We start from the raw sequence: 70,617 nt of genomic DNA, 5'->3' as shown, positions 1-70,617 counted from the left end.
CAGGACTTCCTTGGTGATCCAGTGGTTAAAATTCTGTGCTTCTACTGCTGGGGGAGGGGGTAGTGGAGAGGGCATGGGTTAGATCCCTGGTCTGGGAACTAAGATCCCACGTGCTATTATGCATGGTAGAAAGGAAAAATTATTTCTCTTCTTTCCTTTTATTTGAATATTCCCATCTGTACTGGTTTCCTATTGCCACATAAGAAATTATCCCAAAATTTGATGGTTTAAAATATTAAGCATTTATTATCTCAGAGTTTCTATGCGTGAGAATTCAAGGGAGGCTTAGCTGGGTGATTCTGGCCCAGGGATCTGTGAGGCTATTGTCAGGATGTTGGGCAGGTAGTCTAAAGTCTTGATGGAGCCAGAAGAGCCACTTCCAAAATAGCCAGACCCCTTCCACGAGGTTGATACGAAGCCTCCCGCATGGATCTCTCATGAGACTCCTCACAACACAGCAGCTTGCTTCTCCCACCAAAGAGCAAGTCAAAAAGCATACCGTCTTTTATGACTTTACCTAAGAAGTCACATAGATGGGTAAAGTTATAAAGGGCTTCTCTGGTGGCTGTGACAGTAGCAATCTGCCTGCAATGCAGGAGACGCAGGTTCCATCCCTGGGTGGGGAAGATACCCTCGAGAAAGGAATGGCTACCCACTGTAGTATTCTTGCCTGGAGAATTCCATGGAAAGAAGGGACTGGTGGGCTACAGTCCATGGGGTCACAAAGAGTCAGTCATGACTGAGCGATTTTCAGTCACTGCAAACTTCCACTTCCACTTAAGTTTGCCTTCTCTCTTCCATTCAGAAGGGAATGTGGAATTCCATCATTTCCACAAAATCCTGTTGATGACACAAACCAGCCCTAACAACACGGGAAAGGATTGCACAAGACAGGAGATGGTTCCCTACGGGGGGAGCATCTTTAAGGCTGGTTACCACACCATCCTTTCTTAAACTCAGTTTCCACATCATAGGGTCCCACGTCTGAACTGTGTTAAGACAAAAGGAGATCAGAACATTTAAGACACTGGGAGCTCTGGCTGCAGTCTAAGGGCCACAGGAACACAGATCCAAACAATCCTCTGCCTTGGTAAGACACAGGGACCGACTTGGAGGAAGGAATTCTCTGACTCTGGCTTCGGCTCCCGTTGCCGCTGGTATCAGGCCATCGGGGAACTGAGGCTTCGCCATCAAGGAGGACAAGGTCAAAACATTCTTACCAGCTGGGGAAGTGGGAGGTAGACAGCGCTAAAACCACTATATTGGACTTTCAAAGAATGTTATTTCCAGCATTTCACAACAGACAGTGAACAAAACAGAAGGAAGAGCCTGTCCTCCTAAGACTGTGCTGGTGCTTCCAACCCAAGCTTACCTTTCCCCTACAGGCTTCTTTTGTGCTTGTTATTTTTACTGCACAATTAACTTTTCAATATACATGATCTGATTGTCTTTGATGAGTAATTCAATACTTTATTCTATGCTACGAGAACAATTACCAAATCTCCCCCCAGTATGTTGTAAATTCTTCAAGTCAGGGAAATTAAGCTTATTATTCAGCCTGCCATCAGTGTCAACAGATTATTCTCCAGGACAATGTCCCCCTCAACACACTCACATATACACGTGATCAAACACGTGCGCGCAACAGGAGCAGAGCTCTGCAAACAGCAAGGCTTATTCATCCCTTTTTACAAAACAGTACCTAGACTTAGCCAGGATCATATTGACATAGTCATTCTCTTCTTAAAAGCACAGACATGTAAAAAGCATATTTCAGGAAGATGCCAAACAGCACCTAAATAGTCCTCAAACTCATCCAATTAAAAAGGCTCACAAACACTCCAGCAGGAAGAAAGACTTCCTTCCGGCCCATCAACAAGTCGCCCACCAGTTGAAGCCAATGCAGAACCATCACTGCCCTCCTCCTTTTTGTCCTTTCCTCTATAAAAGCAAGCCCCGCTCCTCTGTTCCCTGGACTTGCCTATAGTGTGTCAGAATTTTGTTGTTGTTGCTGTTTAGTCACTAAGTCATGTTCGACCCTTTGCAACCCCACGGACTACAGTCCACCAGGCTTCTCTGTCCGTGGAATTTCCCAGGCAAGGTTGCCACTTCCTTCTCCAGGGGATCATCCCAACTCAGGGATTGAACTCACATCTCCTGCACCGCAGACAGATTCTTTAATGCTGAGCCACTGGGGAAGCGCTTGCCATAGTCTGCTTGTCTCAAATTGCAAGTCTTTACTATTCCTGAATAAACTCATTTTGCTGGTGAAAAAAAAAAAAAAAAGACACAAACATCCATTGTCACATAGTCCTGGAGACTTGCCTACACTCCCAGAAACGTACTTTCACAGTCTGGCATATACATATTTTTTCATTCACTTAACATTTTTGAGCACCGTGTATCAGGCTCTTTATTAGATGTATGAAATTCAAAGATGGAATGACACAAACAGATAACCCCAATTCAATAAACTAACTGCTCTACCAGGAGTACATATTTATATAAAATGAGATGGGGATAGAGATTAAATTTTCCTGAAGGTCAGGTAACACTTTACAGAAGAGTAAAGAAAAGAAGCTTAGTATTGCCTGGGACTGGGGCCTATGTGTAAGAAGCTGACATTGTTTTCGTTGCAAGAATCCTAGCCAAGAAACCACCTTAAAGGAGTTTTTCTTTCAGTCTGAGGCCCCGGGCCCAAGACAGAAAATTAAATAGTATTCTCGACGAGGGGACATAGACCAAGGCAGAAACCCCTTTCACGCAGGGTCTGTTAAAAGCCAGAGGCAGAGCAATAGAAACGGAGGAGGAATTCCTACAAAGGAAGCCCAAAATGGGTTAATGGATGCACTTCGACCCCCGCAGAGACCCCATAGGAATCTCTGTCTCCCCTAGAAATGTCTTCTTTCTGGAAAAGATGGGCTTTGCCCTGGATCTCAAAGAGGCAAGGAATGGGCATAAGGAAGTGGGGAGAGATGTGGAAAATTTTTCCCTAATGAATGAGGGAGCGAAGAAAGGACAGCAAGGAAGAGGAACTAAGAAAAGTTCAGTCTGAAAGGAGCAAGTGCCTCTTGTCACTGAGGGAGTGCAATCAGAAATGTTGAGCTAGGGGCTGACTGAAGCTGCTGGCAGGGGAGAAGGGGTAACTGGTGGCCGAGAGGCATAGCAGGAACACACTGGGATGGGCTAGAAAGAGCCGTGGTGAGTTGTGCAGGAAATGGGAGTGCAGATAGGAAGGACTTAATCAGGGCTGTGATTGTTCAGAAGAAAGGGAAAAGGCAGATCTGGACGCTCCTGGAACCTGAGGAGAGTAGGTGGAAGCAATGCTTCAGTTGCCAGGATAAATGGTTAAGTGTGCTTTCCACAGGGTCAGAGCAGGCTTTGATCTTTGGAGGAAGAAAAATTTCTTTTCATTTTGCTGGAACCAAGTGTGTGGGTGAGGGATAGATAGGGACGGGAGGGGGCATATGTCTTCATGGTTTCCTGGGCTTGGAATGAGACAGACCTTGGCTCAACCAGCCCAGCTACTTACTAGCTGTGTGTGCTTAGCTAAGTTAACCAACTTCTTTAAGCCTCATGTGCAGAAGGGATATAGAAATACCTTCCCCGTGCGGCTCTTCCAGAAAGCACCTGGCATGGGGCCTGGTACATAGGCAAATTCAATAACAGTTAACTATTTTCATAATTACAATTAGTCTGATTACTAGAAGCACATTGTTCAAATGAGGATATGAAACATTCAGATCACAATTAAGACACTGTGTTCAAATCTACTTCCCCACCTTCTATGAATGACACACAGAAACTCTAGCCTCTCCAGGGAAGGGTGACTCACAGAACCTGGGACTTAGGAAACATGAAGAGAAATTAGGAAATCCTGCAACTGTTTAAAATTAATTAATTAATTAATTAAAATAAAGAAATCCTGCAACTATTCAACCCAGCTGAGGGCCATGAGGATGGTTATGTAAAGAGGCAGTCACCTTCTGTTTAACTTTAGAATACAATACTGTTTTGTTAAAGATTCCGGAGCCAGAGGGCTAGGCTTCAAATCCCCTGCCATCAGTTATCTGTTGGTCAAGTTCCTGAACCTCTCCAGAGCTTTAGTGTTCTCATCTGTAAAACAGAGTTAATTAGATTACCTACCTCATAAGATTATTGTGGCAATTATATCAGTTAATACATGTAAAGCACTTAGGATAATACCTGACACATAGTAAATGGTCAATTTGTTAATCCTTTTAAGTTGTTGTCTTTGTTGTTGTGGTGGTTGTTATATAATTACTACCCCGGGTAAGATTTCAGGGCACCAGATGGCGGCAACACGGTTGTATGTTTTTAATAATTCCAGCAGCGGAAAAATGAGAAGAGTCCCCTGTACAACAGTGATTCTCCCTTACTGGACAAGTTCTAAAAGTCAGTGATAATGACTTGTCAGAGTCAGTGTAGAGAATATTCCTCCCTTAAGGATGATGTAGATTTACCATCTCTTAAACCCCTGGGCATCCACTGCGACGAAAGTTATGACAGGACCAGGCTCTTGGGCAGCAGGGTCGGATAGCAGGTGGTGCAATAACTCCCACCGACCGCCAGGGAGCAGCAGAGCTCGACCCGGGGTTGCTTCATCCACAGAAAACAGTTCTGAATTCCTTCTAGGTTTTCCTTCTTAGCTGTTTCTGCGGCCCACCAATCTCCGTGCGCACCGCTGCAGTAATCCCGCCCATTACTGACAATCCAACCAATCAACGAGTGTCCTGCTTGGGGCCAGAGAGCTCCTCGCGGTCCCTCAGAGCCAGGAGTTCGGCATTCTAGCCCCGCCCCCTAGGCGGCTTGGCCAATCCCCCGCGGCGGTGTCGGACGTCGCCCAGGATCTGTCCCAGAGACCACGTGGTCCCAGGAGGTGCCACTGCCTGGTAGGTGGAGGGTTACCCGGCCTGAAGGCGGGTGGGCCGAGCGGGACCGACCGGCCTCACCCCCGGTGACTCGCTGTCCTGCGCCCTCTTTCAGCCATGGGCGTGCCGCCGCCCAACTTCTCGTGGGTGCTGCCCAGCCGGCTGGCGGGGCTGGCGCTGCCCCGGCTCCCCGCCCACTACCAGTTCCTGCTGGATCAAGGTGTACGGCATCTGGTGTCACTGACGGAGCGCGGGCCCCCGCACAGCGACAGCTGCCCCGGCCTCACCCTGCACCGACTGCGCATCCCAGACTTCTGCCCGCCGGGCCCGGAGCAAATCGACCGCTTTGTGAAGATTGTCCAGGAGGCCAACGCCAGGGGAGAGGTCAGCGGGCGGAGTCAGCGCGGGGAGGGAGGGACTTTGGGGGGAGTCAGCGGGGACACTCGGAGTTGCGGACGTCAAGGCCAGGATTAATTTAACTGGGTTCCAGGAGAAAGAAAGGAAAATGGTGAGGCCAGAAGACCGTTGTAACTATTACACCAGTGCAGAAAGCCGAAGCGGTAAGAGGGAGGAGTAAAAAGAGGGCCCAGCGGGAGAACTGGGTTTGAGGAGAGGCAACAAAGAACCAGCTAACGTGAGTTGAGGAGGAGAAAGGGTGGACAGACTTTCTCTGGAAAGAAAGGAAGAGATGGGGGTTGAAGTCAAGGGCTATTGAGCAGACTCCAGAGCAAGGTTCTGTCCAAATGTAATGGAGCCTCTTTTAAAAAGGTGAACAAGCAGCAGGAGAAATTCGTCTTGATAGTATAATTTAACCCAGTAAGTCCAAAATAGTCTTTCAACATATAAGCAATATAAAATAAATTCTTAACCAGATATTTTCACTCTTCAATGCCCTACATCTTTAAAACTTGGTTGTATTTCACAAATGAGGGGCGGGAGAGTGTTGGGAGGGTGTCGAGCTCCACCCCACCCAGCTCCCCCTTCTCAGGCGGTGGCAGTGCACTGTGCCCTGGGCTTTGGCCGCACTGGCACCATGCTGGCCTGTTACCTGGTGAAGGAGCGGGGCCTGGCTGCCGGAGACGCCATCGCTGAGATCCGGCGCCTTCGACCCGGCTCCATCGAGACCTATGAGCAAGAGAAGGCGGTCTTCCAGTTCTACCAGCGAACGAAATAAGGGGCCTCCATACCCTTCTGCCAGGCCCCCGCGGCCCTGATCTGTGCGTTAGCTGGGGCCAGAGACGCGGAAGTGGACTGAGTGCCAAGCTCTCCAGTACCCAGCTGGCCCAAGAGACTGAAGGAGCCCTTCCCTGCAGGCAGGTCCTGGTAGGAGGAGTGGCTGGAGCTGCACTGATGTGGGGGTCCCTCTGCTGCTGCCTTGAATAAATAACTTAAAGAACAGCTCGCATTGCATAGCACTTTACAGAGTGCTCCCACGCATCAACTTTTTTGAGCTTCTCAGTAGCCCTGTAATAAACAAAAAGCTCCCCGGTAGCTCAGCTGGTAAAGAATCTGCCTGCAATGTGGGAGACCTGGGTTCAATACCTGGTTTGGGAAGATCCTCTCCGGAGGGCGTGGCAACCTACTCCTGTACTCTTGCCTGGAGAATCGCCATGGACAGAAGAGCCTGGGGGGCTACCGTCCATGGGGTCGCGAAGAGTCAGACACAACTGAGTGAGTAAGCACAGCACAAAGGAAAAGCAGAACCCATCCCTGTTCTTCGGATGAGGTGGCCAAGGCTCAGAAAGCTCCAAGGTCACACTTGGAAAGTAGAAGTGTGGGCCAGGACTATAGCAGGCATTTTCAGCCTTTTAAAGATGCTGAAACTTATGTATCTGCCCTCTGAAAATATTTGATGTGTCTTCTGGGGAACTGGTCGGTGAAAAGGAAACCAATCCCTGGCAACCCAGGGTCTCTGATGCTGGCAGGCCAGGAGGGTACCTGTGGACATAGCCCTTCAGTCCTGCCCACATGCCCCATGTGTGTCACCCCTTTAGCCCTCTTCAGACAGAGAAGGCATGGATGCTGTGTTCACAGAGAATCACCATCTCTGTCTCCCTGGGTCTGGGCGCCTCTCCCCAGCCTTAGGCTGCTCGGCTCACCTGTGACCTCCAGCCCATTATGCTGCCCCACAGCTGAGGCTGAGGAGTGCCAGAGCCCAGCCTCTCTGGGCAGAGGATATTAGATGATTAAATGAAGACATTCAGGGCTATGAACCTTGGCCATGTTTCTGAGATGTTACCTTCACTTCCCCCGTTGAATCCCACCCTGCCAGCACCACCACCACCGCACCTGCAGCTTCAAGAGACAGGGTGAGTGGGATAAACTAGGCAGGTGAACACTTTTGCTTTAACTCTGGCCTGAGTTCCCTGTCTTCTCTTCTGGGATGTGCAGACCAGGCTAACCAGGCTAGATCAGGGATTCATCATGAAATGTGTACTCCATGCCTGTGGACCAGGCTTTGTTAGAAGCTGGGAACACGTAATTCACAACCTCCTGGAGGAGGTGGGTTCAACAGTGTCCAACCACAGAGAATAGGTATTATGACAGACACACATTCCATCCAGTGGGACATAGAAGAGGAGAGGGTTCCTGCATAGAGCCCATTCTTCGTAGCCTAGCCACCACTAGCCCCAGGCCACCCATTCCTCACTGCATCTTCCTTCCACTGCTACCCACTCAACTCTGCCCTCCTCCAACTCTTAGACAAAAGGAATATTCGCCAGTTCAGTTCAGTCGCTCAGTCACATCTAACTCTTTGCGACCCCATGGACTGAAGCACACCAGGCCTCCCTGTCCATCACCAACTCCCGGAGCTTACTCAGATTCATGTCCATAGAGCTGGTGATCCCATCCAAGCATCTCATCCTCTATCATCCCCTTCTCCTGCCTTCAATCTTTCCCAGCATCAGGGTCTTTTCTAATGAGTCAGTTCTTTGCATCGAGTGGCCAAAATATTGGAGTTTCAACTTCAGCATCAGTCCTTCCAATGAATATTCAGGACTGATTTCCTTTAGGATTGACTGGTTTGATCTCTTCGCTGTCCAAGGGACTCTCAAGAGTCTTCTCCAACCCACAGTTCAAAAGCATCAATCCAACTCTTAGACAAAAGGAATATTTGCCAGAGTCTTGCCAATCTCACTCCTACGTGAGAGAAAAGCTGTAAAGTGCCCTAGCCATCCCCCCCTCCCTGCTTTTTCCTCTGTGCGTCAAATCTAGGTAATCAGTTTCTTCATTCTGTTCCCTTGGCCCCCACCCAGCTTACTCAGGTGAGGGCATCTCTCAAAGAGAAGAACGCACAATTCCAAGCATTTGGGCCAAAACAGAGGAGTGAGAAATGGATGACAAGAAACACTGAAGCCCTTACCCTCCTCCCATCAAAGTCTCCTCTTCCCTGCCCTCCCCCAACAGCACGGCCCGTCCTATTTCCTGATGCAAACCAGGGCCTCTTCCAAAGGGGTGTATTGAGTGTGTGTGTGCATGAAGGCGGTGGGGAAGGAATGGTGTGAACAGCCCACTTCCTGGACCTGTTCCCTCCGACTACCAGGATTGGAGGAAAGCAGGGAGGCTTGAAGCTGCACTCCGGAGTTCCAGCCTATGGAGGTCACACAACCACTGTTGATTCTTTCTGCCCCTCCGTTCCTATCTGACCCCATCCTCCCAGATCCTCTGCACTGCAAGAAAAGAATCTGCCCTTCCCTTCCTCCCAAGCCTCCTTCAAAGGAGAGAAAATTTTTCTAACCCCATTAAAGCCCTGTGTGCAGCCTCCATCCCCATAATTTAAGCGGGTCTCCTCTGCCTCAAGAGTTCCACAGGGAAATAAACATATAATTATGTGCTTAAGGAAATCAGTTTTTAAATAAGTAAGGGTTGACTTGAGATGAAAAACTCTGCCCTTCTCCTTCTGTCTACCTTGGGAGGTGAGCCTGAGTCTCCCTTTGGGCTCATTCCCACCCCCCAGTTTTTTGCCTTCCCACCACCCCCTCTTATGTGTATGGCCACCAATGAGGGACCGCAGGCTAGCCATGACCCTTCCCCATCCTCCCCCACAGTGTGATAACAGGTGAGAGGAACAAGCCACCTCCTTCGATAGAATCTCCGTGTCGATCAGAGCAGGCTTGCTCAACTCCAGCACTGCTGACACCTGGGGCTGGGTAGCTCTTTGCTGTGCTCTGTGAGAAAATTAGCAAGACCCCTGACATTTACCCTGGCTTCCCTGGTGGCTCAGACGGTAAAGCATCTGCCTGCAATATGGGAGACCCAGGTTCGATCCCTGGGTCGGGAAGGTCCTCTGGAGATGGAAATGGCAACCCACTCCAGTACCCTTGCCTGGAAGATCCCGTGGACGGAGGAGCCTCGTATGCTACAGTCCATGGGGTCGCAAAGAGTTGGACACGACTGAGCGACTTCACTTTCCTTTCCTGACATTTACCTATTAGATGCCGGAAGCATCCACACCCACCTCCGCTCCACAAAAAATGTGACAACAGAAAGTGTCTTCAGACATTATCAGTTGCTCCCTGGGAGGACAGAGTTGGCTCAGTCGAGAGTCACTGCATCAGACCGACGAGCAGCAGGCGCAGGCTTTCACTTCCCACGGGAGCAGAGATGGGGACATGCATGGGGGTTTCTCCTGTAGATTCACACAGCTTGAGAGGGGAGAGAGGGCCAATCAGACACCACTACACACCATTACTTTTTCAAGCAATGTTTGGCACCCGGCCCCAGTCCCTCCCGTCTTCCCAGGCTAGGAAGACATCTTCCCACCCCAAGAGGGTGATAGACACTATTAACTTTCTACACTCAGGAGGGCTCTATTCTCAATGAGTTGCTGGTGGGCGTCGCTTTAATGTCGGCTTCCACCCTCATGTTTTTAAAGTTCCACTCGTATTTATTCTCTGGCAGATGATCTGAGTTCCCTGCTGAATGGAGGCTTTTCTGTGTGGAAAACTTGCCCCCATATCACTTGGGTTCCTCTTCGCCTCTTGGGTTCCTCTCCCAGGAAATTGTTCTGATGCAGAAGCAGCTGGAGCCAGGACAGGAGGAGCCCTTCTCTGAGCCCTTTGCTCCCCAGCCTGGTTCTCCCACCTCTCCTTCACCTGAGCACACCTGGACTGGGCTCTGCTTGCCCTCTGGGCTGCGACTTCCATGACCTCCCACTGCAGAGACGGGCTTACGTCCTGTGTACTCACTGCAGCTCCCCTCGCTTCCCTCGGAGCTGTGCTTCGTCATCACCCTTACAGCCATTCGCAACATCCCGTAGGACAGCTAAGAAATCTGGTCCTCACGTGCACCCTCTCCACCTGCCCCTCATGATCCCCTAGATCAGGTTTTCCCAGGGGAGGGATTTGATCCAAAACATAAGCCGTTTCCCAGAATGAACTGCCAGTCTTCACATCAAACCTGCTGTCTGTATCTTGCCATTCTTTCTAAAAAAAGAAACTAGTCTGGTCTCACAGGATCGCTTTGTCACAAAACAGCATCAGTCACCACTAATGCATTTCATGCTTGGCTGTGACTGTGCTTGCTTACATCATCATTTATGAAGCACCTACAATATAGCAGGCATTTTACATTCCGCTGTTACTAGTTTATCCTTATAGTCCCTCTGCCAGCCAGGTATTTTCCCCTTTGAACAGATGTAGGAACTGAGATGCAGAGACCACTAACTTGCCCAACATGTCGTACTTGCATTAAAGAAGCTTTGCACACTTGTAGAAAAGGAGCTGGGATCAAACCCAAGTGGTAACTCCAGACTCACGCTCCTTCCACCAGACAGGACACCTGCCGAGACCTCCCTCTGGCCCCAGTCACACAGAGGTCTATCTCCATCAGAACTTGACCTTGGGGGCCATCTTAGCACAGCCTCTTCATCCTCTTTGGAAGCCAAAGAACAACCTTGTATCTGACACTGAAGCCTGAGTTACAGACTGCTGTTTAAAAAGCAGCCAAAGCATCAAAGGCCAAAATAGTAAAGCTGACTCCTTAGAGCACTGCTGTTGCAGCCACTGTTGTCTAACTCAGAGCATGGGGATGTCCTCACCCGGCATGACAGTCTTGAGGCATATGTGACTGGCATCGAGCCCTCAAAAATGTCTTCTTATGTCTGAAGATTTATTAAAAACCTTAACATCCTTTCTGCTTGTGTTATTTGAGCCCTTGATGCATTCCAGGAGCTGTGAAAATTGCTTTATAGGCTTTATCTCATCCAGTCTTCAACCCTATGAACAAGGTTTTCTTATAATGACCAATGCAGAGATGAGTAAACTGAGGCCCAGGAGTTTAAGTAACACACCCAAAGTCACTTAGCCAGAACAAGGTTCAAACTTGGGTTCGTCTAATATAAACTGCCTTCCCTTTCAGGAACAGAAAGAAGAGACTTTGCTGTGATTACGAATTACATAACAGCATCCTGTGTTCCCCAGAACCAAGGCACTGGGCTCACGGGGCCGTCAGTGGGGCTCTGAGATCACATGGCCCCCCCCAACCCATTGCTGCCCCAGGCCTTGACAGCATGATTCTGACTTGGGAGTGTTGGGCTGCCAGCACAGTCATCACCTCTAACAGGCTTCTGCCTCAAGCCTCCAGCACCATCAAAAATATAGTCCCTCGTTGATTTAGAAATGCGTTACATAAGCACTTCATCCATTACTTTAACATTTTTCTCTGGCTATTATGGATTCCAGGCATACGGCAGCCTGCTTGTCCAAGCAAGCAGAAATTTAAGAAACACTTTGGTGCACGTCCACGCCTGAAGTTGATGACTTACTTGCAGCCTTGATAACTGAGTCCTTTGTGCCAACAAATTGCTTAAATCGCTTCAACCCTTCCCTCACTCTATTTTTTCCCTTTACTTATTCTGTCACCGTGGATATGTGATCATGAAACAGATTGGTGATGTCACCTCTTGAGTTTTCATTATGTGGGATTCAGTACAGAAAACAGTTCTGGGATTCCGCCCCCCAAGCTTTTATAATAAACACACCACTGTTTGTTCTTTACCAATATATATTGAGCAGCGACTCTGCTTCAAACCCAAGGTCGGCCATATGAGAAATAGTGGGTGCAGCCATCCGGACAGGCGACACTGCTTGTCTCCAATAGGTTTTATGTGCCCTTGGGGCCCCCGACCCCACCCCAAGCAAATCCACTGACTGACATGTTTTCTGTAGGAACATTTGGTGATATCTAGGGCTGGATGCAACCTAGGGCCACAGAACAGAAATAAAGTAACCACACTGGAATCAATCCCACTGGCAGAACCGTGTCATTCTTGACCTAGAAGGCTGAAAAATCCAGTCCCTTTCTCCATCTCCTGCCTCCCCTCTATCATTCCCCTCCCCCATAGCCCTTGTTCTCCTGTTCTACCTGTATTTGGGGAAGGGGGGCGGTTCCTGAGATCACTCTCAGGCTTCCTTGGTGTGAAGAACCCACGTGCCAGTGCAGGAGACATAAGAGACTCCGGTTTGGTCCCTGGGTGGGGAAGATCCCCTGGAGGAGGGCATGGTAACCCACTCCACTCTTCTTGCCTGGAGAATCCCATCAACAGAGCAGCCTGGTGGGCTACAGTCCATGGGGTCACAAAGAGTCAGACACGCCTGGAGCAACTTAGCGCACATGCAAGGGCTCTCTGTTTGATGATTTGCTAGAGGGACTCACAGAAAAGCTGTCACCCTCTCTGCTGTGGTTTACTGCAGTGAAAGGACGCAAATCACGGCCTGCAGAGAATACAGGCGCGTGGGACAGAGTCCAGGAGAAGCCAGGCGGGGGCTCCAGTGATGCCCTCTGGGGGGAGTACTGCGTTCTCCCAGCAGCAATGTGTGACAACACATAAATATTGCCCACCAGGGTGGTTCACCCGGGCCATGGTATCCAGGGTTTTGGTTGGGGGTCATTTGAGTATCATATAGGCAGCATTTGCATAACTGATTTAGCCGCTCAAATTGATATTGAAGGCCCCTAAAGTCCTCAGGGTCTAAAAGTAGGCACTCACCATGTCACTTTGTTAGCATAGACTCTCTGGCCCGGCCCAAGGTCTCAGGTGTACAGAGGTACTCTTTCCAGGCAGGATATTCCAAGAGTTCAGAGGCCACTTTACAGGAGCTGATCCAGAGGCAGTTCTGAAGACTTTCGGAATGTATAGGGCTGGGGCAGCCCACGCCAGCTGAATTCACCTTTCTCTGCGTGTCGCCAGACGCTTTCTGCTCTCTGCACGACGGTCTGGGCACATGCTGTGCCGTTTGCCTGAGATGGTTCGTTCCCCAGCTCTGCCTGGCTCCCAACTTCTACCCCCACTGTGGGCCTCAGTTTAACACCATTTCCTGGGAAATGGCATCCAACCACCCCCACATACACTCACACATATTCCCAGAGCATCTGTTCTCCCTTGTGGCCCTTTGCTCACCTAGAATGATTCACTCAGTTGTTCGACTTCTCTCTTTCCTACAAGAGTCTCAGGACCATGCCCAAAACCCATTCAGCGGGATGCCTGGCACCTGGGTGCTCAGTAAGTATGTGGTGAGTGGTTAATCGACATGCCCCCCCCCCCCGCCTGGGTGTCTGCACACAGATGCAGGAATGGAAAGAATGTAATAAATTTAGGGGAATGTATAATCTACTGGGGGATACATGACGGATACACCCCTAAGTGTGCTTGCAAAGATGATTACCTGTAATTAGAGAAGATGCAATGTATAAACACTTAGTGATTAAAGAGATAAGAGGAACGTGTCTGGTAAAATTCACGAAGCTGAACCTTCAGTGAGATGTGGAGGGTGTGGTCAGATAGCGTAGGGGGATATACAAATGTTGGATGTTATTAAAAATTCAAATTTTATGTATCAGGTAATGAGTCCACACATGGGGGCTTAGAGAAAGAGATGGACAAGATGAATGGGTGACAGAGAAGGAGAGGGACAGGTGTAGGGTTACTTGGCAGAGATGGGGCAAAACCTCCTCCAGTAGCAGCAAACACATGGTTAGACTAAGACAGTAAAAGTGAAAGGGCAACAGAACCTCCCAGCCAAGGGGTAGGATCATACCTGGTCCACAGGGCGAAATCCCCACGGCTTCTGAGCAGAGGACAGGCCACTAGGTTACACAGTGACAGAATGGCCCCACAACTTGGCAGCGGGACAGTTCTCTGTGATTTCACACCACCAGTGACAGACAAGGTCTCATAGCAGCTGATTTTTAACACTTCTCAGAAGAGAAGAGTTAAGTAAGAACCTTTCCCTGCTTGCTGGAAGTTAATGACTTTAATGCTTTGCAAAAGAAAGAAGAAGGGTTGTTAAGTCAGAGTGTTCACCCTCTGGGTTTGCAGGTTATCATTTTTTAGTGATTTCCAAACGGGAAAGGATCTCAAGTGTGTGTCACCCTACATGCTAGATAAGTGGGCCTTTCCGATGGCAGCGGGTACTGGCTCCTGCACACCCACTGCTCTGGCGGATCCACTGGAGTCTCATTTCGCATCTTGAGCTATTGACCCAATTCACAGGCCCACGGGAAAGGTGACCCCTGGGGCTGCATTCAGCCCAGCACCTGGCATTTCTCTCCCTGCTGTCCCAAAGCCAAGGGGTGCCCTCTGAGTTCATCCTTCTGCCTCAGTTGCACCCTGCTCTCCAGCCCTCTCTCCCATTACACCCATCAGCTTAACTTTGAACTTGCCTTCTCTTCTCCCAACAGTGGTCAATTTGTCAAATTCAGAGGAGCCAAACAGACCAGATGGCACGTTCTCCTGTAAGTAAAGGACATGCTATGTGCGAAGGAGTGGCAGTGCCAGGAACACCAAAGACAGCTCCCACCACAGGAACATGCAGGATCCTCAGACGCATGGAAACTGCTACAAACGCCAGACCACCCTGGGTCCCAGGGCTGTCCTGGCTGGCACTCGTCAGCTGGAAACCCGAACAATAGTAAACCTTGGAGACTAACATGCCGAGTTCACCTGAAAATCCAGCCTCTTCACTTTTAGATGTATATTCTAGGCAAAGTCTGCATGTGGGTCACCTAGAACATGTATGAGGCTATTCATTATTCATTCACTCAAAGCAAATTTATCAAGCAACTTCCATGTACCAGGCACACTTGTAAGGGGCTCAAAAGTAAACATGAACAAAACACAAACATCTTCACCCTCCTGAAGTGTGCATGCCGCATTGTTTAAATACGCAAAAGCTGAAAACAATATAAAAAATACATTGCTAGGAGAATAGATAAACACTGAATGAGCTAGATATATCTTAGAAACAATGTGTGCACAGGAAATAAAGCTGCAAGAGTATTAGGTACAGAATACCACTTGTGTATATAAAAAATAAATAATACTATACATTGTTTATGGATACATACATGCTATGCAAATGTATCATTTGGATACTCGCCAAACTCAGGATCTTAACCTCCTCCGGAAGGCTAAGAGGTGAAAGAATAGGAGGAAAATTCCAAGTGTAACTGGAATGTTTTGTGTCTTAAAAAGAAAACATCTGAAGCAAACATAGAGGTTAACATGTTAGCCTTGTATATTCGGATATTAAGCATACAGATGTTTCTTTTAGGAACCTAGGTTCTTGTTTGGTTTTAGTTCAAGACGGTTTCGTACTGCTTTCAAATTTTAGAAAAGATTTGGAAGAGGGGAGGATTGAGACCACATCTCCCAGCGACCCAGGGGCTGGAGCTTGCCCTAAACGCGTCCCTGGGATACCGCCTTCAGCAATGACTGCTGGCCCGGCGGACCACGAACTATTAATAGCAGCGAGAAAAGAGGAGTCCAGCAGCTGTGGCGCGGCCGCCAAGAATTACAGGGAGCTGCACGGCGCCCCCTGGAGGCCTGACCGAGCTCGGCAGCTCGGTAGTGAGAATAAGGAGCTCGGGAAACGTCCCGGCTGCGGCGGGAGTGGAGACTGTTCAACCCCTTTGAAGAGCAATCCGGCACTACCTAGTAAAGTTGCAGAAATTACTCAGAAATTCCGATTTTAAGGTTTTACCTTAGAGAAACTCTCAAGTATGTGTACAAGGAGATGTGTTCAGATGTTCTTTGCAGCCTTGTATATAATGGCCAAAAATTGAAAATGGGACCATAATTGATCATTAGGAGAATAAATCAAGTTAGACATTTGTATCCAATGAAATACTGTGCCTTCGTAGAAATAACAGCCAGAACCACCTGTTTCAGTATAGATCCCTCTCAGAAACCATGCTGAAGAACTGGGTGAGTTGCAGAATCTTCCCACAATAAAACCCTCCCACAATAGCTGCAAACTAAATATTGTTGATGGATACAAAGGCATGTAAGGAAAGTAAAATTTAAAAAAAAAAAAAAAGACGGAGGTAGGGGGGATGATAAACACCAAATTCAGAAGTTACTTCTGGGAATGAAAAGAGACAAGAATTAGGAAGGAGTCCAGGGGCGAGATGTCTTCAGCTAATTCCATACTACTTTATTCCTTTAAGAAAGACAAAAATCTGAAGCAAATAAGACAGCATTTTAAATAGAGCTGGGTGGTGAGTACTCAGATGCTTCTTACCTTATCTATGACACTTTCCTTAATTTTATATCATTACACTCTATGGAGGGGGGAAGAAGAGGTGAGGGCAGGGGCAGAGGCTCGGAGGCAAAAGGAGCAGCAGATGAAGGCTGTGAGGAGGAAAGCTCTGAGGTAGTTCACAGACCTGAAGGATGATCCACAGCAAAGGAAGAGAAGCAGCTGGCTTCACATGAGGCTCGAAAGACGGGGCTCCCCCTTCTGGGCTTTACAGAACAGGGTATGTTTCATTCTGGTGCAATGGAGAGACACTGGAAGTTCTAAGTCAGGGAGCGTTTACAGTGGGTCTGTTTATATTCCGTGTTAAGTCAGGTCTTTCTTCTCTGTGAAAGGCATGGGAGGGCAAGAGCAGAGGCGTGGAAAAGAAATAAACAGGCTTTCCCAGTGATGGAGGCAAAAGATATCAGGAACTCCATTATAGGTAGCAGTAAAGATGGAGAGAATGAGGTGGATTTGAGACATATTTTGGAGAGGAACCTATAGAACTAGATAATAGAATAGCAGTAAGAAATGGCTCTGAAGTTTCTGAGTGGTGATGCTTACTGAGATGAGAAAACATGGGGAAGAGGGTGCGAACAGTGGAAAGATAATTTGTTCCCAGCAAGAAGAGGGACAAAGTATTTTCTTTTAGATATGCAAAGTTTGAAATATTTGTGAACCACCCCAGTGGAGGAGGAGAACCAACAGTTGTATATTCAGGGTCAGAGTCCACCAGAGAGGTCGGGTCAGGTCAGGATATATAAATTTGGGGTTGCCTTACACTATTTAATGCTGTGGGGCCAGGAGAACAGCATAAACAGAGAAGAGATGGGAAGGGAGGGGATCCCAGGACTGAGCTCTGAGGACCCCTGCATTCAATGTCAGGAAGAAAAGGGCCCAGTAAGCAGACTAAGAAGGATTAGCGAGAGAAGTAGGAGACGGTCAGACGAGGGGGAGGTGATGGATGTCGAGAGTGTTTCAGGAGGGAAGCAGCCCGACTGTTGGAAATGCTGCTGAGGAGCCAGGCGATCAGGGGGCAGGTCCTTGAGGCTGGACACAGAGGAGCCATCATGAGTGACAGAAGCGGGTCAGTGGTATGGTGGGGGCTGAAGTCAGATCATCCGAGAGTGAGAACTGGGGAGGGGTTGCAGGAGAGGAGACAGGGAGTGTGGGCGACTCCTCTGAGAAACTTGGCAGTAAAAGGAGGAGAAGCATGAGGGGGAGGCTGAAAGGGCTGAGGAAGGCAGAGGGCAAGGTTCGTTTGGTTTGGGATGGTACTTGTGCACGACCACATGCAGACAACAGGAACCCAGTGGAGAGAGAAACTGGTGCAGCAGGAGACGGATGAGAGTGAAACCCAAGGTGCACGGTGAATGCAGCTGAGCTGAGACCCGAACTCTGGTCTGTCTGACTCAAACCCCGTGCTCGTTCCCAGATACCTCGTTGCCACTTTTTAGTTTTTATTTGCTCACGGGCGTCCAGCTCCAGGGCCCAGTGCACCCAATCCTCTACCACCACCTTCTCTAAATACACACGTCTACCGTCTTCCCATTATTCAGGGAACAGGAGGAGAAAATAAGCAAACTGAAGAAAATGAAATCTAACCTGTTTTATGCATTCTGTAGAAATGCGTGAAATAGATTATGTTTGACAATGGTAAACAAAAAACCTCAAAAAATCCAATTTATTGTTTTAATTGATATGCTTTTCTTCCTTAGTCTCCAGGGAAGAATGTGTCTCCATCCATTTCCAGTTGCTTCTATGAAACCATTCCCTAATTTCTAAGGCTACTTTTGGTGATCATAGGCTTCTAGGCTGCCCTATCTGAAGCACAACTGAAAAAAACATTAACATACTATTTACGGGGGAAAAAATGCAAGGAAGAATGTGATGAGTATGTGTACAGTCAAAAGTAAGGAAACTGAGGCGGGGTGGAGTTGTGATTCAAAGAAACATAGATTAAATGGGAACCCCCCCCTTCAAAGAACTTGATGATCTCTCATTGCCAGAAGGGAAGGAATAGAGGTGCTGAGTTATTTGGATACTAGGTTAACTCAGAGACAACCAAGCACGTTAGGTAGGGAAATCTCAGACTTCCTGGCAGTCTAGTGGTTGAGGAAGTGAGAAAGTGAAAGTCGCTCTGTCATGTCCAACTCTGCAACCCCATGGACTATACAGTCCGTGGAATTCTCCAGGCCAGAATAATGGAGTAGGTAGCCTTCCCCTTCTCCAGGGCATCTTCCCAATCCAGGAACTGAACGGGGGTCTCCTGCATTGCAGGTGGATTCTTCATCAACTGAGCTACCAGGGAATGGTTAAGACTCTGCATTTCCACTGCAGGGGGCAGGTTTGATCCCTGGTTGGGAGAACTAAGATACTACATACCATGCGGTATGGCCAAAACAAACGAAACAAAACCCTCAACAACAGAACCAAAACCAAGCAAATAAACAAAAACCATGCAAGGTAGGAAAATCTTCCCATAAGACCCACTTATTTAAGAGTAAGAGAACCGAGGGGTGGGGTGAGAGGAGAAGGTCAAAATAGGGTGACAATTCAGCAGCCTCCTGCTGGTTGCTACTGGACGTAAGGAGGACCCACAGGAGGGGGGCCTCTGCTGTATCTCAGCCTCCATCCCACACAATTTGTTGAACCAGGCACTGAATGCCCAGCACAGAAGAAGACAAATGTGGCCTGTAGCCTCTGAGGGCTTGTGGTCCTTTGCGGGGAATGCAGAGAAGAGGCGATTACAATGCCAGACAGGTGTGCTAAATGCTGAGACATGTATGTACCCTGAAGCTGAGACACGTACGTGCCCCAAAGCCTGGTCAGGAAAGAGCTTCCATGAAGTGAAGTGCAAGAGTTAGTCACTCAGTCATGTTCAGCTCTTTGCGACCCCATGGACTGTAGCCTGCCAGGCTCCTCTGTCCATGGGATTTCCCAGGCAAGAATACCGGAGTGGGTTGCTATTTCCTTCTCCAGGGGATCATCCCGACCCAGGAATCAAAGATATAAGTGTAGACCTCAATTTCAGGTGGAGAGAGGAGTATACAAGATATTGTGTGAGCAAAAGCATAATCCTCTCCACAATATGAGAAATCAATGCCATTATCACCTTGTTAGAGATTTAAAATCTGAGATTAAGCCACCCCTCCCACCGCCATCTTCCACTTAGTAAGCAGCAGAACCAGAATTAGAATCCAGCTCTCTGACTCCAGAACTTCTAAAAATTACACTTTGCTGTATCTTGAAGATTTTACTATGCTAGGCCTGGAGACACAAAAATAAATTAGACTTGGCTCTTGGCTTTAGGGAGATCAAAAATTGGAATTCAGTTCAGTTCAGTTCAGTCACTCAGTCGTGTCCGACGCTTTGCGACCCCATGAATCGCAGCACGCCAAGCCTCCCTGTCCATCACCAACTCCCGGAGTTCACTCAGACTCACGTCCATCGAGTCAGTGATGCCATCCAGCCATCTCATCCTCTGTCGTCTCCTTCTCTTCCTGCCCCCAAACCCTCCCAGCATCACAGTCTTTTCCAGTGAGTCAACTCTTCTCATGAGGTGGCCAAAGTACTGGAGTTTCAGCTTTAGCATCGTTCCCTCTAAAGTAATCCCAAGGCTGATCTCCTTCAGAATGGACTGGTTGGATCTCCTTGCAGTCCAAGGGACTCTCAAGAGTCTTCTCCAACACCACAGTTCAAAAGCATCAATTCTTCGGCACTCAGCCTCCTTCACAGTCCAACTCTCACATCCATACATGACTACTGGAAAAACCATAGCCTTGACTAGACGGACCTTTGTTGGCAAAGTAATGTCTCTGCTTTTTAATATGCATCTAGGTTGGACATAACTTTTCTTCCAAGGAGTAAGAAGCATCTTTTAATTTCATGGCTGCAATCACCATCTGCAGTGATTTTGGAGCCCCCAAAAATAAAGTCTGACACTGTTTCCACTGTTTCCCCATCTATTTCCCATGAAGTGCTGGGACCAGATGCCATGATCTTCATTTCCTGAATGTTGAGACCTAAGCCAACTTTTCACTCTCCTCTTTCACTTTCATCAAGAGGCTTTTTAGTTCCTCTTCACTTTCTGCCATAGAAAAAGACAATAAAACAAATTGATGAAATAGGATAATGGAGGCATGAAAAAAATGCTTTAAAAAACACAAAGACTATATTGAGTATATGCTTGTCTTTTCCTAAGCTCCTGAAGGCAGGGATGGACAGGGATTGGACAAGACCTAAAAAATAAAAAATAAAGCTTCCTGGATGGGTGGGTAAATAAATGATCTTCGATATTAAATAAAGATGCTCTCCTTAGGGCAGTTGTCTATGTAACCACAAGGGGTCGCTGGCAGGCCTGATACAAAGTTTCCCATTGGCCCGTCCAAGCTCATTCTCCAGGTCTCTAGGAGGAAAGAGAAAGAGGGTGGTGATCAGATGCCTCAGTGTTGCCTGCCCCCTGCAGGCCAGGCCCAGAGTCTCATTCCCAGTCTAGCTCCTTCTGCACTGGACTCCTGGTCTTTACAGCTCCTGCTCTCTTTCTAAACTAACTCTTAAACGTCAGGTCCTTCCTTGGGCCTCCAGTCCCAGCTAGGGATGTGAGTCCAGTCCCAGCAGGCTTCATGGCTGAGTACCTTTGCACAAATTACTTCACCTCACTGGGATTTACCAGTACAAGCTAAGGTTGAGAGGAAGGCTCTGGTGGCTCAAGGCTTTCACTCTTCCTTGCAACAGTAGCTAATCGTCAAGCACTTACCACTTGCCAGGCATTATTCTACGCCTGCAATATTCAACAAGGCAGCCACTATCCACATCTAGCTACTTAATTTTTACTGTAGTACTGGAGAAGACTCTTGAGAGTCCTTGAACAAACAAGGAGAGCAAACCAGTCTATCTTAAAGGAAATTAACCCTGAATAGTCACTGGAAGGACTGATGCTGAAGCTGAAGCTCCAATACTTTGACCACCTAATGCAAAATGCCAGTTCTTTAGAAAAGATCCTGATGCTGAGAAAGATTGAACGCAGGAGGAGAAGGGGCCACAGAGGATAAGGTGGTTGGATGGCATCGGCGACTCAATGAGCATGAGTTCGAGCAAACTCCGGGAATTAGTGAAGGACAGGGAAGCCTGGTGAGCTGCAGTCCAGGAGGTTGCAAAAAGTCGGACAGACTTAGCAACAGAACGACAATAAAACTTTAAAACAATGAAAATTTCAGTTCCTCAGTCTCGCTAGCCAACCACAAGTAGCTACATGTAGCTGGTAACAGCTGACTGAACAGCCCAGAGAACATCACCACCATTGCAGAGAGGGCTGTTAGAAGCATTGTCTAAGCATTTCTCACAGTGTTATCTCATTTACCCTTCCTAACACCCCTATGATGCAGGTGTAATCTTTTATCCCACTTTAGAATTAAGGACTCTGCAGTGCAGAAAGTTAAAAACTTCACCAAGCTCTCAGCAGATTACTATCCAGAGCTAGGATTTAAGCCCAGGTGGGTGGCTCTGGGGCCCACCATGGCATCTACATGCCTAGAGCTGCCCCCTAACCCCAGTTGCCTACCCCACTCTCCTCTTACCTCCTAGGAGTGGGACTGAATCTTCCCATCCCCCAGAAGCCATTGTCCATCACCACTGTTCCCCTGTGAGCTGACCTTGAGGAATGAGGACCCCTGGGCTTCAAGCCCTTGCTGGCTGAGAATCCCCTCTCTGTTATCCTCCCCACCTCCTCTTAGCCCCTCATTTCCCTTAGAGTAATATGGGTTTTGATCCCCACCCCCCAACCCATCCTAATCTTGATTCCGTTCAGTCTGGGGCCTGGAAGAATCCTAACCTGGGAGCAACCCCACTTGCCTCTGGTGATCTTCACCCCCAAGAAGCAGTGTGCAGCCAGTTAAGCTCAGAGAGCCAATGTCACTAACACCTTTGAAGGTGCAACAAAACCTCACTCTGCAAGGGTAGGGTGAGAAATGGGGGAGGCTTCACACGGTCAGGCCGCCTGAACCCAGGGAAAGTAGAAGCAGCCAGGGGCCGAGGCTTCATGGGTTCTGCCTGCAAAGCACCTTCAGTGCTTGCAAGCTAGACCATTTGTGGTTGCCCCGTCTCCTCTCTTAGCTGCAGCCCTGCAGAGGTGTCACATTACCCTCTAGACCTGCAGCTGAACAAAGTTAAAGATGACTCAAGTCGAGAGATCTGCTGGAAAGAGAACAAATAGAGGAAAATGCGTAAATGTTAACATCTTGAGCTGAGCCAACAAGGCATTCAACTCCTACTTTACTTCCTCACTCCTTTTAACTCCCTCCCAATCCACAGAGACTCCAAAGAACTTCCTGGCAGTGCCACATTGGTCGCCCCTTTCTGCTGAATCAGAGAGTCTTGAGGAGAAAACAGAACACCCTTTCCATTCCCGCCTTCTGTAGTGCGCATGTGCTAAGTCGCTGCAGTCCTGTCCAAGTCTTCGTGACCCTGTGGACTGTAGCCCGCCAGGCTCCTCTGTCCATGTGATTCTCCAGGCAAGAATACTGGCATGGCTTGCCATGCCCTCCTGCAGGGAATCTTCCCAATCCAGGAACCAAACCCAAATCTCTTACATCTCTTGCATTGGCAAGCATGTTTTTTACCATTGAGCGCCACCTAGGAAGCTCCTTCAGCAGTCAGCACAGCCAATTCTTTTCAGACCATATGAAAATTCTCAGCTAAAGTCTTCCAGGAAGAACTCACTGTCAGAAAATGCTTCCTGGCATTTAGCCCAGCTCTCCACGCTTCGCCTTAAATTCACGTGTTCAGTTCTCGAAGGACATGGCGGGCAGGGGGATGGCCTCCTTCTGTGCTGAGAGACCAGTGGTTTCCAGTTTTCGTCTGTTACAAATGACGCCACTATGAACATTCCTGCACCTGTCTTGTGATGCCCACATGTGTGCAAATACCTCGGAATGAAAACACTGGGCCCTCGGCATCCGTGCGTCCAGTTGATTAGATCCTGCCGCAGTTTTCCAAAGTGGCTGTACCCATTTATATTCCCTCTGGAGGGGCACATGAGTTCTAGTTGCTCCACACCCTCACCAGCACTTGGTCGTCTATAGTTTTTGCCATTCTTATGGGGGATGCAGTGGAATCTCATTGCAGGTTAGTTTGTACTTGCACAGTGATTTCTGAAGTCAACTTCCTTATCCTATGTTTACTGAATGCTTGGATATCTGTGTTTGTAAAGTAACTATCCAAAATATTGTCCATTTTTCTAGAGGGTTGTCTGTCTTTTTCATATTGAATTGTAGAAATCCTTGCATTCTGGATACCAGTCCTTTGTCAGACATATGTATTTAAAATATCTTGCCACCCTGTGGCTTGCCTGTTCACTCTTTTAATCATGTCTTTTAATGAACAGTTCTTCTCAAAATAATTACCTGACAGTCTTAAAGCCTCAGGTTCAGAACCTCTATCCACATTCTACCCCAGCCACATTGATCCCTGATTCTCTGCTGAGCCGATGGCCCTGTGGAATATCTTCAGGATTCCACTTCTCTACCTTATTGCAGAGGCCAGATACATTTCCTCCTGAAGAAGAGGGCACCTTGGAGAACTAGAGGTCACTCAGAGTCCAGGTGGGGCAGTGTGGAGGATCTTGGTGTTTCCATGGCTGTGCTACCTTCCAGACTAAGGGATGCTGAGGCCAAGCAAATTCTGGCAGTCTCTGGGTCTTTCCTTAGCCATGCCCCACCCTAATTCCTAGCATGAGCCTTTTCAAACCGCCAAGAGAGCGTTCAAAAGTGCTTGCAAGGGAGTGCACTCATCCCTCCTACAAGAGCACCAAAATCACAACTAGCTGCTGAACAACCACGGACAGGGGGATGCTGGAACCCACCAAAAAAAGATAAAGACGAGAAGATAAAGATGTCCAAAGACAAAGAAAAAGCTGCAGCGAGGCAGTAGGAGGGGCACAACCACAGTAAGATCAAATTCCATACCAGCCTGGTGGGCGACCCACAACTGGAGAACGATGATACCAAAGACATTCTCCCGCTGTTGCGAAGGTTCTGAAGCCCACGTCAGGCTTCCCAGCCTGGGGATCTGACAAAGGGACTGGGGATCCCCAGGGAATCTGACCTTGAAGGCCAAAGGCGTTTGATTATAGGACTTCCACGGGACTGGGGGAAACAGAGACTCCAGTCTTGGAGGGCACAGACAAAATCTTGTGTGCACCAAGACCCAGAGGACAGGAGCCGTGACCCCACAGGAGACTGCACCAAAAGTACCTGCTCGTGTTGGAGGGCCTCCTGTGGAGGCGGGGATCAGCAGGGTTTCGCCACAGGGCTGGGACACTGGCGGCAATTTATGTTTTCCAATTTCCCCATTTATTCTTTTTTTTATGTTCTTTCTCAAGCCTTTATCAAATGTAGTAGAAAAGCTTTTATATACATATATGTATATAAGTAATATGTATTATATATATATTAGAAAACATGAATTTTTGCCTAACACACTAATGACGTTTTGATTCCACTTGTTTGACTTAGTATTAATAGAATGCTAGATTTCTAGTTAAAAAATAGATATGCAACAAGTAACAAAGGTTTACGGTAGAGCACAGGGAACTATATGGAAAATAATTTCAAAAACAATATATGTGTATATGTATAACTGAATCACTTTGCTGTACACTTGAAACATCGTAAGTCAATTACACTTCAGTAATATATATATATATTAAGAAAAGAGTCAAGTGCTTGCCAGTGGCTTACCTGACTACCTTATGATTTATGGTCAAGAAAATTCATTTGTGTTACGCTCCTTCTAGCAAAGAAGAAATACCAATTTGAGCTTGTAGTTTCTTCCCCACTTCCTGTATTTAGATTATCAAGCGCTAACACAAAGCACGTCAGAGGGGGTCACCCACCCACCCCTGGGCCTGTGGCCTAGATGCTCTCCCTGCCATCCTCGCCCCTGACTCCAGTCTATCCTGCGTACCCTCTTCCACGCCAGGCCAGGCCCCATGCTGCTCTGGATGGTTGCGCTCCTCTTCGGTAAGTCACCAAGTGCCAGCAGCCTCTCCTGGGCACCAAAGACTGCATCGTTCCTAAGATGCAAACTTCCTTATTTCACCTTTTCTAGTTTGAGTGGGTTTATGGCTAGAGCTTGAGACTAGTGTGTGCACATGGGTATGCTTGAGAGTGATGGGGATGAGAGTGATGGGGATGAGAGTGATGGAGGTGATGGGGATGAGAGTGATGGGGATGAGGCCATTTGGGGAGCCCCAGGCTTTCCTACCCCATTTTCCTGGGTCCTTGGAAAGGCAACCATTTGATGTGTCAAAGCTAATTTAGGGAGCCAAAAAAATCACATGCTGAAGTCCAATGACATTTTTCACCCTGTGAAATCAAGTTAAAATATCCATCAGGTCTATCTTGAAAGGAAAATAAAATCACAGAAGAAAAGGAGGCTGCTGGGGTGCAGAGGAAAGATCAGGGAAGTGGACAAAAGGCAGTTCCACACATTTTGCTCAGCAAGCGGAGCTAAACATGAGGTTTTACAAGGAGGTGTATTCCAAGAAGCCTCAGCCTTTTCTTGGAACCAGTCAACAATGACTGGGCTTCTTCCCTGGTCAAGAGGTTTATGCCCTGAATGTCCAAAGCCCTCTTCAAAATGACCATTGCTATTCTGCCTACTTCCTCTCTCTGTCAGGGGGAGGTTCTGATTTGGGTCTGACTGGCCCATGGGGACCCATGTTATTGTTATTGTTGCTGTTGTAGAGTCGCTATGTCGTGTCCAACTCTTTGCAACCCCATGCACTGTAGCCCACCAGGCTCCTCTGTCCATGGGATTTCCAAGGCAACAGTACTGGGGTGGGTTGCTATTTCCTTCTCCAGGTGATCCTCCTGACCCAGGGATCAAACCGGCATCTCCTGCATCCCTGCACTGGCAGGAAGATTCTTTGCCACTGAGCCACCTGGGAAGTCCACAGGGACCTATATGAAGGTTCAGATCCATTCTCCTGAATCCATAGCTGTCTCCTTGATCCACTGGGGCCGGTCACACATGCCAGGAGGGACTGGTCTCCAGACAGAGGATTGGAGTGGGGACGGCTTACTCGGCTCCCCTAGATTCAGCTCAGTCTCAGCCATTGTCAGATGCTACACTCAAAAGGAAAGAGTCTGGGCACGTAGATCACTTCGCTTCACAGTTTCTGAGTTGACTTGCTTTTTGTTTTAAGCTTGATCCCAGAAGTTTGTTTTCACTGAACCAGAAAAGCAAAATGTGTTAGTCATTCAGTCATGTCTGACTATGCAACCCAGTGGACTGTAGCCCGCTAGGCTCCTCTGTCCATGAAATTCTCCAGGCAAGAATACTGGAGTGGATAACTATTTCCTTCTTCGTGGGATCTTCCTCACCCAGGGATTAAATCCAGAATCTGCATTGCAGGTGGATTCTTTACTGCCTGAGCCACCCAGGAATCCCTGAAAAGCAAATGCATTCCTAAAAACACCCCCTACCTAAGTAGAGTTTGTGGGAATTTAGCCTCTGAGAAGAAAATACTTGTTCCACTCAGGGCTCTTCCTTCCCCAACATCACCATGTTGCCCTGTGTGTTCTATGAATGGTCATTTGGACAAGTGAGAAGGTCAGTGCTCACATTAGGGCAGGGACAGGATGGCCTCGTGCCTGGATACGCTCCAGATGGGAGATTCTTAAGGGCACATCCCTTCCTTGCAAAAGGAATAGCGTCCTTGGACTTGACTAGATAAAAATCTAAGAGCTTCCCGGCGTGTAGCCCAGGATCTGGATGGGGGAAAGCAAAGGAGGAGGAGTGGAAAGTCAGTAACTGGCTGAATAATTGGATGGCATATGGGAAACCCAGGCGGGACTGAGTCACATCTGACGCTCAGGACCCCAGAAAGCCAGCCTGAGGGTCAGACCCCCTGTCTGAAAGTGTCGGAACGAAGTTACCGTTAAGGGTAAAGCTGCTATTTCCTCTCTAGTGCCATTTCCTCTCAGATGTGGCCAGAGAGACAGAGGAGAGGGGAAAAAAAAATTAAATGTACAGTGCATGCATTATCTCATATAACCTTCAGAGTCGTTATAGGGGAGGGATTAATTTTTATCCCTATGAAGCAGGTAGGGAAACTGAGGTTCAAAAATGTTGAGAAACTTGCCTAGAATTACCCTGCTAACAAGCAAAACAGAGATGGGAACCCAATCCATTCTGTCAAACCCTGGGCTTTCTCTGTTCTGTCTCACTACCTCTAGTCTGGATGTAGTTGGATTCTAATCAGGTGAAACTAGAAATTATACTCATTTAAAGCGCCTGGCAGGACGTGGTCACACAGCAAATGGTACCTGTTGTTAGTACCGTCTGTCACAGATACTAGAGGCTAGAAGCCCTGAGGCTGAGCACGCTGGTCATGGCTGTATACTGAAGGTGTATCTGGGCTTCCCTTGTGGCCCAGATGGTAAAGAATCTGTCTGCAACGCAGAAGACCTGAGTTCAATCCCTGGGTCAGGAAGATCCCCTGGAGAAGGAAATGGCAACCCGCTTCAGTATTCTTGCCTGGAGAATTCTATGGACAGAGGAGCCTGGCAAGCCCCAGTCCATGGGATTGCAAAGAGTCGGACACAACTGAGTGATTAACACACACTAAGATGTATTTATTTAAAATTTAGGCATTGAACCTCGACCTTCTTCTGAGCTGTGCATCGGCCAGCTTCAGTCCTCATACTGGAACCCACCCCCATACACACACAGCATCCGTGACACACAGCCCTCCTGGTGCGCGGCTGCCACCCCTTGGCAGAGTAGCATGTTGCAATGTGGTAGAGATTTACTGTGATGTCGCTCCTCGTGTGGAACTGAAACCTGCCTCTCTGATCTAACTAGTTCCACTTCTGCCCTATGAGGGCTTCCCAGGTCGTGCTAGTGGTAAAGACCCTGCCTGCCAATGCGCGAGATGTGAGACGGCCGGGAAGACCCCCATGAAGTAACAAGTCTCTCCTTTCTTTTAAGCTTAGCCCATCAGGTATTCGAAGGCCACTGACTATCCCTACTCTGTCTCATCTCTCTCGGATAAACGTCTCCCAATTCCTCTAGTAGGAAGTGGTTTCTAGGCCCTGTTCGTTGCCCTGGTCTGTTCGGTCCTGCTAAGCTTTGTCAGTGGGTCAGGAGCCGGGCTTTCTCTTCCCTCCCAAAGCGGCCCAGTGAGTGCAGAGCTCGCTGGGGCTGTGACCTCCGCCATCCAGGACTCCACAGCTTTACAGTAGCTCTTGGTTTCACATCACACTGTCGCCTCATCTTCAGCCTGCACCTGACTGAAGCCCTCGGGTTCTCATCATAGGAACTGCTGTAAGCAGGTGTCACCTACTCTGTTTGTCCCCAGTTGGTGGCCGTTTTGATTATACACAGTGGTTCTGCAATCGCAACCCCGAGGCCTTGCAGTGCCCTGGAGAGCAAGTCGTTGGGATCTGGGGCACAAGCTTATTTGAAGCATCTGTGCTTGCTGGAGCCTACCCTCTTGTTATAGGCATCAGACACCTCAGCCTTGTTGCTCATCACTTTGTAGCTGCAAAGTTTTCCGGTGGGGAAGGGAAAGGAAGGGGAGGCATCACTGCCCAGTGAGGTCTTAGTCACTCTGAGATCAGGCCTTCTTTCCGCTTTCAGCTAATGTAGAAGCCACCTCCCCAGGCAGGGGGTCAGTATAATCCATGTAACTGCTCTGTAAGGAAAAAATGACTTATTGTTACCAAAAGGTATGCATGGGGGGGTCTGGCTGCTTGCCACTCAAAAGCCAATAAGCAGGCCAGGTTGGTGGAAAGGAAAGTGCTTTATTTCAGGAGCCAGCAACTGTGGGAGAGGGTGGCGGACATCTGTCCAAAGGCTGACTCCCCCTCTGACAGGCAGCCGGTGAGAGCTTTTATAGACAGAGTGGGGGGCGGCGGGCGACATGCAGAAACAGCAGTCATCTCTGACAGTCATCTTCAAAGTGGTCATCAGTGGTCTGACTGGAATCACCTTGGTTGTTTTAGGTACAGTTAACCTTCAGTCTTGTGGTCCATTTGTTCCCATTTCTTTGCGGTGAGTTCTTGGAATTGTGGCAGCTCATGTCCTGGATAGTCTGGGCATCATGCAGTTAATTTCTCCACCTGGGGTTTTGGTATCTGTAAGACAGCTCGCAGGATATGGCTCAGAATATTACCTATAGCCCTTGAGAAGGAACTAAAGGTCCTTGACTGTGCTTAATGACTACATTATTATTATTTGGTCCCCTTTGACTGCTTTCTTTTGTTTCAGCATTTCTCACTTCTCTGATTAAGCTGATTCTTTGACTAAGGTTTTCCAGAGGCAAGTGGCAAGCAGAGAAGCCGGTGGGGGGAGGGGCAATGACCATACGGTCCTGCTCCATTTCATTGCCATTTCCACTATACAGACAGAGCCAGGAATTGGAGGCTCTTGAACTTTAAACAACCTGTGCAAGTTCCCATAGAAAGAGATGGGTTCATGAAATCAGTCCACGTCATCTGGTTCCAAAGCCTGTGTGCTTCCCACTACACCAAGATCACAGAAGATGCACTTAGATTGCAGGCAGGGGAAGATGAAGGGATGGACTCGTAATCTTAAACACACTGAGAACCTGCGGGGGAGCTGACCTGAGCTGAGTAGGTAGAGAATATGTCCCAAATCATGCGGACAGCAAGCATGATAGCCTGTGAATGAACATACATGCCGGATCTGCTGAGGGGATCTTCACCCACCCCTCCCAAGACCATTCTTGCATTTCTCAGGATTCTGCACAGCACCCAGCAAAGAGAGGCACAAGTAAATGCCTGGGGACAGGCTGGACTGACTGCACTCAACCCTACACCATTCATTCTTTTGCCTCTTGCCCCAAAGCCCAGAATCTGCTCCACTGCTTTATATCCAATTCTGCCCCTCAGTTTAGGGTCTCCCACCCCTTAGGCTGATCACACCTGCCTAACCTCATCTGTCATCATTTTGTGGTTTGGCCTCTCTTTCCAGGCCACCTGGGCTTCCCTGGTGGTTCGAATGGTAAAGAATCTGCCTGCAATGCAAGAGACCTGAAATGGCTACCCACTCCAGTGTTCTTGCCTGGAGAATCCCACGGACAGTGGTGCATGGCAGGCTACCGTCCATGGGGTCACAAAAAGTCAGATGTGACTAAGCAACTAACACTTTCACTTTCCTGTCCACTTACTGTCCTCAAGCATTCGTTCATCTAGAAGCATTAGTGCAACACATCCAAGGTGCAACAAGGTGTGATGCGCTGGCCTGTTGATAGTTCTCTCATGCATCCAAGCTGCCTGTCCATGCCCCACAATTGTTTAGTGACTACTCCTCCAGGGAAACCTCACCTCCTTCCTATGATCACATCCATACAATCTATTCTTACCTCCTTCCTATCATCACTTCCATATACTCTATTCCCCAGAGCTCTGTGGGCAGATGGGCCACAAGAATTCGGTCCTGCTTTGCTGAGTTCTTCTGTACATGTAAACAGGCCCTTCAGGCTCAATAGTGTAAGAATCTAGTCCTGTGTCTTCTACTTTTTGTTCCCTGCCCTGCACAAGTTGGGGAAGCATTTGTGCATCTATTTAGCACATGCTTACTGAACACAGACCATGGTCCAGGCACGGGCCCTCGGTGTAGGTAATACGGCAGTGAACTAGACAGGCAGAGGAGCTGCTCTCATGGGGCTTAAGTTTTAGACAGAGGGAGCGAGACAGGTGATTACAAGTAGGCAATTTAATGGTAAGGTCATTTTAAATGATGATAAGTGCTCTGATGGCAACACAATACGGTATTATGATAGTTGTGCTAAGCTGCTTCGATCATGTCCAACTCTTTGCAACCATATGGACTATAGCCTGCCAGGCTCCTCTGTCCATGGGATTCTCCAGGCAAGAATACTGGAGTTGCCATTTCCTCCTCTAGGGGATCGTCCCAACTCAGGGATTGAACCTGTGTCTCTTGCCTCTCCTGCATTGGCAGGCAGGTTCTTTACCATGAGCACCACCTGGGAAGCCCAGCAAGACCTGTCTAAGGGGGTAATATGTGAACTGAGATTGGGCAAAGAATTCCAGGCAGTAGGTCCACCATAAAAGTTGAGTGGCTGAGTGGCTGTTTGGTTAGATAGCTGGGTGGCTGTTTGGCTGGATAGCTGGGTGGCTGGGTCCTGAGTGGCTGGGTGGCTTAGATAGTTATGTGCTTAGGGGGCTGGGTGGTTGACTGGTTGAATGAATGTTAGCATCTATTTATACGGTGACAGGCCCTCTCCTTGTCAGAAAGTTCTTTCTGCTACTTAATCTATTACTTTTTTTCTCTTGCAGTTCCCTGTGTTGGGAAAGTTGGTGAGTCTTGTCCGTGTCTCTTTCATCTCCAAGGGTGTCTCTGGGCCAAAACTTAATAGAAGGGTAAAATCAGAGCCACTGGGTCAATCCTAAAGGAAATCAACCCTGAATATCCATTGGAAGGACTGATGCTGAAGCTGAAGCTCCAATACTTTGGCCACCTGATGCAAAGAGCCGACTCATTGATAAAGACCCTGATGCTGGGAAAGACTGAGAGCAAGAAGAAAAGGGGATGACAGAAAATGAGATGGTTGGGTGGCATCAGAAGCCTGGGAGTAACGATGAGTAATAGACAGGAAGGCCTGCGAAGAGCCCCAGCACATCCTGTCTTCACCTGGTCCACCTGGATCCCCAGGACTCTTCGCCTCACAGAACTAATGATGCTCACAGTGTAGCTGAATGACGGACCTTGCTTCCTTGGCTGCTCTTTCTAGTATCACTGCGTATTGCTAGAAATGACTTGGACGTGAGTTTGAGCAGACTCCAGGAGATAGCGAAGGACAGGGAAGCCTGGCACACTGCAGGTCTATGCAGCTGCAAAGAGTCAGACACGACTGAGAGACGGAACAACAGCGACAGCACTGGGTCCCCCAGCAGCATCTTCAGAGCAGCTCCAGCCTGGATCTCTTCCTCAGGAGTCTTCCCCAATGCCTAGGAAGAGGAGAAACCCAGGACCTCACTGTCTCAGGCTGAGGATAGTTACAGGGTGACTTCAAGTTCCAGAAGAATGACTCTAGGCCTCCACCCGGCCCTCTTATAAGTCCAACGGCCCCCATTTCCTCCTCTCAGTGTGGCTCTGGAGCTCCTGCCATCCCCACTCATCAACATCTGGATTTGCATCCACCCCGCTAATGCTCAAGGAAACAGGCATCTTTGTCTGTGGGTCAGCCTTCTTTCTCCCTTGGCTAACTTTGCCCTCCTGCTCATCCTGTCCCACTGACCTCCCTGGAGCTTCTGTCAAGTGGGTGAAAACTCTGACCTATGAAATCTTGACCTCTGGGGGCATGTTCTGTGATGCCCGAGGAAGAATCCAAACCAATATTTAGTGGTGGTAGAAAGAGCAGCCAAGGAAGCAAGGCCCATTATTCAGCTACGCTGTGAGCATCATTAGTTCTTGGGTGAGAATAAGAGTCCGAGGGATCCAGGAGAACCAGACGAAGGTAGGATGTGCTGTGGCTCTTTCGGGGGCTCCCAATCTGATTACGCATCATTACTGTCAGGCTTCTGAGGTTGTCTGGGACCAGCCAGCGGTACGTGGTTTGCCAAAGACGTATGTCCCGGGGCCAGGCCAGTCTGGGATTGCCCTGCAGATGATGCCGGGTCCCCAGGAGCTCTTCTCTTGTCCACATCAGGGCATAAAAGGCATTTTAGAAATGAGGACAGAGGTGGCAGATCCCACATTGTGACTGTGGTGGAAATGAACCTTGCTGCTGGGAGTGCTGATGGAGGCTGGGCCTGGGGAAGCCCGATGAGGGAAGTCGGGGGGAGCGAGCCCAGGCCATGGCACGTCCAACACGCACCCCTTCAGCTCCTCTCTGGTGGGGAGGGGTGCACATACCATTCGAAGTTGATGCTGCAGAAAGAGCTGTGCTGGGGTCACCAGGGGAGAGGAAACCAAACTAGGAGAACGGGTATCCAATCAAGAGAATGAAGAACAATGGATGGAAGGAACGCAATTTGCCTCAAGCTTGCCAAGGTGGCAGAGGAAAGGGCACTGCAAAAGCAAACAAGGAGGGGGACGTCCCTGATGGTCCAGTGGTTAACGCTCTGAGCTGCCACTGCAGAGGGCAAGGGTTCCATCCCTGGTCATGTCGGCGGGGTGGAGCCGGGGGATGGAGAGAAGAAGGGTAGGCGGGAAGGAGGCCAGAGAGGTGGCACAGAGAGAGAAAAGAAGGGGGAGGAGGGAGGAGGAAAAGAGAAGGGCAGAGGAAACAGGGAGGAAGGGGTGCAGGAAAGCAGAGGGCCGGCCCCGGTCTGGCATGACGACCCGGGACAGTGACAGCTGCGAGGGTGCCATCCAGGAGCCTCCATCCCAGGATTGGGGTCGGGGGTGGGATTAGGCTTGGGAAGAGGAAGAAAATGGACTGAGAGACCCACAGCTCCAGGGTGACCCTGTTCCTGCATCTTACAGTCTGGCTGAGCCCCCAAGCCCAGCCATACCTCGTGTTTGAGGGGGATATACTGATTCTGCAATGCCGGGGAAGGAAGAATGCAGTGCTGTCCCAGGTGAAATTCTACAGAGATGAAAAATTCCTCCATTTCTCTAAGAACAACCAGCCTCTCTTCCTGGGGACAGCAACAGCTAACAGCAGTGGCCGGTATAACTGCACTGGGCGGGTGAAATATGCCAGAAACATGGACTCGTGGGATTCAGGGACTGTCATGGTTCAAGTCCAAGGTGAGTCACCACTTGGGGGGTGGGATGGTTATGGTGCTGCTCAGGGGCCTGGTCTTAGAGGACAGCAGGGCTTGGGGCTGCACCCCTCTCTCTGGGTGCCCCTGCTGCTGGGTCAGTCGTCAGGGCCCTGAGATGCCCAAGATGCTGTCTACATACCCTCCCCCACCATAGGACATGCCTGGAGTCAGGGAGGCGGAAGATGCCCTGGGCGGGCAGGGCGGGAAGAGCCCAGAAGCAACCCTGACGCTCACCGCCCCCTTGAGACCCCGAGCCAGACTCTTCCCCTCTGGGGACTAGATGACCGCTAAGGCCCGTCTGGGTCTGGCTTTCTGGGACCCCAGAGGGGCTTGGGAGCATGGGCATTGTTTCAGGGTTTTTGGGTGGGATGAGCGGTCAGGTGCTGGGAGACGGTATTCCCCGTGGGGCCTGGAGTGGGCCGTAGCTCAGACCTCAGCCTCCCTGGGACACACTGTCCAGACTCCCATCGTGAGCCCCGTGCTGTCTCTCCCCAGAGTGGTTCTCGCCTCCCGTGCTGACAGCCCTCCCCTCTCACGAGCTCTGCAAGGGGAGCCCTGTGACCCTGAGATGCCAGACAAAGCTGCACAGTCGGAAGTCGTCCTGGCGGCTGCTCTTTTCCTTCCACAAGGAGGGCCGCACCCTGCAGAACAGGAGCCGCCACCCAGAACTCCGCATCCCAGCAGCCAAAGAGGGAGACGCCGGGCTTTACTGGTGCAAGGCCTCCCCTGAGGGTGGCCAGGTCCAGAAACGGAGCCCTCAGCTGGAGCTCAGGGTGTGGGGTAAGTGGGGGAGGGGAGATGCTGCTTAGACGCCTGGGCTGTGGGCAGTGGGGGCCCTGATGGTGTGGGGAGGGGTCCCTAAGGGAGGACCCTGGGTAGTCCACTGACCTCCCAACTGCGTGTTCCCCAGCTCCTGTGTCCCGTCCCCTGCTCACCCTGAGACCCACCAGCCTAGTTGTGGGGAACGAGGTGGAGCTCCTCTGTGAGGTCCAGAGGGGCTCCCCTCCAATCCTGTACTCATTCCACCTCAATGGGGACATCCTGCGGAACCACGTGGCTCCCCATGGGGGACCCGCCTCCTGCCTCTTCCGGGTGATGTCAGAGCAGCATGCTGGGAACTACTCCTGTGAGGCCGGGAACCGTGTCTCCAGAGAGACAAGTGAGCCTGTGACACTCTCTGTGGATGGTAGGTCTTGTCCCCCAGCCGGGCTCTGAGCCCTAGACCTCACTGCTCTGTGTTCCTCCTGCCGTGCCCGGCTCACTGCTGGGTACAGAGCAGGCGCTGCATGACTGACTGAGCATGGACCCTGCTGGGAACATCTCCACTGACTCTGGTGGGGAAATAGTGAAGCCCACGGAGAGGGAGGGGACACCACGGGGGGCCACATGGTCAGCCATGGGATGCCCATCCACGGTGACATCCTTTGGTCCTTCCCTCATTCCCATTGGCCAGGCTTCTTCAGGCCAGGCGTTTCCCACCAATGCCAGCCACTCTGACGCTCCTGTGCGTGTCTGCGGTGCATTTGTGAATTTCATCCTCAATGCTCATGGTCAACTCTACTCACTCCCCAGATCCTCAGGTCTTATCTGCCCTCACCAGTAGCAACTGGCTGGTTCCTTGGCTGCCTGCAAGCCTGCTTGCCATGACAGTCATTGCTGCTGCACTTCTGGGGTATTTCAGACCCTGGAGGAAAAACGGTTAGTAACTCTTTTGGGCCTTCTTAGTTACTGAATCCCTATGCCAGGCACAGTCCAGCCATTGGAAAGAGAGTCTGATGGGACCAATTGCTTACTTCTGGGTACTGGGGGGGAGAGGGACTTTTCTTCACATGTCACACAAAGGGGCCCCCGGAGGGACAGTTACAACTTTCAGAACTCACACACACCCAGAAGTGTATTGGTGCAGTCACACAAACACACTGCTGCGCACTCAGGCATGAATAAGGCACAGAGGAATTCTTACAAGCCAAATGAGATGTAGTCCAGTGTCCTTCACATTTGAGAGACAGTCTGTGGCTGTGAATACGACAAACCCAAGGCCTCCAACTCTCTCCTTGAAGTCAGGGGAGCTCTGGTCCACTTAGTAAGGGAGAAAGAGCACACGAGAACTCCAGTGCACATGTGTGCTCATGCACGCACACTTCTGTGCTATACTGGGCTCTGGGTGAGTGTCCATGTATGTCAACAGGAAGGAAGTGTGGTGGAGAGGACTGGGAGTGGCCTGGTCCCAGCACTGCTATTTACTAATTCGGTGACCTCGGGCCCGTCCCCTCGAAGGTGCACTAAATGCCTCCCTCTAGGGAGGTTGTAAGGGCTGAGATAATGAGGTCGCATCTCATACCTAATGTATCAGCCTGGCATCGAGTGGGAGCTCAGCACGTTCTCACTCTAGTTCGAGCACATCACCTGGAGGGTTCCTAGGCTGCCTTTGCTCCTGCTATCCATTCTCCAGTTCCTCTGATCAGAGTCTTTGAAAATAAAAAGTTTAGCTAAGTCTCAGATGAGATGTGAAACTATTCCATAAGATATTGTCTACCACATGCCCGCCTCCAGCTTACATTTCAACAAGGCTCGTTTCTCTTAACAGCATTTAAAGACTGAAATGTGTACTCTTGAAATAAATCCATCACGTGTTTTTGCGGAACAACTACAACAACAAAAATCAGATGAGAGTAATGCTATCGGCAGAGGATTCTATAGGGAAAAAGAGGCTGCCCTGATAGCTCAGTTGGTAAAGAATTGGCAAGCAATGCAGGAGACCCCGGTTCGATTCCTGGGTCAGGAAGATCCCCTGGCGAAGGGATAGGCTACCCACCCCAGTATTCTAGGGCTTCCCTAGTGGCTCAGGTGGTAAAGAATCCACCTGCAATGCGGGAGAGCTGGGTTTGATCCCTGGGTTGGGAAGATCCCCTGGAGAAGGGAAAGGCTACCCACACCAGTATTCTGGCCTGGAGAATTCCACGGACAGTATAGTCCATGAGGTCGCAAACAGTGGAACACGACTGAGCAACTTTCCCTTTCTATAGGGAAAAACAAGTGAAAATAATTAGATAAATGGGATTTCTAGGTAATCTATGGGTTTTGAAATTCAAGACTCTTCTCCTCTTCCTGTCTTGGTCATGATAATTAAGCATGAATGTTGGCTTTCAAAGCAATCACCTTGGGTGGCTCCAAGTTATTCCAATTTTAACCTTTGTTCGCCTGAAGGCATGTTGAAGGGAATGGTTCCCAGCGCCAAAGCTATTTGGTCCCAGTTTATTCCTAGAGCACCTACAGTGTTTCAAATCAACCTATTTCTTCCTCCCCCGGGGACATTCTTATTCTCCACTTGCCGAGGGCAAAAGTAACTGGTGTCATAAACCTTCAGCTAGATTCGCTTATTCAAGTATGAGGCCCCCTCTGTTAAGGAATTTGTGATGAGTTTTCTGGGAGTTAAGCTAGCCCGCTTTTTGAGGAAGACCACCCCATCCTACAGTTCCAAGTATTCCTCCCTGTCCACAGCCAGGGTACCTGAAAGTATCTTTCCCCACCCCCAGCCCCACCACCTCGCCAGGCACCCCAGTTGGAGCTTAAGTCAGCCTCCAGCTTCCTGTCCCCTTCTTAATTTAGCAGCCTCTGCCCATCTAACTTCTCATCTCTGCTTTCCTTTAGTCTTGAGTCTAGAATCCATGCAGTCAGGCCAGGGTTGCTTTAAGGTACCAGGGGTCTTCCCTGGTAGCCTAGCTGGTAAAGAATCCGCCTGCAGTGCAGGAGACTCTGGTTCGATTCCTGGGTCAGGAACATCCCTGAAGCAGGGGTAGGCTACCCACTCCAGTATTCATGGGCTTCCCTGGTGGCTCAGACGATAAAGAATCTATCTGCAATGTGGGAGACCTGGGTTGGAGACCTTTGATTCCTGGGTTGGGAAGATGCCCTGGAGGAGGTATGGCAACTCACTCCCGTACTCTTGCCTGGAGAACCCCAATGGACAGGGGAGCCCGGCAGGCCACAGTCCACGGGGTTGCAAAGAGTTGGGCACCACCGAGCAACTAAGGACAGCACAGTTGGAGAGAGACGGAGGCAGGCCCAGCATTAGATGGGGAGGCAGCAGGAGTAGGGACCATGAACTGATGGGCTGAGTTCTATTCTCCCTGCACCTGCATAAAACCTCCTTCCCTGGCCTGGCCTCAGTAACAGGGCTGTTCCCACCCACTCACCTTTGGGTCAAAGCATTCAGGGCAAAGCAACACATCACAGTCTTCCCCCTCCCAGCCCCAAACAAGATGATGGAGGAGCAGTCACTGGTGAAAGATCTTCAAGAAGAAGATGCCTTTCACATGGGCCAAAGGGACATCCCTCTTCATGTGGAGACTCTGCCTCCCCACTCATTCCCACCCCGCCACCCCACCCCCACTGTCAGCTTGTGAGCACCGGGACTCCAGTTCAAAAGAAACTTGTCTCTCATGAAAATAAGACTCCCGGCGGAGGTCTTAACATTTCAGAATCTCAGGGGCACAAATCCTTCTTTAGAATGTCGCTCAGAAAATCAGCTTCAGGCCAAATTCCGCAGTTACCCAAGAAACACTGTCCAACAACTCTTTTCTCCATGGTCAACTTTCCAAGACCCTTAATCATTTCCAGACAGCATATCCATTCCTCAAGAAATAAAAACATCCCACAGACTGTATCTCTGAAGGCAATCTCCAAAGCGTTCTGACCAATGGTGGAATCTAGGATGTGGTCATACAGGAGGTCTGTTTCAAAGTAGCACCTACATAAGTGTACAAGTTCTGGCTGTTTTTTCAAGTGTTCATTTTACTTCCTGTTGTCACGCCTCCCATAAAACACAGTTCCATCAAAATCACGGAGCTCTTTGGGAATGAAAACTCAGAATCACAGCCTTGACGGATGAGCATCAGGGAATGTTTAATAACCAGGGGCCTCTCTGAGTCTCCACAAATGCCCTCTTCGTTTTACAGAAGGAGCCACATTCAAAGGCGCTACCTGATGACTCTGATGCTTTCTTGCTATCAGAACTAATGAATATTTCTTGGACAACGGGCATGAACTGAGTGTTCTCAAATACACCTGTGACCCAATTCCCATCCCAGGACATAATTTTTAAAGTTCTAGAAACATCTGCTATCACAGAGGCGGCAGGCTAATGGAGAAAATGCATACACACTGGATTAAGATTCTGTCTCCACCAGCTTTCTGTGTGACCTTGAAGAAATCACCTCTCCCAACCAGTCACCTCATTTTAAAAAATGGAAATCATAGTATTAACCTTTGCAAAGTGGTTGTGAAAAATGTCAGACAGTCAAGAATTAGGAAGGGGGGACTTTTTGACATCCAGCTCTGTGCTGGCCCCTGGGTGAGGAGCTATGCAATTAAGTAGACGTTGCATTTGAATTCCCTGGTCCTGCTGTGTTTTTGGCACGTGGAGTGTTGTCAAACTTATTAGCTTTCCTCCTCCTGAAAAGCAACCTGACTTGTGGATCTGCACTGTTTCAACGCAAGGGTGTAACCCATCTTTTCTGACCCTGCCTCCTCCAGTTTGTGGTTCCTATGGAGCCATCCTATCCATTAGGGTATTTTTTTTTTTTTTTTCGAAAAAAACATCCTATAAAAATTAACCATGTCCAGACCTGTTGATTAACAATCATCAGCAAACCAGTCTCAGACCTCCAGCAGCCCACTGTTGCGTTAGTCGCTCAGTCGTGTCTGTTTCTTTGCTACCCTATGGACTGTAGCCCGCCAGGCTCCTCTGTCCTTGGGATTCTCCAGGCAAGAATACCGGAGTAGGTTGCTGTGCCCTCCTCCAGGGGAATTTTTCCCACCTGGAATCAAACCCGGGTCCCCTGCATTGCAGGCAGATTCTTTACCATCAGAGCCACTAGGGAAGACCAGCAACCTCCACTGACATTTTTTTCAATTTAATTTTTAAATATTTTATACAATTTTTAAAGGTGATTTTATACAATTTGTAAAGGTAAACTGACTGTCTTACTGCACCCTCTGCCTAGTCTGCTCTCTGAGGACACTCAGTGAATCATACCTTTTCATCTCCTAGGGCCTCTTCCACCCCGGAATTTACCCTCAGCCCCAGTTGAAGAGCAGCACCAACTGTATGTCAACGGTAAGGATTTGCATCAGGACTAGCATCTGTCCATAAAGGCAAAGAAGTGCCTTGCCGGGGGAGTCAGGAGAAAGAAGGCCTCATGAGCCTGAGTCTTGGGAATCAGTCATTTGGGGAAGAAAGCAGGAGGCTTCCAGGGAGATCTTGAGGAGCAAGGGCATGGAGCTGGTGGTGGGAGAGGGAAGCAGGAAGGGATCCCAGCCCCCAGGGGGGAGGTTTAGACCAACGGTTACCAGATTATGTCCCATGGGCCAAATCTGGTCCACCAAGTATTTTTGCAAGGAACATTGTGTATATATTGTGTATGGTTGCTTTTGCATCACAGAGCTGGGGTTTGCAAAAACTAAAATATTTACTACCTTTTTTTACAAAAAAAAAAAAACAAACCAACCTCTAGTTTGAACAATATCAGGGCTGGGGAAACTGCTAGAACCTGTATCAGGGGGCACAGTCCTCCTGCCAAGATGGATATCTCACATTAATAACCACTTCCCACTGCCAGTTATCAGCATAACAGCCCCTGACTGGCTTCCTTCCATAAGTGTCCTCAGAACGCTTAGGTCTCAAGGTGGGAGAGCAGGTGGTTCCTAGTTAAGCTTCATTCCTTCTTTCAGTTCATCGCCAGAATGAAAACAATGAAGGAGTTATCTACTCTGAGATTCATACAATCCCAAGGGAGCATGAAGGTAAGTGATCTCCAGCCAACCTTGACATCTTTGTTCATGTAAAGGGGAAGTTTGAGGCCTAGGGTGAGGTATCACGACCACCATCGTCACCCTGACCACCATCATCATAAATACTGGAACTTTCATCGCCACCACCTTCCTTCACGACTTCACGACCACTAGCACCACAAACACAGGTATGTTGAAAGTTCAGTTCAGTTCAGTTCAGTTGCTCAGTTGTGTCTGACTCTTTGCAACCCCATGGACTGCAACACACCAGGCTGCCCTGTCCATCACCAACTCCTGGAGTTTGTTCAAACTCATGTCCATCGAGTCACTGATGCCATCTCATCCTCTGTTGTCCCTTTCTCCTCCTGCCTTCAATCTTTCCCAGCATCAGGATCTTTGCAAAGGAGTCAGTTCTTCGCATCAGATGGCAAAGTATTGGAGCTTCAGCTTCAGCTTCAGCATCAGTCCTTCCAATGAATATTCAGGACTGATCTCCTTTAGGATGGACTGGTTGAATCTCCTTGCAGTCCAAGGGACTCTCAAGAGTCTTCTCCAACATCACAGTTCAAAAGCTTCACTTCTTCGGTGCTCAGCTTTCTTTATGGTCCAACTCTCACATCCATACACGACTACTGAAAAAACCATAACTTTGACTAGACAGATCTTTGTTGGCAAAGTAATGTCTCCACTTTTTAACATAATATCTAGGTTTCCCATAGCTTTTCTTCCAAGGAGCAAGCATCATTTAATTTCATGGCTGCAGTCACCATCTGCAGTGATTTTGGAACCCAAGAAATAAAGTCTGTCACTGTTTCCATTGTTTCCCCATCTATTTCCCATGAAGTGATGGGACCAGATGCCATGTTCTTAGTTCTTTGAATGTTGAGTTTTAAGCCAGCTTTTTCACTCTCCTCTTTCACTTTCATCAAGAGATTCTTTAGTTCTTCTTTGCTTTCTGCCATAATAGTGGTGTCATCCACATATATGAAGTTATTGATATTTCTCCCAGCAATCTTCATTCCAGCTTAAGCTTCATCCAGCCTGGCATTTCACATAATGTACTCTGCATATAAGTTAAAAGCAAGGTGACAATATACAGTCTTGACATACTCCTTTCCCAATTTGGAAGCAGTCCATTGTTCCATGTCCAGTTCTAACTGTTGCTTCTTGACCTGCATACAGATTTCTCAGGAGGCAGGTCAGGTGGTCTGGTATTCCCATCTCTTGAAGAATTTCCCACAGTTTGTTGTGATCCACAGTCAAAGGCTTTGGCATAGTCAATAAAGCAGAAATAGATATTTTTCTGGAACTCTCTTGCTTTTTCAAGGATCCAACAGATGTTGTCAATTTGATCTCTGTGTCCTCTGCCTTTTCTAAATCCAGCTTGAACATCTGGAAGTTCTCAGTTCATGAACTGTTGAAGCATTTTGAGCATTACTTTGCTAGCATGTGAGATGAGTGCAATTGTGCAGTAATTTGAACATTCTTTGGCATTGCCTTTCTTTAGGATTAGAATAAAAACTGCCTTTTCCAGTCCTGTGTCCACTGCTGAGTTTTCCAAATTTGCTGGCACATTGAGTGTAGCACTTTCACAGCATCATCTTTTAGGACCTGAAATAGCTCAGCTGGATTTCATCACCTTCACTAACTTTGTTCATAGTGATGTTTCCTAAGGCCCACTTGACTTCCAACTCCAGAATGTCTGGCTCTAGATGAGTGGTCACACCGTTGTGGTTATGTGGGTCATTAAGATCTTTTTTGTATAGTTCTTCTGTGTATTCTTGCCATCTCTTCTTAATATCTTCTGCTTCTGTTAGGTCCATACCATTTCTGTCCTTTATTGTGCCCATCTTTGCATGAAATATTCCCTTGGTATCTCTAATTTTCTTGAAGAGATCTCTAGTCTTTCCCATTCTATTGTTTTCCTCTATTTCTTTGCACTGATCACTGAGGAAGGCTTTCTTATCTCTCCTTGCTATTCTTTGGAACTCTGCATTCAAATGAGTATATCTTTCCTTTTCTCCTTTGCCTTTAGCTTCTCTTCTTTTCTCAGCTCTTTGTAAGGCCTCCTCAGACCTTTTTGCATTTGTTTTTCTTGGGGATCGTCTTGATCACTGCCTCCTGTACAATGTCACGAACCTCTGTCCATAGTTCTTCAGGCACTCTATCAGGTCTCACCATCATAAACATCATCTCCACCACACCTTCAGTGTGACCATCCCAACTAGGGAGGTGGTTTTTGTTTGTTTGTTTGTTTGCCCTTTTCTGAGCATTGTGGAGGAACAAAGGAAAAAGAATGATAGTTTGTCTCTGCCCCCAAGTATAAGTCTAAACAGGACAGTCCCAGCTCTAAGATGGAGCCAAAAACCCCAGCCACGGATACGACAGTGAGGATGGCAGAATGGGGAAGGCTAGTCCTCTCTCAAACAGGCAGCATGGAATTGTGGAAAAGTGTGGGTTTCTGCGTCAGTCAGAATTGAGTTCAGAACTTGACTCTGTGTTCTGTGTGACTGTGAGAAAGTTACGTAAGCTCTCCGAGCCTAATCTGTGAAGTGAAGTGAATTCGCTCAGTCGTGTCCGATTCTTTGCAACCCCATGGACTGTAGCCTACAGGGCTCCTCTGTCCATGGGATTTTCCAGGCAAGAGTACTGGAGTGGGTTGCCATTTTCTTCTCCAGGGGAACTTCCCAACCCAGGGTTGAACCCGGGTCTCCCGCACTGTAGGCAGACGCTTTACCGTCTGAGCCACTATAACGTGTAGATAATGCCTGCATATGTGCGTTCTAAGTCGCTTCAGTCATGCCCAGCTCTTTGAGATCCTATGAACTGAAGCCCACTAGACTCCTCTGTCCATGGAATTCTCCAGGCAAGAATGCTGGAGTGGGTTGTCATGCCCTCCTGCAGGAGATCTTCCACACCCAGGGATCAACCCTGAGCCTCCTGCGGCTCCTGCATTGCAGGCAGATTCTTTACTGCTGCACTACCAGGGAAGCCCAGATAATGGCTACTTTGTAAAATTATTATGAATGACTAGGAATAGAACCTGGGTTGTAGAAACCACAGAGATTGTCTGGTATGCAATAGGTGTTCAAAAACAGGGAGCTTTCTTTTACGTCTCACCTGTACAGAGACTTGAGTTCCTGGTCTATAAAATGGGTCTCAATCAGCCTAGGGGCTCTGCTCCCCCACCGCCACATTCCCCCCACATTAGGGAAAGTGGACAGCCAAGGAGTCTCTTGGACACAGGGCTCTTCCCTCAAGACCTGACCAGTTGTGCCCATAACATGGCCAGGCAGATGGGAAGCCCACATGGGCACAGTTCCTTCCTGTAAAGAGTCACAATGAGGACTTAAACATAAGAAGAAAAAAAAAAGAAGTCAACCTCAGACTATATGGTTTTCATGAGCAAAATAAGGGAAATGAGGAAATGGGATCCTTTAATCCTTGCAGACAACAAAGATGAAGGCAGGGGTGGGGGTGGAGGTAGTCTGTTTCCAACTCAAGCTCTGAACAGGCTTTACCTGATGGTGAGCACAGGGGTCTGAAACCCAAAGGAAAGAGAGCCCTTATGTTCCAAGATGCTGGAATTTTTGTCAGTGGGATAATGCTTCACATTCTCAAAGATTCAGTATTCTTATTCTTGCCTAGAGAACCCCATGGACAGAGGATCCTGGAAGGACATGGTCCATAGGGTCGCAAAGAGTCAGATACTACTGCAGCGATTCAGCACAGACTATTTCTTATGGAAGTGACTCTGGAGAGTTAATCACCTCGCTGAGCCTCGGAATCAATACCCGCTGCTAGACAGGACTGATGTGAGATTAGATAGGTAGCATTAGACCTCTGCTTGTTATATACTAGGTAGACTAGATATATAATTCTCACACCTAAAAGGTTGCCCCATGCAGAACAGGTGTCTAATGGAGGAGTTATTCTCTAGAATACTTCTAAGTATCCATTCTCTAGATACTTCTAAGTATCTTGGAGACCTTCGTCTCCCCTGCTTCTCACTGGAATCCCACGAGGCAGTCACTGTCATCGCCACCTCCCTCTCCTGGTTGAAGCAGCTGAGGCTCAGAGGCCAAGTCAGTGGCCTCAGGTTGCACAGCTGGGGTCTCCTGACTCCACCTGCTTTCAGATTGAGGGCGAGAGGCCCTGAGAAGTAACAGGGGAGCAGGCCAGACCCTGCCAGCCCGTGCTCTCTAGAGGGAGGTGCCAGCGAGGAGGTGGGAAGGGGACACCCTGTGAGCCCAGCGCCCTAACCTGAATGCTGCTCTTCCCCCACAGCCAGGCCTGCCCAGCCAGCCCAGCAGGAAAAGGTGAGATGGGACTCCTGCTCTTTTCTCCTCCTCTGTGTGACATCGGCTCCCTTACCCTGACCCCACTCTCCCACAGGACATTTCTGTCATCTATGCTGAGGTGAAACACCCGCAGCTGAGCAAGGATCCAGACAAGGGGCTGAATAGAAGAAGCACGACCCGCTGTGCTCCTACTAGTGACTACAAGGAGGCCCTCTGCTAGCAGCGGCATCCCCCACCCCAACACACACACCTCCGCAGCCCCCAGTGCTCCCCAGGGGCCAGGGAACCCCAGCCTCTTCTGTGGCTTCCAGTCCCCCAACCTAGCAGCAAGTACCCCCATTTGAGGAGCACATGAGAAATCTCCTGTTATCCCTTAGTGTTCAAAAAGATACATGGTTGCAGATCTATTTGTTAATAAAGGTGTATCGATTCATTTCATATTGTCCATCAGTAGCCATCATTTGGGCTGCCTGATTATTTGGTCTGATTTACTCAAGGAGATTGGACTCCGTGTGAACCAGCCTGGTAATGAGAGTTTGGGAGGGTGAGGAAGAGGAAGGACCAGGGGAGGGAAAAGGAGGGGAGTCTCAGTGCAGTCCACAACCAGAGTGTTCAATGAAGGTTGCTGTTGTTCAGTCGCTAAGTCACGTCCAACTCTTTCCGACCCCATGAACTGCAGCATGCCAGGCCTCCCTGCCCCTCACTATCTCCTGGAGTTTGCCCAAGTTCATGTCCATTGAGTTGGTGTCAATGAACAAAGTGAACATGTTAGTTAGTCAGTCGTATCCAACCTGCAACCCCATGAACTGTAGCCCACCAGGCTCCTCTGTCCATGGAATTCTCCAGGCAAGAATACTGGAGTGGATTGCCATTTCCTTCTCCAGAGGATCTTCCTGACCCAGGGATGGAACCCAGGTCTCCTGCATTGCAGGCAAGTTCTTTATTATCTGAGCCACAAAGGAAGCAGGGTCAATGAAGGTTAATTATTAATATATATTTGCTCTGTGGACCCCTGCACTGGAATCACAGGGAGTGGGGTCCAAGCTACCAGAACTGGCACCTTCCTCTCCTACTAAGAAATTAATGTTCAGAGAACTCCTGGCCCCTCAGAGTTGCAAACTTCTATCATTTCCCCTCGAGTTTATTAGAAATGCAGACGCCCAGACCCTCTGAATCAGAACCTGCATTTCAATAAGATCTCTAGGCGGACAATTTGCATGTACATGAAAGTTTTAAAAGCCTTGTCTACCTCCAAAATACATCCTTCATGGAAGTAAATCAGTCCGCTTGCCTTTGAGAGCTTAATTGCTTGCAGTTGTCCTTTGGGAGAAGACAGTGGTAGGGCATCCCAGGCTAGCCCTTGTTTTTCGCCTCTCTACTCCCTGTTCTCCCTTGCCTCCTCCCATCCCAGCCCTTCCTCTTTCTGGTTCTCTGTCTCCTTCATCGCCCGTCCAGTGCACAGCCAGAATACACCAGGCTCCCCTCCCCTTTGCCCCTTGGTTCTGCCAGGATCACTGGGAGGCACACACCATCCAGAAGCGCAGGGCCTTCACTGGTCCATCAGGAAGTAACCCTCCCCTGACCCTAATTCTTTACCCGTCCCTCAGTAAATGAGCCACCCCCTTCTAAAAAGTCAAAACGTAGGTAAGACAGCTCATGAAGGGAACAGCGATGACGGGGACAGGAAGGAGCCAGCCCTCCAGTCGTCCCCGCAGACCACCTCCTTCCTGAGCTTTCATACCTCCCTGCCCCCTGCCCCACACCCGCTCCTGGTCCACGAACTGGGGTCTGTCTGTGAACTGAATTTACCAGTCTAGGTAAGATAATAGAACAATTGAAAACAAGAATTTAGGAACTTTTATCGCAATCTATAGAGTAATTTTATGTTTTTTTAATATAATCATTTAAACTAGGGCTTATGTTTTGTACCTCTCTTTCAATGTTTTTTGAGTAATTCATTTTTATGGTATTGTACAAAAGTATAGCTCCACAGTGGATTGGGAGTAATAAAGAAAAACGGGTCCTTCAACTCAGGTACGTGAGGAGTTGTATCTCTATCTCCCTCTCCGTCTCTCTCTCTCTCTCTCTCTCTCTCACACACACACACACACCCACACCCACACACACACACACACACACCCACACACATAGACACTGCTGACCTGGTGTGTCTCAGACATTTTGCTGTCTCCTCAGACCCTTAATTTGTAAAACAATGAGCTGGAATTTTCCAAAATGAACAATTACTAAAAGAAGTTAAGGAAAAGAGAATTCCCAGAAGGACATAGAGAAAATAGAGCTTTTAGAGGAAACCCACACTCTTCAGCCCAGACTCTCTCTGGTTTGCCTACTATCAGCACATGTGAGTGCATGCTTGCCAAGTCGCTTCAGCCATCTCCGACTCTGTGTGACCCCATGGACTGTAGCCCACCAGGCTCCTCTGTCCCTGGGATTGTCCAGGCAAGAATACTGGAGTGGGTCGCCACGTGCTCCTCCAGGGGATCTTCCTGACCCAGGGATCGAAACCCAGTGTACGTCTCCTCATTGGCAGGCGGGCTCTTTACCACTAGTGATATCTGAAGCCTTAATGTCAACACATCCAGCGCCAAATCCCATCTCCAGTTCTCCGAGTAGGTACCTGCTTCTGTTCGCAGAGGATGCTGGTGGGCAGGGCTGGAAGGAGCAGTGCCCGGGAGGCCCAGACGCTGCTGCAGTGCTGCTCCCCACTGGAAGGCCCGCAGCAGCCTCCATGCTTGATGAAGGCTCTGAAATAGGAAACGTTCTTTTTCTTTCCAAGTCAGAGCTAAATGCCAACACTTACCCAGCAGGGGTGAGTTAGCTGTGCCTCATCTAGGGACCTGGGCTCTATGGGGTCATATCATTTATGGGCAAGAGAACTTAGCTGGCATAAGGACCGAGAGGCAGTCTGGAGGTGCCCCTTAATGTGGAGAGGAAGAGGACAACCAGGAGCCTCAGGGCTGCTCCCTAGTGGCCCTCTTGGGTAGGCGGGGACTTGCCCAGCAGCCTACACTCTGATCGGACCCATTCATTGGACAACTTTGTTGTTAGGTCTCAGTAAACACCCCACCCTTGTTTTGCATGTTTTGTATCTGTTCGTACCATCTAGGTACGAACAATAAAAACTGAGCACGGCCCTTCCCTGAACCAGGCAGACTGCACATGCTGGAATTTCTTTCAATTCCAGGTTATTTTAAATTTGGCTAGGAAATAGACCCCCTACCTTTTTATTTAAATAAGCACCCACTAAACAGTTCTGTGTCCTTCATCCTTGTCTCAACTGTGATGACAGTAAGTACAGACAAGGGGCACAGCATGGGAAAGACCCAGGCTTCCCCATATTGTATCTCTGCCTACACGGCCGGAAGAAGTTGTACCTGGCAGACCTGGAGCATCAGCAAGGCTGCTCCTTCAGCACACGCCACTCTGTGAACGAAGAGCCTCTGCTGTACTTGTTTCTGGAATTCTCTCCCACGTGAGGCGCCGATCAATAGCGACGGTTTCTTCCATGGTCGGGAGCATGATCGCTGTCATCATCAGCCTGTGTTGCTGACCTCACAGGGCCTTCTCATGCTGCGCTGATCCCCGATAAACATTTGCTCAGTACCTTAGTGTGCACACCATGGGAACCCTGCAAATTCTGTGTAAGCGAGTGAGTGAAGAAATGAGTTTCCGTCTTCCCCTTCTCTACTTAAACGCAGCTCAGTCACAGCTTGCTTTCTTTTCTGGGCCATCTTCCAGCCTCTGGGAAAGTGTGTCTTTGCCTCATGCCTGCTGAAGCCTCAGACCCTCCCACCCCTCCCCTCCTGAGTACTGCTTCTTAGGCTCCCTCTTTCCCCCTCTCCTCGGTCATCCCACTTCCAGCTGTGAGCACCAGGCCCCATTCTACCAACTCCCAGCAGGGCCAGGATGAGGCTGATGTAGGAGAGGTGCCCTGGGCACAAATACTGAAGCAGAAGCCAGCCTTGGGCCGGGCAGACACTAGAGTGTCCTCTCAGGGGAAGTAAGATGTGTCCACTTCACATGCGCACACACTGCCTCAAACAGTCTCCCCGACAGGCAGCGCCGCTGACCAAGCTGGCCGCCGAGGGCGGGGTGCACACACCACGCCCCCTCCCCGGGGCAGCCTTTGGGGCTGCCAGGGCATCAGCTGGCAGACGGTGCAGGCAGCTGGTCCACTCTATGGGAAGCGTATAGGCGAAGGTAGACACAGGGCTCATGGGGGTTCTGCCTGCCCTCAGCCCCATCCTGCTTAGAAGCGGTGCCCACCCAAATCCGGGGCTCTGGGACAACCTAGAGGGATGGAGTGGGGAGGGAAGAGGTTCAGGAGGCGGCGGACACATGTATACCGATGGCGGATTCATGTTGATGTACGGCAAAAACAATCACAATATTCTAAAGTAATTATCCTCCAATTAAAATAAATAAATGATTTAAAAAAAAAAAAAAAAGCAGTGCCCAGAGCCCCATCCTCCCCCAGGAACACTCTGCTTTCTTCCTTGTATTCCAAAAGCCTCTAAAGGCCCCCCACTCCTTCCTGCCTGGTGCTCTTCCTCTGCCAGCTCCCTTCTCTTCTCAAACATTCTACTTTTTCCACTCCTATTCCACTTGTCTCCCGGTGCAGGGAGGCGGGGAGGGAGCGAGGCCATTCTGCCCTAAGGCCAGTCCAAGAAGAAGAACAAGTGTGAGTAGGCAGGGACAGGGCATCGCTTCAGCCACCCTTCACACTGCATCCAGTGCCACCCCACCCTGAATCTGCACCACCACCCAAACTGAAATCTGCTCTCAGGGCTGAGGTTTGCGGGCTCAGATGAGCCCCAGTTAACACCTGCTCCCCCCACCCCCACAGTGCACACCTGCTCCCCCCAGCCCCCCACCCCCAGCCCACAGTGAAGGCGAACGCAGACCACTCCACCTGGCAGATGGGGCTACCCTGCCTGCCCGGGCCTGGGCAGAGGCAGACTCCGACTCAGCCACTCGAGTTTCCCTGAAAGGCCCCAGGGAGGCTGAGTGCAGCCCAGGCTGCCAGCTGCTCTCTTAATTAAGAAATGTGGGGAGTGGCCCCTTTGAACTCAGCAGTTAATTTACGCTATGCACTCCCCCTGTGGCTGGGTAATTAATGTGGTCTGAACCAGTGATTAGCAATGGGGGGAGAAACTGCCGCCAGGACTTAACCCTTCCTGTGCCTTCAGCAGTCAGTTTTTCTCCAGTTGTCTCAGGGCTGCTTGAAGTTCTTTGAGGGGAGGTGTGTGCGATATTTTCAGGTCCTCACACAATCTCCTCCTCCCCACTTTCTCAGCCCCCTCTGAAATTCCCCTCAAGCAAAAGGGCTGGTGCACTGGAGACAGCAACTCATGTCCTGCTGGGATGGACCACAGTGACCACCCCTTCTACCAAGAGGGAGTGTGACTGCCCACTGTCTTCCCCAAGGGAACTCAGCATCTGTATTTCCAGCATTCACATGCTGGCCAGACTCCTGCACCCCAGGGCCACCCCAAGCCTGGCCTTGACACTTCAGAATCATTCAACCCACTTTAGAACCTGTTTGGAGGGCACCACTTGATAGAAAGCCTGTCCTTGGTGATATACAGGGTGCAGACATGAAGGGGGCCTGATCCCCGCTCTCAGGAGCTCACAGTCTGGGAGAAGAGTTAGAGCAGGGCTGCTCGAACCTCAACACTCCACTACCTGCGCTTGCCCAGCTCTCCTCCTTCCCTCTCTCTGGCCGCGTAGTGACAATGGTTAATTTTTTTGAGTGCAGACTATCAGCTGAAATTGAATTGCACATGTGAGAGCTGAGAGCCTCCGTTCCATTTGGAGACTCACTGAGGACTAGAGCCCAGGAAACAGCCTCTCCGGTCACTCTGAGAAGCTGCTCCGAAGAGGTTAGGGGAGGTCAGCATATATGTGGTTTGGGAGAAGGGGTACGTGCAATCCAGCACACACCTTGGTAGAAGGTTGCTGCTAGGCATGAGGCACAGCCATCTTAGTTAATGATTGTATTGCTTTTCTAAGTATGGGAAGACGCAAGAAACAGGGTTCATAAAATTTTTTTCAATATATCTGAGGGCCTGTTCTGCCTGTTTTCCCAGAGCACAGACGGCCTCATCCTGATTGTCACCCTGAATTCCTTTCAGGGTAACAACTGCAGTAGCCAACGAATTGATTCTTGTAGAACTGCATGGTGGGCAACATTTTTCATTTCACATGACTATGCGCCAGACCCCACTCTAAGTGGTTTCACTCTGGGGGCACCATGAAGATGTAGATACTGTGATTAATCTCTGTTTCATGAATGAAGATGCCAAACACAGAGCAGTCACTTTGCTCGTTTCACAACCAAGATCTGAACCCACAAAACCCAACCCCTGAGCCTGAGTTATGTCCTATCCTCACCCTCGTCGTTTATATCCTAAGGCGCCCCTCAGTCTCCACCCCAGCTCCACAGGGGCCTCCCAGCCTCCCGCCCACCTTGCTGGCTCCTAGCCATCCACCCTCTGGCTGCCATAGCATGCTTTGCACACAGCTGGCTTTGCTCTGGCCACTCTGATTGTCATTATTGGGTTATATGTCCCCCCTTCTCATCTAAACTGCAGATTCCTTGAGGGCAGGGGCTGTGCCTTTCATGTCTGTGTCCCCAGCACCTGGCACGTAAGTAGATGCTCACTGAACATCTGACACGTGGATGAGGAAATCCCCTCCTTTGGCCTCTCCGCCTGTAGGCAGGTTAGGGTTAGTTCCATCATGACTCTAGCTCTGCCCCTTTCTCCCTAGAGGGTTCCTTTCTACTTCAGTCAGGACGATCACAACAGCTGCTACCCAGGCCACTCTGCCTCTTTTTTCTCCCCCGATCAGCCCTGAGGTAGCAGAATGGTACAGTGAAAGTGTGCTGGGCCCATAACCCAAGGCTTCATGGATTGAAACCATCCTCTGCTTCAGTGTGCCTTTGCGCTTCCCTGGTGGCTTAGCGGTAAACAATCCTCCGGCCAATGCAGGAGATGCGGGTTCCATCCCTGGGTTGGGAAGATCCCCTGGGAAAGGAAATGGCAGCCCACTCCAGTAATCTTGCACGGGAAATCCCACAGACAGAGGAGCTTGGAAGGCTACAGACCATGTAGTCACATAGAGTCAGACATGACTCAGCAACTAAAGAACAATAGCAATCAGCCCTGCACGCTGTCCTCCCACTAGCAAGCTAGCCAAAAATCGGTAACAAACAGCCCCCCTCCTTCCAAGCAGTGCTTCTCAGAGCTCCCTCCATACACCAGCTCAGAACCACCCGAATGCAGTGACTGTTAAAACGACAGGCTCCTGGGACCCAGCCCAGCCCCATTGAACAGAATCCCCGAGAACCCAAGGTTTCAGCAAGGATGAGAACTGCTGGTCTCCAGAGTAAAAACCTAAACTTAACCCCATACTCAAAGCCTCCATAATCTGACCCCCAACCTCCCTTTCCATTTTACCCACAGCAACCTTAGAGGGTTCCCCCTTCTGGTCCTTCATTGTCCCTGGAGCCTGCTTGGGACCTCCCCACCGCCAAGCCTTACACACTCCTCTCCCCTCATGCTCAGAGCACCCCCACCCACCCACCCCTGGCCCACCCTGTTTTCTCAGCCTATCCAAAATAGACCCATGTCCAAGATGCAGCTCAAATTCCTCCTTTTAAGGAGCAGCCCCTGCCCACCAGGGGCTTCTACGGAGGCTTAGATGGTAAAGAAACTGCTCAAAATGTGGGAGACTGAGATTCAATTCCTGGGTCAGGAAGATCTCCTGGAGAAAGAAATGACAACCCCGCCCAGTATTCCGGCCTGAAGAATCCCATGAACAGAGGAGCCTGGTGGGCTGCAGTCCACGGGATCGTGTGGGATAGACTATCTGTGCTGCTCTTTTGCCCAGACCAGTTATGACCAACCTAGACAGCATATTGAAAAGCAGAGACATTATTTTGCCAACAAAGGTCCATCTAGTCAAGGCTATGGTTTTTTCAGTGGTCATGTATGGATGTGAGAGTTCGACTGTGAAGAAAGCTGAGAGCTGAAGAATTGATGCCTTTGAACTGTGGTGTTGGAGAAGACTCTTGAGAGTCCCTTGGATTGCAAGGAGATCCAACCAGTCCATTCTGAAGGAGATCAGCCCTGGGATTTCTTTGGAAGGAATGATGCTAAAGCTGAAACTCCAGTACTTTGGCCACCTCATGCGAAGAGTTGACTCATTGGAAAAGACTCTGATGCTGGGAGGGATTGGGGGCAGGAGGAGAAGGGGACGACCCAGGATGAGGTGGCTGGATGGCATCACGGACTCGATGGACGTGAGTCTGAGTGAACTCTGGGAGTTGGTGATGGACAGGGAGGCCTAGCGTGCTGTGATTCATGGGGTCGCAAAGAGTCGGACACGACTGAGCGACTGAACCGAACTGATGTCTGTCCGTGGTGGGTCTTCCCTTCCTGCTGCTTCTGCTGCTGCTAAGTCGCTCCAGTCGTGTCCAACTCTGTGTGACCCCATAGACGGCAGCCCACCAGGCTTCCCCGTCCCTGGGATTCTCCAGGCAACAACACTGGAGTAGGTTGCCACTTCCTTCTCCAATGCATGAAAGTGAAAAGTGAAAGTGAAGTCGCTCAGTCATGTCCGACTCTTAGCAACCCCATGGACTGCAGCCTACCCGGCTCCTCCCTCCATGGGATTTTCCAGGCAAGAGTACTGGAGTGGGGTGCCGTTGCCTTCTCTGCTTCCCTTCCTAGGCATATGCTATCCCTACCATTTGGTGGTGAGTACCTGGAGGGCTGGAAGCCTATCCCAGAACCCTCCTGCTCATCCGCCAGCACAGCTGCCTCCTTATTGGTACAGAGCAGAGCATCCAATTTGACTGACAGGTCAGAAGCTAGGCAGGACTAGCTACCACAAGCCACACTCAGGAAGCTCGGGGATCTTCCTTCTTGCAAAACCTTCCTTGACTCAAGAAACCAAGTAACCTTCAGAAGTGAAAAGATAAAGGTAGTGAGGATGGGGTGACTGGCAGAATGGACCACGCTCCATAGGCTGAACCTCAGCTCACAGCTCTGCTTCTCTGTGACCCCAGAAAGATGCTAACCTCGTTCTGTTCTTCAAACTCCCCCATCTCTAACAGAGAGATAATCAGATCCTCTCGAAGAAGAGTTGTAGACCTTTCAGGAAGCAAAATATGTAACCATCTCTAGAATTCAAGCCCTCATTTAACAAATATTCATTAAGCATCCATTAAGGTCTGGGCTCATAGTCCCTGATAAGCAGTGGCGCGGTGGTAAAGAAACCGCCTACTAACGCAGGAGACACAGAGACACAGGTTCGCTCCTCGGTCTGGAAGATCCCCTGGAGAAGGAAATGGCAACTCCCTCCAGTACTGATGCCTGGAAAATCCCATGGACAGAGGAGCCTGGCAGCCTACAGTCCATGGGATCACAAAGAATAGGACACCACTTAGCAACTAAACAACAAAGCATTCGTGACTTGCCCAGCACCCAGAACACAGACATGAATATGAGACCTTGGCAATAAAGTCTATGGAGATGAGAAAACTGTTACAGGATGATGTGTTACAAGTGATAATAGAAGAATAAGCATGCCCTGAGCACACAGAAGGGAAGGTTCCTCACATTGCCTGTGGTCAGGAAGCCCTGAATGGGAGTCTGGTCAGCTGCATAGCCCACATAACCACAGAAAGTCTAGGAGGATGGATGGAACAGCTTGCCTGGTGGAGGATCGAGCGCATGAAAGTGTGGAATTAGCATTTCTGAGAAGAGGCAGCACTGCTTGGCGTGGTTGGAGAGCGGAAGGGCATGGGACGCCAGGCTAGAGAAACAAGCTGGAGTTGGACTTAGGAGAGCTTTGTATCCTAAGCCAACAGTTTAGTTGCCCTTGATCCTGAGGGCAGCTGGAGGCCATGGAAGAATTTTAAGCAGAGGAGAAGTGACAACAGGAATTGCAGTTTAGAGGGTTTTCCGTGGCTTCAGCAGGAAAGGCGGGGCAGCCAGGCAGCGTGAGATGCGGGGCTGCCCAGCGAGAGTCAGTGAGGAGGATGTCGGCTTGTGCGGGGGCGCTTGCCGCCTGCCTTAGCTAACCATAGGCATTTGAAAGAGGCTGACTTACAAGAACTGGCTCCTGAAAGAGCCCAGCTAAGTCTGAGGCCAACTTCCACTTTCCTCTGGATATTTTCACTTTTGGGGCATCTTGTTCTGAGTCAAGATTCCTCCTTCTGAACATGGGACTTTCCAGAAGGACCACAGCTCCTTCCGTGCATCCACTTGGCCTGGGATGTTCTGGATTTGGGTCGTCGAGGGAGTCCGTCTGCCTCTCGGAAGTATGACCGTGTGGTCTCTGTGGAGTCTGCTTCTCTGGGAAGGTAAGTGGGGCAGGCCTACCCTCAGAGCACTGAAGGCCCCTCCCCATTCCAAGGGAGAACCCAGGAGCTGAGGAAGGGTAGGGTAGATGAAAGCAAGTTCTCGGGGAGCCTTGAAAGCCAGGCAGGGGCAAAGAGATACAGGATCTTGGGAAGAAGGGTGGAAGTACAAGGAGCCTCTGTGTCCATGAGACATGAGCTGTTTTGTGGTCCAGGAAGGTTAAAACTGAAGCTGGTAGGACCATTGGTTTTGTTAGATATGGTGGTGAGAACGTGAGGGTCTGGCAGCATGCAAATTCTAAATACGGTCTGGGGGGAGCAGGGGAGAGTGGGGCTCTTGCAGTCTAAGGATGTCTTTCCAGCTGCCTGTGGGACAACTGAGCCCCCACCCCAAGGTCTGTGGAAGTGGGCACCGAGGAGAGTAAGAGGCAAAAGCAAGTTAATACAGTGCACGCAGATTCCAGGTGGCCGATAACAGTGCGATGTCAGAAGAGACCTCAGGTCTCCTCAACACTGGGTGACACCGCTTGCATCCTGTCTGATGCCTGACACCCCCCCACCCCCGCCCCTGATTGGTCAACAAGTGGTCAATGTGACAAAAGCCAGCAGTGCTAGGCCAGGGGATGAGAGTCGTGGGGTGCAGCAAAGACGCAGACTCTTCTGTTTGCATCAGAGACTCACAAGGCCTTTGAGACGACTTTGTCTGGGTTTCCCACCTGAGTTCCTGGCTCCAAAAATCTGCAAGCGTCAACATTTCTAAGCATGTCAAGGAAGTCCTGCCCCAAAGAGGAAATCTGTTAGGTTTGAAAATCTTTCAAATCCTTGGACATGGGAAGCTAAAATAATTTTTCTGAGTGGTGAAAGTGCCACTGACTGAATGTACCCCCTTGTTTTCTGGATGAGATATCAGAAGGGAGGAGAGTGCCCCAGAAGATTGCTCCGTTCATTCATGGCAGAGCTAGAGTAGGATAGAACAGGAGTCTTGATTGACATCCAATGCTGTGCTCTCTGGATGTGGCATCTCCAATGTGCATTAACTCTGGAGCCACCCCCGGTTCAGACCGAGGTGCCTGGGGCTGGCAGGGCAGTGAGAGGGACTGGGGACTGGAGTTACAGTGGCTGGCTGAGTGGTCGTCCAGAATACGTCTTCCTCACCAGCCTCCCAACACTTGGGTGTGTTCCCTCTCTGGACTTATTCTGCTCTGCACCCCTGCCCATGCCACTGAGTCCGGCGCAAGGGAAGTCCTTGCCCATTTCATCATGCGGTAAGTAAACTTGCTGGCTTCTCCTGCACCCTCTTCCTAAACAGCAGTGGTCACGGAGAGCCCAAAGATCAGAAGAGGAACTCAGGGTCTCGTGGGACTCATAAACAAGCGGTAACATAGAGGGATAAGAGAACTGTCTTGGTGGCCCCAGGCTGCTGTGAGAACACAGAGAGTTTGTAAACAGCAAAGAGGAATAGGGGAGGCTGGGGAGGTGGGAATGCTTCAAGGGTGAGCAGAAATTAGCCAGCAAAGGAGTCAGAGTGGGAATTCAAACAGAGGTGTCACCCACACACGTCGAACACAGTATGTTCCCAACGAAACAGCCTCTTGCCATCTCACCTCCATTCTATTTCTCCTTCTTTTCTGGATCATGGAGAATGGTACCAAATGGGTCCCAAGGACCTGGGAGCCATTGTTGATTCCTCACTCCCTCACTCCCAGATCTAATTTGTTACCAGATCCCACTGACTACACGCCTTAATCCCACGTCGTTCCTCCCACTTCTGCCCATCCCCACTGCTCCCTCCCATGGTTTCCATCACGCTCCTTGGGATTAGTAGCCAAAGCCTCAGCCTTAGCCCACGTCCTCTGCTTCCTCCATACCTCTGCTGGAGTTGTCTCTCTAACCATGGATCTAATTCCGTCACTCGCTTACTTAAAGCCTATCCGAGGCTCCCCATCACTCTAAGGATAAAGCCCAAACTCCAAAGCTGCTTTCAGGGCCCTGCAGAACCTGGTTCCTGCAGACTCTGCAGTGAAATGTCTTACTCCCCCTGCAGAGAGCTACTTTCAGTTCCCTTGATGCACTGAGCTCTCTCACCCTCCGGGCCTTTGTGCGGCTCCTCAGCCTCTAACACTGCCCAGTCCCCACTGCACGCTGCCCTCTGGATGGCCTGGCCGATTCCCATTCCTCTTTCAAGTCTCAGCTTAACCTTCGCTTCTCTGAGCTCCTCAAGGCCAGGCCAGTTCACCCTATCACCCTACCCATGTCCTCCCAGGGCACCCTTTTTGCCATTGTGGCAGATTGCTTTCTTAAGAGTCAGAGCTCCATGAGCACAGGGACCGAATTCCTTCCTCACTGTTTTCTTCCCAGGCCCTGGCACAGTGCCCCCTCAGCTTGGGTGAGGGAAGGGCCCTCTGCTCCATAGCAGCTCAGCCGAGTGCAGAGAGAGAGAAGGTTTGGCACAGGCCGAGTGACGGAGCTCTGTCCTTTCAGCACCGCTTCCCATGGTCATCGCCAGTGCCCAAGTGCAGGGCCGGGTGGGCGGCTCGGCGCTGCTGGTGGCAGATCACCCTCCCGGTTTCCAAGTCCGAGAGGCCATCTGGAGATCTCTCTGGCCTTCAGAGGAGCTCCTGGCCACGTTCTTCCGGGGCTCCCCAGAGACGCTATACCACTCCCGCTTCCTGGGCCGAGCCCAGCTGCACAGCAACCTCAGTCTGGAACTGCGGCCACTGGAGTCTGGAGACAGCGGCAACTTCTCCGTGCTGCTGGTGGACAAGCAAGGTCGGGCCCGGACCCAGACCCTGCAGCTCAAAGTGTACGGTGAGTGTGCCTGACGCAGACTCTCTGCCCCACGCCTTCCCATCAAACTCCGGGAAGGCATCTTGAGTCCTGGGAACTGGGGAGAGCAGAGTTCTAGAAACCTCTGGCCTCTGACCTCATGGCTGATTCAGGAAACAGTTGCTCCCCCACACCCAGAGGTAAGAAAACTCCTGGGGCTCTCCCAGGACTCTGCCACCGGACAGCCCTGCTCAGAACTCTAGCTCTGTCTTCTGATCTCCGTGGCCTTAGACACAATACTTAGCTGCCTGACACTGGCCTTTCTCACTTGTAAAACCAGTAGAGTAATATTACCATGTAAATACCAATAAAGGTAAAATCAGTTGAGAAAGCATCTAGGATAGAGGCTAGCCTGTGCGTGTGTGCTAAGCTCTCAGTCGTGTCCAGATCTTTGCTATCCCATGGGCTGTAGCCCAGCAGACTCCTCTGTCCATGGGCTTCACCAGGCAAGAATACAGGAATGGGTTGCCATGCTCTCCTCCAGGGGCTCTTCCCAACCCAGGGATTGAACCCGCGTCTCCTACATCTCCTGCATTGGCAAGTGGGTTCTTAAGCCAAAAGTCATCAGTTCTAAGATAAAAGGTTATAAGATGTGCCATTACTTTATGCACCACAGAAAAGAAATGTAAATATTACAATGAAACTATGACACAACATTTTAAATTAAAAAATTAAATTTTAATTAAAGTATAGAATTATTTCATATTACTTTACAGAACTCTTTTAGCGTTATTGAGAGATTTTAAATTTATGTCATTCGTGGGTTCTCTTTATTATGTATTGTAGTAAAATAAACCATCCCCAAAATTTACGGGCTAAAAACAACAACTCTTTGTTTCTCATGACTCTGAGTTGGCAGGGCTCAGCTGAGGAACTCCTCTCCTCTACCTGGGGTGGAAGGGCCATTCATAAAGTTGCTTTCAGTCCCTCAGCTGGTTTGACTGAATTCACTGGGGGCTGGATGAGTCTTTCTTTCCAGCAACTTTACCTTCACCTATATCACAGCCACTATCATCAGAACAACCACCGCCACGACAACCACATTCAACAGCCCACCATTGCCTGCACCAACAGCATGCCTCCACCTCCACCCCCCACTCAATCACCCACCATCACCCATCCCACCATCACTGCCTCCCCCTCCACCCCCCTCCACCCCCCTCTCCATCACCCCCCCATCACCCCCACCATCACTGCCTCCACCTCCACCCCCCTCCACCCCCTCTCCATCACCCCACCATCACCCCCACCATCACTGCCTCCACCTCCACCCCCCCATCACTCCACGATCACTGCCTCCACCTCCACCCCCTCTCCAACACCCCACCATCACCCCACCATCACTGCCTCCACCTCCACCCCCCCATCACTCCACGATCACTGCCTCCACCTCCACCCCCTCTCCAACACCCCACCATCACCCCACCATCACTGCCTCCACCTCCAACCCCCCACTAACCCCCCACAATCACCTGAACCGCCGTCACTATCTTTGCCTCCACCTCTACCACTGCCACCATATTTTTGCTTGTTTAGACAAAATGCCCTTTGAGCTCCTATTCATCTACCTAGTGGCTTCGAAAAGATGTGTCAGTGACCCCTATTTTAGTAAAACCTCAGAAATTTGGGTAGAAACAGGGAAAAGATAAGGTCCCAGTGGAAGAATGGAGAGTAGAAGTGAGAGCCGGGCAAAAGGAAACACTGAGGGAGAGAGAGGAGGTGGTAAATTGGGAAAGAGAGAGACCATCCCGTGCCCAGGGGGAGATAACTGGGTCATCTCTCGGTGAGCCCCTTGGGCTGCTAGTGTGTGACTAAACGGATGCACACTGCCCTGACCCAGGTTGCACTGTATGGCAAGCCAAGTGCCAGCTGAAATTCAACACCCCTCTCTCACCTGTTACCCCTGAGCCCAAGGCCCTTGTGCAGTGAACAGCCTTCACAACCATACAGGCAGCCAGGGAGCCTCGCCCCTGTCCTGAGTCTCCGCTGCCGCACATGTGAAATAAGGACGTGGAACGTGATAATACATGCAGCACCCACACCACTAAGCTCTAAAATGCCTTGTTCACAGCATCTGAATTACAGATTTTAAGGAAATTGCTGTTTTATTTCTTCCAAATACATAGCGTGATTAGAACTAATTGCACAAAGCTGCCAAGCAGCCGTCCTTAGGAGCTCTGCTTTGACAATGGATGAGAATGATTTGAATTAGCAGATCAGTTACCAGAAATGTCAATGGGTGTTTCTACTGTGCCTGATCGTGTTTGGATGCAGCTTGTCCTCTTAAGTAGTGTAAATATCCCCCCCTGTAATCTCTGTTTATACTATTAGTGCACCCAGCAAATCTTTTCTTTTTTCATATCACAAATCCCACCAGATTGAGCTGGCATTAATGAGGTTTTACTCTGCTTGACGCTGGAATGTTGTCAGAGACAGCCCTCCCGTTGTCTCCAGAATGGTCTCCTGCTGGCATTCACTGCCGTGAGACTCACGATCTACTCATCAACCAATATAGCAAAAGGGAGCCATGGTCTGGACCCCAGGACACCAATCTGGCCAGTGGCCCGGGTAGCTGAGCACCTTGGGAGTGAGGGGTATGGAAATCACAAGGCAGAGCTCCCACCCCCTTGTCTGCTCCTTCACAGAACTTTGCATTCTTGTAAGAATTTTCTTAGTTATTCATAATCACTCGTTAGTATGTCTTCCTCACCAGACTCCAAAAGCTCCGAAAGCCCAGGAATGTGCTTGTCTTTGTGTCTACCTTAATAAGCTCTTATTGTCTCCCTGACTGACGTACCGTGTATCAGGGAACACTGTGATACACAGAGGGATACGCAGAGTGCTTGGAGGGCTCGGAGCTGCACCTGGAATGTCAGGGAAGGCTTCATGGTCAGAGCAGTAAGCAATGTGTCCACACTGGGCCTGGAAGGATGGGTAGGAGTTCTCTAGAAGGATGCGAAACAAAAGGCATATGTGTACAGGTAAGCCGTATGGAAGATATGGAAGGGCATGACACATTAACAGGAAATTAATCAAGATGGGTGAGGAGGGGGTCAGCAGGAAGTATAGCTGGAAAGGTTGACATCAACTATTTATGAAGGATGTTAAACACCAGACTTAGGAATTCAGCTTCTGTCCTGTGGGCAGTAGGAGAAAGACAAGGTTTTGGAGAGGCTTAGTCAGAGGCTTAGTCTAGCCCTGCATGGATCCCAGAGCTGGAGCTATGGGATCCGCGCGCACAGCATCCCTTTAACCCATGTCGGCTCTGCTGTTCTTGCCCAGATGCAGTGCCCAGGCCCGTGGTCAAAGTGTTCATCGCTGTATCAGGGGATGCTCAGCCCCCCAAGACCTGCCAAGTGTTCCTGTCCTGCTGGGCTCCCAACATCAGCGACATAACCTATAGCTGGCGACGGGAGGGAACTGTGGACCTTGGTATGGAGCCAGCTGGCCTCTTCACGGATGGACAGGTGCTGAGTGTGTCCCTGGGACCGGGAGACAAAGGCGTAGCCTATTCCTGCATTGTCTCCAACCCCGTCAGCTGGGACCTGGCCACAGTCACCCCCTGGGAGAGCTGCCATCGCCAGGCAGGTATGCCGAGGGCTGGGGAGCAGTGGTTGAGGGATGGTGACACTTCTGGTCCCCCGTGACCATGTCTTCTCCATGTCCAGCCCCAGGGAGGGCCTCCTACAAAGACGTGCTGCTGGTGGTGGTGCCCGTCTTGCTGCTCCTGATCCTGGCTGGTCTGTCTGCCTGGCACTGGGGCCCCTGGTCAGGTAGGAGTCCTGTGGGGGCTGGGGCTGGGCCGAGGAGCCAGGTCTGTGGAGGAGGAGGGGAGAGTTCGGACCTCCTCTTAGGCTTCATGTGTTCTGCCCTCCTTACCTCTCCCACATCATCTCTTGGCCCTCTCCGTCGAATATTCTGGTCTTCCTTCAGACTGAATTATTTGAAATCCCTTTAGCAGTTTTCAAATGTGCTACTCTCCCAAGTACCTCTGTAGGCATTTGCACATTCTACTCTCTCTGTCTGGAAAATATTTTCCATGATTTCCCGCCCAACTTGCTTTCTTCATTTGGCTGTCAGGTCCGCCATCCTCAAGGCATGCCACCTCTAGGAAGCCTTTTGGAACTTCTCTTGCACACCCAGCCTGGGTCTGTACCCCGCCTTGACCCTCCAATGCTCACCCCAGTCCCAGAACCTACTGCCCTCACTCTCTGCGAAGTTCTCAGCCCTCGAAAAACAAACTCTGGGTCACTCCAGGCACCTAGCAAGGGTTCCTGGAACATAGCTGGTATCAATAAAGCTGTGTTGAGTGTAAGTCTAGATGAAACCCAACCCCTTCATGCTCCTTGAGAGAAGCACCTCTCTGGGCAGGAGCTCACAGGGCTTCCTTTCGCAGGAGAAGAGGGAGGTGCTCTGGGTTCTGAGGTCTACAGCCAGTCCTGGAATGTGTTACCCCTGAAAGAACTGTCCGTGCTGACCTGGGCCTCCTGGACATGTCCATCCTAGGCTGTCTGGGCTGGTCCCAGGATGGAGAGAGTGGGCCAGCAAAGAGAAGGAGGCATAAGACCTTGTTACAGTGGATTTGTCCCCAAAGCCAAGAGCCTTGGCCCAGTGGCTGAGCATGCAGCTGGGCCGCCAAGCTGGCTCCAGCATATTCTTTCCACTAGCAAAGGAGGGAGGAGGGAACAGCTGAGGTCACACTCCATTCAGGGGCCCTGTCTCCGCCTGAGAGCATCTGGCCTGGCCCTTTGGCCCAAAGAGTCCCCAAGATTCATAGTAAGATGGTAGAAGCCAGGAAAAGAACACTTTTTGTTTTAACAGTTTTATTGGACTATAATTCACATATCATATAATTCATACATTTAAAGAGTAAAACTCAATGGCTTTTATTACAGTCACAGATTTGTCCATCCATCACCACACTCAATTTGAGAACATTCTCATTACTCCAAAAAGAAATTCCCAAGCCCCTTAGCCATCACTCCCCAACCCCCCTTTCCCTTCCAGCCCCAGGCAACCACTAATTTCCTTTCTGTCTCTAGACTGTCTATTCTGGACATTTTATGTAAATGGAATCATAAACTGTATGGTCCTCTGTGACTGATTTCTTTCACTTAATCTGATGGTTTTGAGGCTCAGAAAAGAGCAGCGTTGTCCACTGAGATGGGGCAGAAAGAATTTGGCTGTCTGGGAAAATGGAAAGGCTCCATTCAGGGCATCTGGAAGCCAGCCCTGGCTCTTGTCATGTGGCTTCTGCCAGCCATTTAACTGGGTCTGTCCCAGCTCTAAGTTTCTATACCTTCTACAACTAAATGTGTGCCACAGTTGCAGAGGAAGACTAGACGTTAGGAAGAACTTCCTCCTTGAAGCATCTCCTTTTCCAGGGTCTTAGAAAACCAGGAGAGATATCCCTTTGCCCGAGATGATCTTGGACCGGGACAGTTAGGATGCAGGGGCCTTGGGTACAAACACTGGGGGAGTTACTTTCTTTCTGATCTCCTTGCCAGGGAAAAAGAAAAAGGATGTCTGTGCTGATGAAGTGGATCAAGAGACAGAGAGCCCCCTCGTGTAGGGTCTGCCATGAGCAATGCCTGGATTGTGAGGAACCCCACTGCCCAGCCACATGACGGTCTGGGATGTAGCTGGTGCCTGGAAATCACCTTGGACCTTGGACCTCCCATGAGACTCCTGTACCACCTCCCAGGAGTGGCCTGGGCAGTTGGCACAACCTTCCACACCCTCCCTCTTCTCTCTCTACTGGTACATATTCTGGCCCTACTCTAGGCAACATGGACCTAGCAGGACATCTCTTCAAGAACACCAGAAGTTCTCCAGGATCCATAGGTTGATTATCCATAGCACTCGCTGCCCCTCTGCTGTTCATGAAGTACTGTTATGGATTTGTTCCCTTTAAATTACATGTGGAAATCCTAAACCCCACCCCCAATATTTCAGAATATGACTGTGTTTAGAGATAGGGCCTTTAAAAAGATAATTAAGGTTAAACGAGGTCATTGAGATGACCCTAAGCTGATATGACTGGTGTCCTTACAAGAAGAGGGAGAGACACCTGGGAAGCATGCACACACAGGAGAAAACCATGGAAAGACAGAGAGAAGGAAGCCCGCTGAAAGCCAAGGAGAGAGGCCTCCGGAGAAACCAAACCTGCTAACACCTCGGTCTTGGACTTCCAATCTCCAAGAATGAGAAAATAAATTTCTGTTTAGTCACCCATTCTGTGGTGTCTTGTTTTGGCAGCCCTAGAAGACTAACACAACTATTAACCAGCCAGCATCAAAGGATTTCCTCCAACCTGGGTCCCAGCCTCTAAAAGACATTAGAAAATCACCCACTTCCAGGCCCAATTCCAGCCCCTGTTATCTGAGACCCTGATGGTTCCCCCAAGCCAAGGAATTATCATAAGAAAAGGTCTAGAACCTGATGAAGAGAAATGGGGGTCAAAGGGTTTCTCCTTCTGGCCTTGAAGGACTTGCAGGTCATCCAAATTCATGGTCCTCATAGGTAATTTACAGTTCTAGATGATCAAAGGATGGCTGACATCTCTTGCTTGGGATGGGTGACATTTTGCAGGTAACATAGTTTTAATTGACATCTTCACCCTCAAGACTGACTATCATACCTCCTGCAGGAGCTGGGGTGGGGAGGGGAGTTGAGATTCTCTCCTCACTGTCTAGCACAGTAATCAGAAAAAGAGAGATTAAATTTGCCCAGCCATGGGACTTCCCTGGCAGATTAGTGGTTAGGGCTCCATGCTTCCACTGCAGGAGGCACGGGTTCAATCCCTGGTTGGGGAACTGGGATCTCATTGGCTGTGCACAGTCAAAAAATAAAAAATTGCCCAGCCAACAGGAAGTTCTTGCACAACTTTAAGAAATGCAGCTCAGCTCAGAATGAGTGTCTCTGTCTGACACTGAGAGAGGGAGGATCCAGGAAAAGCTAAGCAGAAGGGAAACTATGGAGGGAAAGTGTGCTGAGGCATCGTAGTATCTGTCATGTTCATCTTCAGCTGCAAGCGCAGACGATCCACCCAAGTTCAAGGGACTCACCACTCAATGGAAAGATGTTCAAGGTCACTTCAAAAGGAACGCATTGAGATGGAAGGGATTATTGCAGCCATCTTTGCAAAACACAGCCTGCCACTGAGCAGTTCTATCCAGAAAAGCTCTGGAGTACTGTCACTGGGGAAAAAAAAAAAAATTGAAGAGCTAAACTTACACTTGTTGTTGTTCAGTCACCAAGTCAGTTCCAACGCTTTGAGACCCTATGGACTGCAGCTCACCAGGCTTCTCTGTCCCTCACCATCTCCTGGAGTTTGCCCAAGTTCATGTCCAGTTAATTGGTAATACTATCCAACCATCTCATCCTCAGTCACCCTCTTCTTCAGCCTTCAATCTTTCCCAGCATCAGGTCTTTTCCAGTTCGCATCAGGTGGCCAAAGTATTGAAGCTTCAGCTTCAGCATCAGTCCTTCCGAACAGTATTCAGGGTTGAGTTTCTTTAAGAGTGACTGGTTTGCTCTCTTTGCTTTCCAAGGGATACTCAAGAGTCTTCTGCAGCAGCACAGTTTGAAAGCATCAGTTCTTCAGCGCTCAGCCTTCTTTATAGTCCAACTCTCACAACTGTATATATGACACTTAGGAATTAGTAAATGGTAAGGTTCAGAGTTACTTCCTCCCAGGTGTAATAGGACTTTTTTCTGGGACCTCACGCAAGTCTTGATGATAGAGGAAGGAAGCATAGAAGAAACAGGGATAGATTTTGAAGTATTTTCCCAGGAATGCTTTAATCCCTCCTCTCAGATGTCAGCTCTGTGCAAAGAGCTTCCCTCTTCTCCCCAGCACCTTGGACAAAATGGTCCGCTCAGCTGGCCTCTAGAGTCACACGGCCACTCCTCCACTCGACTGGTCCTGGAATTCCCCTGTCTGTTGGCTCTGCTCAGAGGTCCTCTGCTGCTCAACGGCTTCACCTAGACCTGTGCTTCTTCTGCATCCACTTGTCCCTCATCACCTTCTCCCAAGTTCACTTGAACGGTGCACATGACCACAACAGCTAATATCGCTCCCACAGCCTCCCAGGGCATTCCCGTTGCCCGGTCAATGAGTCATGCAAAACTGGCTTTTGGTTTCTAAAACTGATGTGAAAGAGAAAGCCCAAGGTCTAGCAATGAGCCACGGTGGTTGTATGGGCGAAACACACACACACCACTCGCCTTCTCTCTTGCCTTCATCTCTGGGGCCTCACCTCAGATCAGAGCGGCTCTGGATGAGGTGGGACTCACAGTTCTCCCTTCACACAGTAACCCCTGGTGACTTCATGTAGATGGTGGTTTTGTAGTGTGGTGCACCAGAGCCTTTGAACAAATCCACGCTGCTCAAATCAACGGACGTTCCCATCCCCAGTGACTCACTTGCCCACTGGTGGACTAATTAACCAGCTACTGAAAACCTCAAAGAGCTTCTGTGAGAAGAGTGTGTTGATAAGCACTGGGATTGACGTCACATAAGAACAAATATTGAGGGCACAGCATGTGCTGGGTATACTTCAAGGCCCTGGGGAATCAGTAGTGAATAAAGCAATGTCTTTCCTTCATGGAGTTTATATTCTAGATAATATAAGTAAGCACATGAGTCTGAGTGAACTCCGGGAGTTGGTGATGGACAGGGATACCTGGTGTGCTGCGATTAATGGGGTCGAAAGAGTCAGATACGACTGAGCGACTGAAATGAACTGAACTGAACTGAACTGAACTGAAGCACATGTTACATGTGGATAGGCTTTGCTAAGAAAGCTAAGACAGATGGCACAGTAGATGACTAGAAAATGGTGTGTTGGGGAGAAGGGGACCTCAGAGAACAAATGGGGTGATGTACGAACAGAAGTCCAAATGCAGTGGAGTAAGCCACGAAGTGGCTAGGTGAGGAACATTCCAGAAAGCAGAAGATACAAAGGCCCTGACGTGGGACCATGATTGGGGTTTATGATGAGCAGAGCAGAGGCCAGGGCAACTGGGTCAAAACAAAGCAGGTGGGGAAGGAAAGGGGAGGGCCCTAGTGATGGGGCAGGGCCACAGCACTTGGGATTTTGTGGTCTTCAGAACATCCTGTCCCTGGGGTTAGGGAAGCCAGAGGGCCCTCTTCTGTTTGAGGGTCAGAGTCCTCCCATAATGATTTTGGCCTCATCATCTCTAGTAGGCTCATGGACAAAGCAGAATCCTCTCCAAATCTGCATTTGTTTTTCCTTGTATTTCCTGTGAGCAAGAACCTTCGCACCTGTCCTTCTGCGTAAATACAAGAGCCACTAAGGCAAGGGAGTCGTGTGCCACAGAGCCAGAGAGAATGAGAGTGGGGAGCAGAATAGCAAGAGAGAAGGGCCAGAGACGCATGTTCTCAGCAGCGGAGACATGAGCGCCCAATGCCTCATTTAAAGAACAAACAAACAAAAACATTGGGAGGGAAGGAGAGAGGGGCAAGATAAAGGTAGAGAATTAAGGAGTACTAACTACCGTGTATAAAATAAATAAGCTACAAGGATATACTGTACAGCATAGGAAAGTATAGTCATTATTTTAGAATAACTTTAAATGGAGTATAACCTATAAAATATTGAATTGCAGTCTTTTACACTTGATATATATAATATTACAAATATATATTATATATTATCTATACCATATATATAATATTACAAATATATTATATATAACATATAATATTATAAATATTATAACATGTAATATTATAAATATTATAACATATAATATAAATATTATAACATATTACATTATAAATATTATATATAATATTATAAATATAATGTATAATATTATAAATCAACTATTCTTCAATTTTAAAAATTGATCAATTGAAACCAACCACTGCAAACATTGCTGACATCTCTGGCAAATCTTTCTTCTGTGTTTAAGAAGTAGCACATGTTCAGTTCATCAGCACTTGGCTACTTACTGGTCTTTGGGGGAAGCACCATCTCGGGTCAGATATGAGTCCATGGCCCCCTCCATCTGTCCTGCAGACAGCTTGAAGGAGGGCCTCCAAAACATGTAGCCCTAGATTCAGGAAGTTTTAGTGGACTGTGCACTGGTCAGCGTGGGTCCCATTGGCCAGGAGGCTGAGCACATGGGTAATGAGTGGGGATACCCCACTGCACCACTAGCCCAGGTCTGGTTCTGGGAGCCACACCTCCAAGGAGACACTGGAAAACTCATGTCCACAGGAAAATAACCAGAATGGTGAGAAGTCTGGAAACCTCATCATATCAGACATGATTAAAGAAACTGGTCGTGTTTAGCAGGAACAGAAAACTCAGAAGGCCAATGTCTGCAGAGCTCTCACAGAAGCCTGGTTGTGTAAGTGAACACATGGAACGTGTCTCTGCGAGGCAGATGCTGACTCATATGAATAATAGGATCTTAAACCTGGAAGGGAACCTTGTGGTTACTCAGTTCAAGTTTTTCATTTCTCAGGTGGAAAACCAAGACCCAAAGAGACTGTTACTCCCTAGAGTCACATAACTAGTAGGTGGCAGAGTCAGAGCTAGCTTCACTTCATCTAAATCAGCCGAGCCCCTCACCTGCACCATACTCCCAGGGAAGAACTTAATAACAAATGGAGAAATCCACACATGAAATGATCTGTTCCAATGAACAGGCTTAAGCAGAAACCATCTCAGAGTAATATCATAGACCAGAGACTTTTCAGACGAGGTGGGAAGTTGCATTAGATTGGGAATGACAAATACGTGGTACATGTATCCCAACTTCTGCCTTCCGTGACCATGTCAAATCCAGACAATTAATTATGACACACTTTTCCCATTGAGTCTTTATGCAACACTCATGAAACTCTGACCAATCAATTGAAGCTGGAAGCCAAGATGCCATTCCTGCCCTAGACAAACCATAGGATCCTCCCAACAACATTAAGTTCCCCTCAGTCTTAAGAATGAATTCTAAGTTAATGAATGAGTAAACAGTAGGGAAAATGCACGATGAAAGGATTCCACCAAGGTGTCAAAAACAAGCCATACTTCCTATGAAGAATATTTACTCTAGCTTGCCTGCTTCTGCCATGTTGCTAAGTATGTGCTCAGGAAATGCGTCAGAACTGAAAAAAAGGAGAGATGGGTCACAAGTAGTAATGCTATTGGCAGGAAAGCACAAAACAACAGGATATCAGCCAAATAAGTGAATGTGATACATACAGCATTTAAAAATCACACTCTTCAAAATATTTAAGAATAATGGGATGCTATCTTCAGATGCAAGCAGCAGAAACCAACTCTGGTTCTAACTAAGGCAGCAAAAAGAATTTACCAAGATCAGGACACCAGCAGATTCAGTGTCTGGTGAGAGCCAGACCCAATAAGTGAATGCAATACATACCGCATTTAAAAAATCACACTCTTCAAAATATTTAAGAACAATGGGATGCTATCTTCAGATGCAAGCAGCAGAAACCAACTCTGGTTCTAACTAAGGCAGCAAAAAGAATTTACCAAGATCAGGACACCAGCAGATTCAGTGTCTGGTGAGAGCCAGACTTCCTGGGTCACAGACAGCTGTCTTCTTGCTCTGTCCTCACATGGCAGAAGGGGTGAGGGATCTCTGGAGTCTCTTTTTAGGGGCACTAATTCTATTCCTGAATGGTCAACCCACTTCAGTATTTTTGCCTGGAAAATTCCATGGACAGAGGAGCCTAGTGGGCTACAGTCCATGGTGTCCCAAAGAGTCGAACATGACTGATCACACTGCACAGTTCTATTCCTGAGGGTTCCATCCTCAGGACCTAATCACCTCCCAAAGTTCTCACCTCCAAATACCATCACACTAGGGATTAGATTTCAGCATACGAATTTGGGGGAATATAAACGTTCAGTCTGTAGCACTCAGAGAACTAAAGAAAATCCTGACCAACCTGGCCTTGGAAAGGATGAAGCCAGGAGGCCTTGGAGAGTGCAGGCCTCAGGACCACCTCCTTAGGAGCTACCATGGAATAAATATGTCTTGTTTTCTGTTCCTATGTTACTCACTGAAGATTAAAACTGCCAACAAAAGAGTGAGCTGGCCTTGGTTCTGGGGCAACGGGCCAGTTCTTCC

General features: G+C 49.2%; 3 protein-coding genes across 3 annotated transcripts; all 3 read left to right on the top strand.

Annotated features, from left to right (window-relative positions):
- The first annotated feature begins 4,871 nt into the window (after nt 1-4,871).
- On the top strand, nt 4,872-6,220 carry DUSP23 (dual specificity phosphatase 23). The gene is made up of 3 exons (XM_068965621.1): nt 4,872-4,913; nt 5,008-5,276; nt 5,881-6,220. The coding sequence occupies exons 2-3, from the start codon at nt 5,010-5,012 to the stop codon at nt 6,064-6,066; spliced, it is 453 nt and encodes a 150-aa protein (XP_068821722.1). The 5' UTR covers nt 4,872-4,913; nt 5,008-5,009; the 3' UTR covers nt 6,067-6,220.
- Nucleotides 6,221-25,400: 19,180 nt separating this feature from the next.
- On the top strand, nt 25,401-45,489 carry FCRL6 (Fc receptor like 6). The gene is made up of 9 exons (XM_068993888.1): nt 25,401-25,431; nt 31,741-31,761; nt 33,893-34,159; nt 34,672-34,956; nt 35,087-35,362; nt 35,749-35,874; nt 40,229-40,294; nt 45,256-45,287; nt 45,364-45,489. Exons 1-9 carry the CDS (start codon nt 25,401-25,403, stop codon nt 45,487-45,489), a joined length of 1,230 nt encoding a protein of 409 aa, XP_068849989.1.
- A 10,133-nt stretch (nt 45,490-55,622) lies between these two features.
- SLAMF8 (SLAM family member 8) lies at nt 55,623-64,057 on the top strand. The gene is made up of 4 exons (XM_068966728.1): nt 55,623-55,662; nt 61,768-62,073; nt 62,154-62,258; nt 63,993-64,057. The coding sequence occupies exons 1-4, from the start codon at nt 55,623-55,625 to the stop codon at nt 64,055-64,057; spliced, it is 516 nt and encodes a 171-aa protein (XP_068822829.1).
- The last annotated feature ends 6,560 nt before the right edge of the window (nt 64,058-70,617 follow it).

Source organism: Capricornis sumatraensis, chromosome 2 (genome assembly GCF_032405125.1).
Source record: "Capricornis sumatraensis isolate serow.1 chromosome 2, serow.2, whole genome shotgun sequence".
In the NCBI taxonomy this organism is placed as follows: domain Eukaryota; kingdom Metazoa; phylum Chordata; class Mammalia; order Artiodactyla; family Bovidae; genus Capricornis; species Capricornis sumatraensis.
This window is presented reverse-complemented; position numbering and strand designations above follow the sequence as displayed.

Coding starts and splice junctions, on each gene's coding strand:
- SLAMF8 (XM_068966728.1), top strand. CDS start 55,623: ATGACCGTGTGGTCTCTGTGGAGTCTGCTTCTCTGGGAAG. Junction 55,663..61,767: donor GAGTCTGCTTCTCTGGGAAG/GTAAGTGGGGCA, acceptor GTTCTTGCCCAG/ATGCAGTGCCCAGGCCCGTG. Junction 62,074..62,153: donor GAGCTGCCATCGCCAGGCAG/GTATGCCGAGGG, acceptor CTCCATGTCCAG/CCCCAGGGAGGGCCTCCTAC.
- DUSP23 (XM_068965621.1), top strand. CDS start 5,010: ATGGGCGTGCCGCCGCCCAACTTCTCGTGGGTGCTGCCCAGCCGGCTG. Junction 5,277..5,880: donor AGGCCAACGCCAGGGGAGAG/GTCAGCGGGCGG, acceptor CCCCCTTCTCAG/GCGGTGGCAGTGCACTGTGC.
- FCRL6 (XM_068993888.1), top strand. CDS start 25,401: ATGCTGCTCTGGATGGTTGCGCTCCTCTTCG. Junction 34,957..35,086: donor GCTGGAGCTCAGGGTGTGGG/GTAAGTGGGGGA, acceptor CGTGTTCCCCAG/CTCCTGTGTCCCGTCCCCTG. Junction 40,295..45,255: donor GCACCAACTGTATGTCAACG/GTAAGGATTTGC, acceptor CTTCCCCCACAG/CCAGGCCTGCCCAGCCAGCC.